The 69,253-nt window shown below is 55.5% G+C and overlaps 2 protein-coding genes across 2 annotated transcripts; one reads left to right on the forward strand and one right to left on the reverse strand.

The window, feature by feature from the left end:
- The first annotated feature begins 3,084 nt into the window (after window positions 1-3,084).
- LOC134509645 (adenylate cyclase type 10-like) lies at window positions 3,085-19,887 on the forward strand. Its single transcript, XM_063322226.1, is given in 26 exon segments — window positions 3,085-3,135; window positions 3,314-3,325; window positions 3,327-3,489; window positions 3,779-3,883; window positions 4,770-4,808; window positions 5,211-5,354; window positions 5,687-5,839; window positions 6,732-6,820; window positions 7,378-7,569; window positions 7,683-7,804; window positions 8,397-8,473; window positions 8,564-8,753; window positions 9,094-9,146; window positions 10,587-10,740; window positions 11,447-11,639; window positions 12,176-12,262; window positions 12,699-12,982; window positions 13,595-13,731; window positions 14,421-14,537; window positions 15,574-15,828; window positions 16,474-17,088; window positions 17,608-17,807; window positions 18,182-18,280; window positions 18,439-18,611; window positions 19,132-19,471; window positions 19,609-19,887. Coding segments are annotated over 26 exon segments (4,323 nt in total).
- Window positions 19,888-26,351: 6,464 nt separating this feature from the next.
- On the reverse strand, window positions 26,352-41,247 carry LOC134509646 (adenylate cyclase type 10-like). The gene is made up of 21 exons (XM_063322227.1): window positions 41,181-41,247; window positions 40,257-40,295; window positions 39,709-39,852; window positions 39,224-39,376; window positions 38,243-38,331; window positions 37,482-37,673; window positions 37,247-37,368; window positions 36,919-37,139; window positions 36,319-36,485; window positions 34,541-34,676; window positions 34,246-34,399; window positions 33,347-33,539; window positions 32,724-32,810; window positions 32,004-32,287; window positions 31,255-31,391; window positions 30,449-30,574; window positions 29,158-29,412; window positions 27,898-28,512; window positions 27,179-27,378; window positions 26,687-26,785; window positions 26,352-26,528 (listed from the first exon to the last, which is right to left on the reverse strand). The coding sequence occupies exons 1-21, from the start codon at window positions 41,245-41,247 to the stop codon at window positions 26,352-26,354; spliced, it is 3,657 nt and encodes a 1,218-aa protein (XP_063178297.1).
- Window positions 41,248-69,253: the final 28,006 nt, after the last annotated feature.

Here is a 69,253-nt window from a genome sequence, read left to right on the forward strand (position 1 = left end):
TTCTCCTCAACGTTTCCCTTATTAAATGGCTCCTGGTTTTCCTCCCGGCAGATCCAGACTAAAACCGTGTCTCAATGCGTCGAATATTATTACACCTGGAAGAAAAAAATGCGTTTTAGTTGTACTCGGCCTCGCCCGATGCAGCAAAAGCGCCCGAGACGCCCGGAAGGAGGAGGAAAAGGCTGAAGAGGAGGTAGAAAAATGGTCTGCTGGTGGTGGGATTTTTGTGCCAGATGCCACTCCTCCATGAACCCATCTGTGAAAACGTTCCTTAAAAAAGAACTGATTTGGTTCACAGAAATATTTGTAATTTTTTTGGTGGTAGAAACGGGGCTGCCGTGTCGCTTTGGTGCTTCGGAATTCCACGTTTTAGATAGATTTTTGTGGAGGAAAGCGCTATTCCGCTTAAAATAGAGAAATAATACGTTTTTTCTTACAAGGTCTTGTCCTGCCAGTCGAATTAAAGTGGTTTTTTTCGACTGTTTCGTGTTCAGGGTCCACCCAGGTGGGGTTGGGCTGATAAATCACGTTACCTCCGGGGCAAAAAATTGAATTCCTTTGCCGTCCGCAGCTGTTTCAAGCTATTTTTGACCTGATTTACAGGCCCTTTGCAGCACAAAGAAGAGGCGCTGCGTCATGCACAAAGAAAATCCGAAGCCGGGGAATCGGGAAGAGAAGCCCGACGACAACGGCAGCTCCTCCGTCAATCCTGGCGCTTCCTGGTGCTGGGACGGTGGCGCCGGAGATCCGGGTTTTTTCCCCTGTGGTGAGTGTGGAAGGTCAGCTCTTCATTTTTCTTCTCAAAACCGGCTGTTTTGGGGCTCAAAAACTACCCATGGGGGCAGAGGGGGAGGGCAGTTCGAGGATTCCCCTTGTCCCGAGGCCGCTTGGCTGTTTTGTTTGACTTTCAACCCCCAAAAACCAGTGTTTTCAGAGTCCGCGAGACCCTCCACCAAGCCCTGAGGTTCAGACCGGCCCCCCTGGCACAGACCGGCCCCCCTGGCACAAGAATCCCAGTGTTTCTCCTTTTTGACCAAAAAACCCTCAAGTTTCGTGAGGATTTGCGGCCTGAGGCTTCCCCACTCCACTCACTCCAGAAAAGAATAAATAATCCCTTTCTTTTCTAACTTTTCTTTTCTAACTTTCAGGCTGTTTGAGAAGATCCGGGGGAGAAATGCTCACATGAGACTCCACCACCCAAAAGATGTTTCAAAGTCCCGTGAGCGTTTTTAAAGGGTGGTGAAGCCACCAAACCCTCCGCATTCTGCTGACCTCCTCCCGTAACACCTGGGAACTGACACCAAACCAACCACGAGGCCAGTTTTTACCATTTTTCTTAAAAAAACCCCATCTTCTTCTCTGCATCCAGGCAGCGGTTGGGCTTTGAGGATTCAAGAACACACGGTCGCCCCCATTCTAAAAAGAGAGGGAATAGGGGAAATTGCCCCAAAAGAGTCATCCTATTTAACAACGTTTTTCCCTGATGGTGGTGCGCAGCGTTTAAGATCTGGACTGCAGCACCCTTTTGATAGAGAGAAGGTTAGTTTTCATGTGTGGTTATTTGTTTACTTATTCAATTTGGTTGGTGAATTTAAAAGCTCTTGCCCCACTCTTGCTCTTTGTGCCATAATAAAACAATTTCCAACTCGTTCCGCTGGTTCCGGAGCAGCAGAATCAGGGTGGTTAAAGGTGTTGGGTGGCCGTGAGGCGTCTCGGTCGTATTTAAAGCACCCGTTGTGTGTTTATTTTATTAATTGGTCCTTATTTGCGTAAATTAACGCGGCGTTTGGGAGGGAACATGGAGGGTTTGATTAGTTGAAGGAAGGAAATGGAAAGAAAGGCGTCTTGTCTCTCCCAACAGTATAAAATAGGCTGATTTTTTTTGTTTCCGGGCCACCAGATTTTGATGACTTTGTTTAATTTTTGTTGAATATTCATGTCCAGTGGAAAGAAAAATAATCTATATTTTGGTTCTGTTTTTCTCTTGAAAGGACCAATCCTCAGGTCTGGGCCTCGATAAACTCCTGTCCCCAAAGTAGGGGGCGTGTGGGAACGTTCTCCTTGGGCTTCTCAAGGCTTGTATTTTTCAAAATAAACCTCAAAGGAACGTTTTTATCTAGCCCTTAACGATTCCAAAGGGAAACCGGCTGCCTTCCGGAAACGAAGACGGGCCTCCCAGTAAGGCTGGAGTCAGCGGCAGCCCTGCCAGCTGGGAGGACTGGGAGTTTTTCACCAAAAAACCTGGAGGCTGTTTCCTTTTCAACAAAGAAAAAGAAGTGGGATGCTGCAGCGCTCAGTGATTTTTAAAATTCCATAGAAAGGGATGAGTTTTGAGCAGTTTGGCTCTGGAGGCGGGGTGGGAAAGCGAGTGCCGAGAGAATGTGGCCCATGTTCTCCGGCGCCAGGACGGCTTGCCGATGCTCCAGGCCGCTCTGGCCAGCGGCAAAGGCCTGCTGGGGCGAGACGGCGGTGGCCGGGATGGCCAGGTACTGCCGGCTCTGCCACCCCCACCATTCCCCCTCCGCCCACCTCGTCTCTCCCTGTCTCTCCGTCCCCCGGCCCACATGGCAGAGGAGCAGGCGAGGGGGGATGTGGGGGTTATGCTGAGTTCCCCCCAAAAGAGGTGGGTCACGGCCCCAAAATGTCTGGAAGTTGGGCGGGGGTCGCAGTGTTTAAAAAACGTTCAAACCTGTAACTCTGGGTGTGAGGCACTGAAATAGAGAACAAGCTCTTCTTTTGATAGCTATTGAAAAATAATATTAATTTCTGTATCTAGAAGGAGACAAAAATAAAAAGCTCTCTCTCTAAGGATGAAATTATGTCATGGTATGAAATTATTTCGTGGTATGAAATAATGCTGTGGGCCAGCCTGGGTCAAGTGCCCAGGCCGCGCTCCTCCTCATCTCTACACCTGGGAAGGCTTAAAAGCACCGAGACCGCTAATCCCACATAGGCTAGCTGGCTATGAAGTACATATTTTCCCAAATTCAGACAAGAGCGTTCTAGAAGTGCAGTTTTCCCCAGCATTACAAGAGAAGTTAGTGCCGTGTCGCTCACAGCAGGACACCGGGTAGACACCGGGTAATGGCGGTGACAGACGGAAGATGTCACTGCGAGCCAATTGTGATGCGTGAGGCGAGTTGCCGGGCAAGCGATGACCTGCAGAGGAGGCCACCGCCTGGTGACTGTGACCACCCCAGGAAGGCGGAGGGCTAGTCGCCGCGCACAGAGGCCCCGGGCTCAGTGTGCAGCTTGCACTGTGCAGTGAGGTCCTCGTCCTCCTCCCGGCTGGGCACGGCCGTCTTCTCCTGAGGTACCCCGTGTGCCACAGGGCGCTGACGATGGCTTCTGCCTGGGAGAGGAATCGTCACTACGGGGACCTGCAGAAAGCAGTCGCTTTCCTCCCCTCGCTCCTTGCTGATAGCTCCCTCAGGAGCAAGGACACCGCTCAGAGTGTCCACGGAGTGCTGCTCTTTGCGGATATCTCAGGTAGGGGGAGCAGGGAGGAGCAGCCACGGACATGAGCCATGTGGGGACACAGCAGGCCTTTGGAGCCCCTCAGACAGAGTGGTCGTCTTGTCACTGCTGAGGTCTTCAGCTGGGATGCCCACAGAGAGCGGGATGGGTGACCTTGGGCGGTCCATCACGGCTGCCACCAGCGCGGAGCCGGCACGGGAAGGTGTCCCCTACAGGCTCTCGGGCCAGACAGCGTGGAAACAGCTGCCAGGTCTTTTGGCCCACGTGGGCATTTCCTGATTTCTGGATGTCCCTGTTCCAGGTTTCACTGCGTTGACCGAGAAATTCGTGCAGAGGAGCGGCGTGGACAGAGGCACTGATGAGCTGGCGCAAACGCTCAATGAGTACCTGTGTGACATTTTGGAGGGTAAGAGCCGTGCTGCAGGACTGTGTGGCATCAGGCCGTGATGGTGGAGGGTGGAGGCAGCCTGGTCCTGCCTCCTTGGAAGGGCTGGGGCTTTCTGTGAGGAACAGCGAGCGCAGCCAGGGTCTACTGGCGGGTCAGCACCAGCACGGGTCCTTTCTGCTCCCCGCTGCGGCCGAGGAGGCACCCACTTTCTCAGCAGCCACCTCGGTGCCTCTGGCGTGAACAGCCGTCTCAGTGCTGCGTCAGGGCCCAGAGCAGGCTGAGGGCATCCAGCAAGTGCTCCAGGGTCTGGAGTGTCTGTGCTATGAGGAAAGTTTGAGAGAGCTGGGCCTGGTTTGCCTGGAGAAGAGAAGGCTTGCGGGGGGGGACCTTAGAAACGTGCCTACAACCTGAAGAGAGGGTGCAAAGAGGACAGAGCCAGGTTCTCCCCAGTGGTGCCCAGAGTGGAACAGGAGGTTCCCTCTGTGCATCAGGAAACACTTTTTGACTGTGAGGGTGACTGAGCACTGGCAGAGGTTGCCCAGGGAGCTTGTGAAGTCTCCCTCCTCAGAGCTATTCCGAAACCATCAGCCACCGTCCTGGTCAGCTGGCTCTGTGCAGCCGGGCTTGAGCAGCGGGGTTGGACCAGATGGACCCCAGAGGTCCCTTCCAGCCTCCACCTTTCTGAGGTTTGGTGGCATCTGGAGGCCCTGCCTCCCTGCCTGCTGTGCGGGTACAAGGGCTGTGACCACCGTGAGCCTGGGAGAGAGGCCGGAGCGGTGCTTTCCTGAGCTGTGCCCCACAGTGCACCCTTGCCCCGCTGCTCCCCCCAGGCAGAGGGCCTTGCTCGGTGGCTTCTGGAAGAAGGTGTCCACATGACTCTGCCTTTTCTTCCCTCTCTCCACAGAGTTCCTGATTTTTGGAGGAGACATCTTGAAGTTTGCTGGTAGGTTCTTGGGACGACGATGACCTCGGGCACTGAGCTGTAACATTTAACTCCTGTGGCGGCCGTTTGCTCTGCACTCCTTCTCAAGAGGCTGTGCAGCGCCTTGAGCCAGCTCTTTGGCCACGCACGCACCCCTCCAGCAGTGCCCTCTCTCCAGTGCTGCAGCTGCAGAGGAGCGCTCGGGACAGGGGGTGTCACCGCTGCCAGCCGTCTGCTGCTGTGGCTGGCCCGGGATAGGAGAGGTGTCCTGGTGCCCAGGACATGGTCCTCCAGGACGATGGCCTCCCACAAGCCCATCTTCCTCCGCACGGCGGCTGGTTTCTGCTGTCTCTGCAGAACCAGACCGTAGGTCGGGGAGAGTCAGGTCTCGGCAGAGCCTTTACCTTCCCTCCCTTTCCCCAGGAGATGCTGTGCTGGTGCTGTGGAGAACACCACCCCAGGAGGTGGCCAGGACCATCAGCCTGGTGCTGCACTGTAGCCGGCAGATCCAGAAGAAGTACGGAAGGCGTGACACAGATGTGGGGCAGAAGATCCAACTGAAGATAGGTACGGGCGCTGTGCCAGACGCAGATGTGTGGCACTCTGCCATGCCACAGGGTGCTTCTGGTTTGCTGGGCTTCTGGGGCAGGCAGCTGGGGATGACGCCTGGCGCACTCAACACATTCTCAATGTCAACTCGGTTCGTCTATTTCTAGACGCCTGTTTTAGGGACTCATGTCAGCGTCTCCCCCAGGAGGAGGGAGGATGCTCTACCCTCTACCCCTCCGTAATGCCCGTCTCCCCGCTGGGCTTCAGAGGAGCTTCTGAGCAGCCGAGATGCTGGGGGCTGTAGAGTTCCAAATGTTCCCTGTGTCAGTTCTGCTTCTCCTTCTCCCCAGGGATCTCTGCAGGGACCATGAGCCTCCCGGTTTTCGGAGATGAGAGCTGGCAACACTTCTGCATTTTTGGCCCGTGCCTGGCTGAAGTTCGTGACGCCGAAGAGGTTGCGGGTGCAGGTGAAGTTGTCCTCTCGGCCACCTGCTGGGAGCTCTGTGAGCAGCACCGGCTGAGGACCAAGCATCTCGCAGGCACAAGAGCTGTGCAGGCAGGTGGATGGGACGGCCTCGAGAGCCATTCTGAGGGCCTGGGCCTGGCCATGAAGGAGGGAAGTGTCGGAAGGCTGAGGAGATGAATGTGGAGAGAGTTGTAGGTGGGAAAACGGGCAGGCAGGGGAAGGTCTTGTCCTTCCACCTCAAGGGTAACCGTGGGCTGGGCTTTCTTGCTTTGAGGGGTCAGGAGGCGCTGGGAGGGTTTGAGCCCCAGCAGCAATGTCCTCTGTGGGCCATGGAGCTGTGGTTGCTTGGAGATGGGCATGCTTGGAGAATGGCTGTCCAGCTCCGGTGCTTCTGAGGAAGCACTGCTGTCCCATCCAGCCAGGTGGGCTACTTCTCCCCTTCTCTGGGCAGTGACGGTGGAGGGCAGGCTCTGTCCCCTGGGACTCCTGGGGAGGCCAGTGGCAGTGCTTTCATTCTGTGTGTCTTCAGGTGACGGGCATGGATCCGATGCCTTGGTCCGAATGCCAAGACGCCTTACGCAAGCTCGTACAAGACCCAATGAGACACCGCTCAAAACGGGAAGGTGAGTGCCCACTTCCCCTTGCTCTGTGATTGTCCCGAAAGGTGGGGCTTTGCTGCTTCAGGGGCCAGAGAGGAACCACCTCCTCCCTCTTCCCTCTGTCCGTTAGCACTCATGCTGTTGGGCCTCCCAGGGCGGCGGCTGCTGCCGCCTCCTCCTTCCAGGGGAGAGCTCTGCCCTCAGCATCTGGAGGTGGCAACATGAGCAAGCGCAGAAGACTCTTTCTCCCCCAGTTCCAGGGCCAGGCCCTGCTTTGCAACAGCTCGTAGTCCCGTCCGCCCAGCGACCACCTGCCTTTTCTCTCCTCAGGTGCCATGAGGCCTGCTCTTCTCTTGCCCAGTGACCTGAACGCCAAGGATGTGCTTAGGAAGTACATACCAGTCGCTGCTCTCGGGAAGGTACGGCAAGGCCACCACTGCTGGGGGCTGCATTTTCGGAGGGCAGAAGAAGTGGTGCCTTGCAGAGATGGAGTTCTTACGGGAACAGACCAATCAAAGAAAATGCACCCTGAGAACACAACGCAGGGACAGCACCAGTGCTGCACCATTGTCTGCGTTGTCCTCAGAGAGACATGGGTGGCAGGAGGAGGACTCCTGTCCCTCTGTCTTTTCCGTGGCTATGGTTCTGGGTGTGCTGCGGACACGACGGTGGGATAAAGGGGAGATTCCCCTGAAGTCCCTGGAGCATCCCTGAGGGTCTCCCCTCATGTCCGTACCGGTCCCCAGATGGCGTGTTAGCGGAGCAGCCTTCTCTCCTTTGTCATTTGTGTTATGACTCGGCATCTGCCTGCCGCAGGCTGGGCGGCCTGCCCGCCCTTTTGCACCGAGAGGAGGATTTATCCCTTCCTCTGCTATTACCCGCTATCGCCAGCACGCCTGCTCTCCCTCGGTACTGGTGTGGGCAGTAAGAGCCCGGGAGAGCAGGCTGGTGAAGCCGTCGTGCTCTTGTCTTCCAGCTCGATGCAGGACTGCCCATGGATCTCCTCTCTGAGCTACGGCCAGTCACCTGCATCTTTGTCCAGCTGCAGCTTGCTGCAGGTACCAGCTCGGAGCATCTCAGCACCGTCCTCAAGGAGGCCAGCAGGGTGATGCTAGAAATCCTCTCTCCTCACAAGGGCCACATCAACAAAGTCCTCCTGTGTGATAAAGTGAGTGGGGGGGAACGGTGGCCTCCCCCAGCGCCAGAGGGTGGGCAGTGAGCCCGAGGGAGAGACTCCCTCTTAGGCGCTGTAGCAACATGTTCCACATCTGTCCTGGGCAGGGCTGCACGTTCCTCTGCGTGCTGGGACTCCCTGGAAACAAGCTGCCCTGCGAGAGCCTTCACGCCCTGCAGAGTGCTCTGGAGATCTTCAACTCGTGCTCCACCATGCTCAAGGAAAGAGAGTGAGTGTGTGGCGGGGGTCGGCGGGGTGCATGCTGCCTGGGACGGCGCAAGGGGGCTTCCCAGAAAGAGATGTGCCTTCTAGCTTGCTCTCCCTTGTCCCTGGCAGGAAGGAGGCAGTGCCCTGCGAGGTGGCAGGCAACCCCTGGGCTCAGCCCACGGCAGCCAGACGGAGTCCCTCGAAGCACACTCTGCTGGCCACCGCGCTGGAAAGAGCCCTCGTGAGGGCCAGAGGCCGCTGCGGCCAGAGGCAGGCCCTTCTGGGCCACTGCCCCATGAACGGGGATGGGGCCCAGCCACCTGATCCCAAGTGGCTGTCATCGCCAGGCGGTGACATGGTGGGCGCCTTCTTCCCTCTCTCTTTGCTCACAAGAGGGCTGTGGCCCTGCACGTGCTCTGCCCCTGCCCCTTGACCCTTGCAACCTGCAGATGTTGCACCCCTGAGCTCTCCACGTCCCCGAGACCCACGCTGGCAGGGCAGCACAGCCGGTGGCCCAGGCTGGCAGCGAGGGGAGGTGTGGGAAGGGATGAAGCCAGGCGGGCAGGACTGCGCCTGGGGCGCTGCTCAAGCCCTGCTGTTTCTCTGTGTGCCAGGACAATGTCTGTGGCAGTTACCAGAGGGACGATGTTCTGCGGAGTCACTGGCCACCCGCTGAGACACGAATACACAGGTATTGGCCTGGAAGGGTGCCGCGGGGCTGGCGGCACGGGCCACACCGACGCATGCTCTCTCTCTCTAACGCGTGCTCTCTCTCTGGCAGTCCTTGGCCAGAAGGTGAACTTGGCTGCCCGGATGATGGTGCACTACCCTGGGCTGGTGTCCTGTGATGCAGTGACCTACGCCGCCTCCCGGCTGCCTGCTTCCTACTTCAAGGAGCTGCCGGAGAGAGAGATGAAAGGCCTCAGCCAGCCTGGCCCTGTCTATCAATACGTGGGGGTCACCGAGGAGAGGTGAGTGTCCTCTGAGACGGTCGGAAGCCCTGGCGTGGCAGGCTTTTTGCCCCTCTCCCCTGCTGTCTCCAGCTGCTGAGAGAGCGGGAGTGAAACCAGAGGGATGGGGAAGGTTTGTCTGTCTTGGTAGACACAACCTGGCCTTGTGGGCTCAGTCTAAAGGGCTTTGGGCTGTGCTTTCCGTGCTGTGCTTGCTCCACCACGTGCCCTGGGAATGCTGACCCAAGGAGTTTTCTGTCCCAGCTGCTCCGAGCAGGAAGCTTTGGGCCAGTCTGGTCCCCATGGGGGAGGGGCAGGCAGCCATCTCATTGACTTGTGTTGTCTTTTCCCCTGCTTCTAGCATCTTTGGCGTGGGTCTTACCAAGAAGAGGTCGGAGTACGTCCCCTTGCTGGGTAGGTGGAGAACGCCTTGCTCTTCTGAAGCCCAGGTTCTTCCCCTTGGTAACTTTTAGTGCCTTGCTGGGAAGGGAGAGGCTTTTACCAGGGATGGTGTTGCCTGCAGCAGCCCTAAGAAAGCGCCGCCTGTCTTGGTCTCTGCTTGCTTGATGTCTTTGGGTGGAAAACGAGGTGGGGCGCCTGCTGCTCCCTGCTGTCTTCCAGACCTGGTAGGAAGGTTGCTTTCAACTGTGGAGCTGCTCACAGCCTGGGGGCTAAACTGATCCCTGTCTTTGGGGTCAGGAAAGAGATTTCCTTCTGCCAAATCGATGGAGAGTTTTGAGGGTGGGTTCTCCTCCTTGTACTCCTCAGAGCTGCTTTCTTGGCAGCATCTGGGCGAAGACACGGCAATGTCAGGAGGCAGGGGATGCCTGTATTCACTCGGGGTCTTGCCGAATGTTTTGGGCCCTGTTGTGGGTTAACCCCGCTTGGCAGCTCAGCCCCACAGAGCCACTCGCTCCCCACAGTGGGATGGGGAAGAGAATCGGAAGGGTTAAAGTGAGAGCACTGGTGCGCTGAGATACAGACAGCTTAATAGGGAAAGCAAAAGCTGCACACACGCCCAAAGCAAAATCAGGCATTCATTCACTGCTTCCCATGGGCGGGCAGGCGTCTTGCCATTTTGAGGAAAGCAAGGTTTCATCACGTGTGACGGTGACTTGGGAAGACAAATGCCATCACTCCGAACGTCCCCCCTTCCTCCTTTCTTGCTGAGCACGGCGTTGTATGGTCTGGAATAGGCCTTTGGGCAGTTGGGGTCAGCTGTGGCGGCTGTGGCGGCTGTGCCGCCTCCCAGCTTCTTGTGCACCCCCAGACTGTTCGCCAGCGGGGCAGCGTGAGCAATGGAAAAGGCCTCGACGCTGCGCGGGCGCTCTTCAGCCGTAACTAAAACATGGTTGTGTTATCAACAGCGATGTTGATAGACCTGTACAGGCTATTGCCGAATAAAATTAACTCTAGCCCGGACCAAACCAGAACGGGACTGACGACGCTGCCTTAGCTACTGGAAGGTGCTGTGCAGCTCACGGCACAGCGAGGAGATGCTTTGAGTCTGTTTGGAATGCAGCTGCCTGAACCGGCTGCAGTCATCCCTTACAGTCTCGTGCTGGATCGCTGCGGGGAGTCGCATGGGGCCGGCAGAATCTCTGTGCCTGTGGGATAGGGGAGAGGGCGAGGGGGCTGCGCTGTGGGGCAGGCAAGCAGGTGGCCCCGTGACTGCTCTGAGGAAGGCAGAGGTGCCCAAGTGTGGACGAGCAGGTGGGAAGGAGGCCTGGGTGCCGGCAAGCTGGCCGATGTGGTAGCGGGGAGGGAAGCTGCGGTGGAGGGTGCCCGCAAAAGGGACGGCTCTTTGCTTTTCAGCACGCCCCCAGCAGCTCGTTCTCTGGTTTGTCTTCGCAGGTCGGAAGCAGGAGACTGACCTCTTTGTCAGCTGCTTGAACGCCTATAGGGATTCAGGCCAAAGGAACATCCTGGCGGTTGAGGGCACGATGGGCTGTGGAAAGAGCCACTTACTTTCTGAACTGGCCTCTCTAGGCCAGGATGCTGGCCACAGGTACAGGTTTTCCACCTGTAGCTTTGGGACGCTGCCCCTGCCCATCCCCTGACAGCCGTGGAACGCTCCAGCCCCTCTGCCAGGGTACCTGGCCCTTGGACTGCAGCCTCCTGACAGAGCCTCCTGGAGACACTGCCTGGGAGCACCTGCGTGCTGCGCTCCCGCCTCTGCCTCTTTGGGGAGTTGGAGGTGGCTTCTGGAGCCACGGCCTTTCCTCCTTCACCCCTGGGTCAGGCGCAGATAGAAGGAAAGAGCCCAAGCTCAGTGCTTTTCATCCCACTCCAGACCCCAGAGACAGCAGGGCTGCCTGTCTCGGAAGCCCTGCTCGCCCTCGGCGTGTTTCCCAGGAGGAGCACGGGGGCCTGTGCTCTGGCAGGCAGACCGATAAGGTCTGGAGCCCAAAGGCAAACCCACCACTTGCTCCATTCTTGCCTCTCAGCCCCGTGAGTTCCTCTGCAGGGGGCACGTAGGGAGACCTTGGCCGGCGCTGCAGAGACACAGGCTCTGGACCCGGCTCTCCCGGTGGCTTGGCAGCAACTGCCCCTCTGTGCCCTTTCTCGTACGAGGAGGGAAAAGCTTGGCCTTCTGTGGGAAGCGCTTGGAGATGGGGGGCTGAAGAGCTCCCCGCAAAGGGCACCTCCGCCCCCCTTGTCTTAGAAGGCTGGGGCTGTGGGGAATCTCAGCGCCTTTTGCTTTTGCACCGCAGCGTGGTTGCCCTGGAACTGCTGGAGATCGACATGAGGCAGCCCTTCTCTGCCATCCGCATGCTGATGGCCAGGGCCCTGGGCCTCCAGGACTGTGAATCGCGCGGCGACAGGCAGCGCGTGCTGAAGACAAAGCTGCAAGGGACAATCGAAGAGAGCAGCTACTGCCTCCTCAATGACATTTTCTGCGTCAAGGTGAGAGCCAGAGGCCCCTCTGGACGTTGAGAAGGCCTTCTCCTGAGCTTGTCTGGGTCTGACCTTGAGTGGGCACGCTGCTGGGAGTGCCTTAGCTCCGGGATGGGCATTGCGGGGGTCACAGTGAGTATTTCCCATGCCTGGGCCCGGGGGGCTCCCTGTCTGTGGGGCTGCTGTCCCGCGCCGCACCCGCAGTGCCCGGTGCCTTGTTTGGCACCCTGGAAGTGGCACTGGAGAGAGGCTGTTCCTGACCTCGTGCCGAGGTCACCGCTGTGCGAGGGGTCTGCCCCAGCCAGCCCACGATTCCCACAGCCAGAGAACCGGCTCAGCCCAAGCCCCAGCTCTGCAGAGACCCTCAGCAGAGGGCCTTTGCTTTAGGCTCTGGGTGGAGTCCTCGCTGCAGCTCCCTGCCCCTGTGCTGGGCAGAGGTGAGGGGCTGAGGCCATCAGAGGCGGTGGGCTCTGCGGTCTTGCGTGCTGGGTAGGTGTGCCGAGCCCCGGAGCCGTGTTTCTCCCTGACTCTGCTTTTCTGGCCAGTTTCCCATTTCGGACAACGATCGCGAGATGGATGAAACTCAAAGAAAACTGGAATTGCACTCGACTCGGCTGAAAGTGCTGGAGAAGGTGAGCATTTCTCCTTCCTTCCCCCTGGGTCAGAGAAGGAAAAACCCTGCCGTCTGCAGGCTCTGTACTACTGAGGCGTGAGTGGGCGGGAGGACTGCGCACCTGGGTCATGGCCCGTCAGAGCCCAAGAAAGCCCTCGCCCCCCGACTTCCCCCCGCAGCCCCACAAACACACCCGAGGACTTTCCTCCCGAAAAGTGTGCCCTGGAGGAGGAACAATGTCTTCTGGGTTCCCTTGCCCGAGCTCCCTCCTTCTGCAGGGCAAGCGATGTTAGGTATGACCCTCCAGTCTCAACGAGTCAGTAAGCTTCCGAGCGGGAAAGGGGCTGGGGAGAGACTTCAGAGCATCCTCTCAAGAGACGGAGGCTAAATCTCGTCCCCTGCAAGACAGCTGAGAATCCACTGGATTCCCCTCAGAGCAACCTGCTTTTTTTCAGACCCTTACAGGAGATTTTGGCATATTTGTCATCGACAATGCCCATTTCATCGACCCTGACTCCTGGTTCATCATGTCACCCATGCTCCAAACAATCTCCCTCTTCATGGTCATGAGCTTAGCCCCGGGCTACGAGATAACAGAGAGCTTCCGCAAAGCCGCAGCAGACAACGCCATGTCCCAGAAAATCACTTATCTTCATCTGGACAAGCTGAAAGCTTCAGTTGTGATGCAGAAAGTCTGCAATGACCTCGGAGTGGTCAGCATCCCCAGGGATCTGGTGAGGTAAGTTGGAGGCGGGGGAGCTCTTCCTGAGGACCTGAACCTCTGCCGACTGTGGTAGGGAATCAGCCCCCCAGGCAAGGGAGCGCAGGGCCACTAGAAACATCCCGGATTCTAGCGAGTGCCAGGCGTGGGTGGCTTGTTATGCCTCACCCTGGTGGGTGTGCGCTGAGAGCGGGCAACTCCCGAGACACCCAGCCTGGGAGGTGTCCGCCTTGGCTGCCGCACAGGGAGGAAGGGAGGAAGAGTCCTGAGCCCAGCTGTGTCTGGGTGTGAACAGAAAAGGCCTTGGTCTGGGTGGCTGGGCTGTGGGGGAGATTCCCCGGGGCAGAGGTCCATCCTCTCCAGGCTCCTGAGGAGAAGAAAGGCAGGGCTCGCTGCTCTGCGCTTTGGGCATTGTCCGCAATTCTTTTCCCGTGGGCTTCGGCGAAGGCTGGAGGGTTCAGAGGGCACAAAAGCCCAAGGCAGTGGGAGGACGATCCCTTTCCAAAGTGAGGTGTAGCTGTGATGAAGATGCTGGCTACCCTGGTATGCCTGAGTGACTGGCCGCCCAGCTGAACTGTGTTTCACCTTACTTTCCTTGTGCTGGTCCCCGACGGGTCTGCTCCTGTGCAGGTTCCTGATCCGAACCAGCTCAGGGATCCCATATTACTGCGAGGAGCTGCTGCGCTGCCTTCGTGCCAACGACATGCTCCAGTTCTGCACCCGGAGGCAGTCTGGAAAAGCAAAGGACAACTGGGAGAGCCTGATCAGTAAGCACCTTGGCTGCGACTAGCGAGTTGCTGTGGCGTGTTCTCCACAGCAGAGTCTTGCCCCGTTGTTCCCCCATGGCTCTGGGCAGAGTCAGATCTTGGTCTGGCGGAGGTGTGGGCTCCTGTGCACCTTGCTGTTGGGACAGGCAAAGCAGGGGCAGTGAGTTCTGGTGGCTCGGAGGGACCTACATTCTTGGGGCGGGGGTTGTGGGGCTAAAACACAGGGGAAATCCTTCCGAAGCACATGTGCTTGTGGTGTTTCTTAGGCATTCCAATGGGCATGCAGTTTAACTGGGCCAAAGGCTAGCTCACTTGAGAACAAACCCCAGCTTGAGGTGAGGGACGAGCCCAGGAAACTTGAATGCCAAACCATAAATCCCCACAAGAGTGCCGGTAACGGAAGAAAACGGTGGTAATGCCATCCGAGAGAGCAATGCCAGCCAGAGTGCCGCGGCCTTGGGAAGAGCCAGGACTGAGGCCACGTCTTGCATTAGCACCAGCAGTTTCCCTGGCTGGGAACTGGTGGGAACTGTTTTGCTCTGCTTCATGACCACCACATTCAGGACAGGCACTGGACCATGTCAGGGGGGACTTGTCCCATCCCAAGTGAATCGTGAAGCGCTCGCGAGCTGTGAGTCGCTTTGCAAACTGCCTTATCGGTGCTCTCTTGCTCCGCCCAGCATCTGCAGTCGAGGCTTCATCCCTCGCAGCAACCTGGAGCTCCGACGCGGGGAATGACGGCAGGGTCTGCCTCCTCAGGCCAGGCGTGACCCTGGAGAACACCGCGCTGCCCATCCCCTTGAAAGGTAAGGAGCCGAGCGCCGCTCTGCCGGCTGGCGGCTGTGCTGGGGCTCCTTCCCGGGGCAGGGGCTGGAGGGAGGCTGGGCATCCGTGTGCTGCAGAGTCACCCTCTCAGCGTGGGGGCTCTGCTGGGAAGGCGGCTCCGGTCCCACCAGAAACAGGCCTGGGGCTGCAGGCAGCCGCTTTCCCCTCCTGTGAGCCTGCTCTCCGTCAGCAGGTAGGAGAGAAAAGGTTATCCGTGCAACACTGACATGGCTCCCTTTTCTCACCAAAACAAATACTTTGCTGGGAAAAAGCTTTGACTTGCCTCTGTCCCAACTTTGACGCAGCATCTGTGTTGCTCTTCTCTTTTTGAGTTCCCCAGCTAATGCTGGTCTCAAGGCACTTAATCCAAACCAAATCCTTCTCTTTTTTCTTCTTTTTTCTTCTTTTTTTTTGTTTTGTTTTGTTTTTTTTCTGCGGATCGGCATGGAAATCCTCCTGTAGCCAGGGGAGCTGGATGGGGGAGCTTTCAATGAGCGTCCCTCCTCTCTGGTCATAGACATTTGTTATGAACTGTGAAGAGACGTCATGCTAAAGTATTCCTGCTGTGAAGTGGCTTTGTCCAAAAAAAAAAAAAAAAAAGAAAACCAAGAGAAAGGAATAGTGTTGTCTGGCCAAGTTAAGGCAAGCGTTGTGGGGAGCTCTGAGTCCACCTGTGATGTGGGGAAAGTTCTCTGTGTGCGCTGTTGGGCAAAAGCCTACTCCAGATCTGGTAGGGCACATCATGGGATGCACATACCTGCTGGGTCCTGCCCTCCCCGCCCTCGGTGGGGGAGCGTTTGTTTGAGCATCTGGCTTTTCCCCAGGCCTCATGGCCTGCGGTTCCATCAGGAGCGGAGCCAGTTTGAAGATGCCTACCCTGGGTTGCGATTGCCCAGTAGGTGCAGCCGCAAGGAGAGGAGGCCAAAGTCTACCCCATCTCATGGGTTGAAACTTTCCAGCCTCTCCAGCCTCAGCATGGGGAAGAGGCAAGAGAGACGTGTTGTTTCTTCTTGACAGAGATTGCGCTGACTCAGCTGGATCGGATGCAGCCGCTGACGCGGATGGTTGTGAAGTTTGCAGCCATCATCGGGCCGGTGTTTACCACCCAGCTCCTGTCGCACATCCTTCCCCCTGGCCTCAGGACCCATATGAATTCCTTGTTGGACGAGCTGGTGAGCGACAACATCCTGAAGCGGCTGAAAAACACAGAGGTGCCAGAAGATGTGCAAGATCCTACCGAGGGGCCAGCCACCTCTTCGCAGGTGGAGAGCGGTAAGTGGTAGCGGGCAGGTGGACAAGGGAGCTCCCAGCTGTGTCCCGGCAGGGCTCCCCAGGGCATGGTGCGCTTCCCCTGCTGTGAGGGGTGGCTGGGGCTCAGGCAGGCACGGCTCTTTGCGATGGGTTGTTCAAAGACCTTATGGGTCAGTCTCAAAGCCCGCTAGCTTTGCGCTGGAGGGAGGTTCCCACCAAGTGCCGTCCCGAGTGCTGCTCGTAGCGCAGGCACGGGAGGGCGTGTGGAGCCCCTGACATCCTCTCCCAGCCACCTGATCAAAGATGCTCTCCAGGTTGCCCCGGGGCCCTCGACGGGCTTTTATTCAGCTTTGACTCCCCTGTGGCGCAGGAGGAAGCTCAGGAGGCTGGGGACTGCCTTGCCAAGAGCAGGGAGAAAGTGCTGGACGGGGCTTGCTTGGGCTGGCGGTGACATGCCCAGCTCCTGCCTGGAGCGCAGCTGAGCGCTGTGTCCGCGGGGCTGGGCTAGCGTCAGCAAGGCAAGCTGGGCCCTTTTGCCCCGTGCTGCAAGGCTCGGTGTGCAGCAGTGCTGGTTGGCTGGCAAGGATGCACGCCAAGGCATGACTCTCGTGCCCCGGCTGCGACGGCTCTGAGCTGGGGCTGATGCCGAGGCCCTTTGCCTTGCAGGTGTGCAGAGGCCCTCTCCCAGCACGAGGACCGAGGAGCAGCAGCCTGGCGTCCTGGCCTTCTGCGTCCCACTGCTGCAGAAGGCTGCGTACGAGCTGTGGCCCGAGAGGCAGCGAGTCGCCTTGCACGGCAAGTGTGCCGCCTTCCTGGAGCAGCACGCGCACAAATGCAGGAGCTGCGGCCAAGGGGAGTTTGTCGCCTTCCACCACTTCGCCGTCACCAGCAGCCAGGATGGAGGCAGCTGTCGGGACCCTGCCGACGGAGGCGACTCATGCAGCTGGGAGGCCTTGGTGCTGGCTGGAGAAGAGCTGAAGCGGGATAGGACCCACGCCACTGGGGGTACGCTGTGCACCGTGCTCCACAGCCCGGGCCCTCCAGGAGCCCAGGGGTGTATGCTGGGGATCGGCTGGGAGGAGGTCTGCCAGGGACGAGCCCAGGCGCTGAGGACAACCACCGCAGACTTTGCTCAGCGTGTCGGCACCCTCGCAAGGGTCCTTGAAGCCCAGTGGGAGAGCGAGAGCAGCTCTTCCCCTGGGGCAGGCGAGGAGGTGTCTAACCCCCTGTTTTCTTTGCAGATGCCACAGAGCAGCAGGCTTTCACGGAGGAGGAAACTGGGTGAGCAGACAAGGGTTTGATTCTTTGTAAAGGCAGGGAGCTCAGGGGTCTCCAGAGGAGACCAAGGAAGCGCTGGCATTTGCCTGCCAGTTGTGACTCTAGCTTGAGGAAGAGGCTTTCCGTGGGGTGGGAGCTGGGAAGAGATGGCCACGGAGATGAGACAGTGCTTGAGGAAGCCCGTGGGCTCCTAGTGATGGTCACACTACGCTGGAGCAGGCCTTGCTTTCCAGTTCCTCGAGAGGAGCGCTACAAGATCTGCAGGGGAAAAGCCACCACAGGGAGCCGGGTGGTTTGCCTGGGGGAGGTGACAGAAAGCCCAGCTTGTCGTCTTCTCCCTGGCTACAAAGCAGCTGTAGGAGTCATGCCTGCCCGTGGGCTCGCGCTCTGCTTTGAACAAAGGGCTTTTGATGGCCTCTCTGTGGGGCAAAAGACCAGTGTAGGTGATGCCTGTGCATTCTTTGCTCTCTTCTTCCCCTGGGAACGGTGCTCTGACTAGTGTGGCGGAGCGGCTTCTGCCAGAGGGCGAACAGACAACTGAGCTGCCCGACGAGACCGACAGGCAGCACAACGGCACACACTGGTGTGAATGCCGAGCCATCGTGGAATCGGTGCTTGTGCCTTTGGCTCGCCACTACGTGGCAATGGGCGATGCCGACCGAGCCTTTTACTACCTTCTGGAGTGTGCTGCTGCCTACCTGCACGTCTCCAACAGCTACATGGTGAGTTGCCTCGCTCGCCAGTGCCCACCGTGCACGGAGTCCTCTCAGTCAGCTGGCTCTGGGCAGGACAACTTCACCGCTGCAATAGGGCATGCCTGGACGGGGCCTTGGAAGGGACATGCTGGGGTCAGAGCCTGACTTCTTCCTCCAGCTTGCCTCTTCTGTGGACGGAGACAAAGGCCACCGTGCCCATAGCAGGAGGGGAATTAGCAGGGAGGGGATCTGAAGGAGCACTGGTGCCTGTGCTCTGAGCCGGCGTGACTGTGTTGGGGCGGGCATCAGCAGGGGGAGAAACGGGTCCTCTTAAGACAGAGGACGAGGCTGGCCATGGGCTCTGCATCACGCTCACCTGCTCTCTCTGTGCTTGCGCAAAGGCCCTCATGAAACTGAACGAAGCGGAGGTCCTGAGGAAGATGAAAGCCACTGCGATAGCCTGCTTTGAAGAGGCCACCTTCTTCAGCCTCAAAGGGCAGGTAAAGAGACGGGGAGGTCTGGAGGGGTGTCCTGGGGGATGGAGCTGGATGCTTTCCCCGGCTGCAGGGCATATCCCTGGCATCACAAGCCACCGGCAGACTCCGTCAGTCTCTTGGCCGACTCGAGCAGATCAGGGTGTTTCCCTTTTCCTCTGCAGGTTTGCTGGTGTATGCAACGTCTTCAGCTGGCAGAGACAATGATGAGGGAGGCTTTGAGCTTGCTCAGAAGGAACTTCCCCGAGACCTCCCCTGGCGCCTTTGTCAAGGCTCAGGTGGAAAAGTTGCCTTGTGTCGCTTACGTGAGAGCAGCCTGCCTTCTGCAGAAGGGCCGGTAAGGAGCAGAACTGAGAACCCAGGGGAGGAAGAGCCATTTCCTACCTGGTCCCAGACCTGCCTGGGCTTGAGGCCACACGTGACCTGACGCACGGCCCTTACAGGACCGAGGGGTTAAGGAGCGATATGCGGGTGGAATGGGGAACGACAGAGCCCCACACTCCCTCCCCCCTGCACGCTCCTTCCCCCCTGGGTAAAAAGCAGCTCGCAGCCGGGGGCTGTGCCTGCCGGCACGCGTCGACTGCGGCAGGGCCTTGGTGGTGGCTGGGGACAGAGAGCTGTAAACAGGGAGTAGAGGCTGACGAGGGGCAGGGCTCTGGAGGCAGGACCAGGAGACGGGGAAGGAGCAGTGGGTGGGGGTGAGGTGTGAGAGCGAGGAAGCTCAGAGGGCGATAACCCTTTTCTTGCCGGTTCCCAGCTTTGCTTGGGCCCCCGGGCGCTGTAGCGCCAACGCGCCCTCGCGAGCGGTCAGCTTCCTCTGGCGGCACTGCTTTGTTTGCCCCCTTCCTCTCCATCAGCTCCCTTTCCTCCCAGGAGGTGCGACTGGCTTGTCCGCCGCCCTGCTTTCCCCCAGCCCTGGCTGATTTAGCGCTGTACAGTGAGAGCCTCTGGGCCCAGCAGTTTCTCTCGTGCGGCAGGATGAAGAGGCTGGCCTGGCTGCTGCAGCAGAGCTGCTGCCTTTCCTTACTGGAGCGCCTCTTCAGCCTGGAGGGCACTTCCAGCGGACGGAGGTTCTCCCGCCTGGCAGCGCGCATGAAGGCCAACACGGACAGGGCGTTGGACTCCTGTTGGACAGCAGAACTCCCACCACGCACAGACTTAGGACACAGACAGATGCCAGCACAGACGCAGACACAGGTACAATTGGGCACACAGGCACCGTACAGAGACCTTCACAGACGCCGGCACCAATACAGGCAGGGACACCCGTACTGATACCATCAGAGATACCACCGCCCATTCCGTTGCAGGTGCCGTTGCAGATGCCGTTGTAGAGGCCGTGGCAGACACAGATACCGCTGCAGACGCCCTTGCAGAAACCAGGTAGTCTTTCAGATGCAACTGCAGATGGAGATGCCATGGGAGAGACAGATGCCACACCAGATACCCTTGCGTGCGCCACTGCAGATGTAGACAAAACCGGAGTGCAGAGAGCATTGCAGATGCCCTTGCAGACAGAGGGAGCGTTGCTGATGCAGGTACCATTTCAGAGGAAGGCATCTTTGGGGATGCCGGTGCGGATGCAGATAAAATTGAAGATGGTTACTGGTTGAAAGATAGAGCTCAGAGGGTTGTGATTAGGGGCACAGAGTCTAGTTGGAGACCAGTGACGAGTGGTGTTCCCCAGGGGTCAGTACTGGGTCCAGTCCTGTTCAACATATTCATCAATGACCTGGATGAGGGGATAGAGTGCACCCTCAGCAAGTTTGCTGATGACACCAAGCTGGGTGGGGTGGCTGACACACCGGAAGGCTGTGCCACCATACAGAGAGACCTGGACAGGTTGGAGATCTGGGCAGAGAGAAACCTTATGAAGTTCAACAAGGGCAAGTGTAGGGTGCTGCACCTGGGGAGGAACAACCCCATGCACCAGTACAGGTTGGGTGCTGACCTGCTGGAGAGCAGCTCTGTGGAAAGAGACCTGGGAGTCCTGGTGGACAACAGGATGACCATGAGCCAGCAATGTGCCCTTGTGGCCAAGAAGGCCAATGGCATCCTGGGGTGCATCAAGAGGAGCGTGGCCAGCAGGTCAAGGGAGGTCATCCTCCCCCTCTACTCTGCCTTGGTGAGGCCGCACCTGGAGTACTGTGTCCAGTTCTGGGCTCCCCGGTTCAAGAGGGACAGGGAACTGCTGGAAAGGGTGCAGCGGAGGGCTACGAGGATGATTAGGGGACTGGAACACCTCTCTTATGAGGAAAGACTGAGGGATTTGGGTCTCTTCAGTCTGGAAAAAAGACGTCTGAGGGGTGACCTTATCAACGCTTATAAATACTTAAAGGGTGGGTGTCAGGACGATGGGGCCAGGCTCTTTTCAGTGGTGCCCGGGGACAGGACAAGAGGCAATGGGCACAAACTGGAACATAGGAAGTTCCACCTAAACATGAGGAGGAACTTCTTTACCCTGAGGGTGGCAGAGCACTGGAACAGGCTGCCCAGAGAGGTGGTGGAGTCTCCAACTCTGGAGACATTCAAAACCCACCTGGACATGTTCCTGTGTAACCTGCTCTAGGTGACCCTGCTCTGGCAGGGGGGTTGGACTAGATGATCTCCAGAGGTCCCTTCCAACCCTATGATTCTATGATTCTATGATTCTATGATTCTATGGAAACGCAGATGGAGACCACGTTGCAGGTGCTGTTGCAGGTGCAGTTAGCGTGGCAGATGCAGATATCATAGACTGGTTTGGGTTGGAAGGGACCTTGGAGCGTCATCCCTTGGCTTTTCACGAGCAAGCCTGATAACATCCCCCTCCCGCAACAAGCCTAGTTTAAAGCTTGGTCAGTGAACCCCGCTGGCTCATGAGCGAATACCCTCTTCCCCCTTGCAGAAAGATGAACCCCATCCAACGCCAGCAAGCCTGGTGCCGTGTAGACCATCCCATTGTTCAAAAAACCCAAAGTTGTTGCAGTGACACCAGCCACGGAGCCATGTGTTGACAGACTGAGCACGTCTGCTTCTTTCAGAGTCACTGCCTATAACTGGGAGAAGGGAAGAAAAGATAACCTGCACCCCAGGTTCCCTTATTAACCTTCCCAAGGCCCTGAAGTCTCTTTTGATTACCCTTGGGCTACGTCTTGCCACCTCATCGCCACCCACATGAAAGAGCGTGGGTGTTTTATATTTTCGCAATAGGGTTATCATCCACTAAGCCTAGGTCATCTGTAATGAATTTGTAACAAATTATTTGCTAGCAAATGATGTTTCAAACCAGAATTTCAATTTAGAAATTTTTTTCTTAAACAGGGACCATTCAGGACAACTTTACCGACTTCTTCTGTCACCAGAGCTGTATGTTTGTTTTCCAAATAAAACGGTTCTTATGAAAACTCAGGAGTTCTGTTCTCCGCCATACAACTCTGCAATGACCAAGTCAAGTGGTATCGCCAGAGCGTTTCAATCTACTAGACTTCAGGAGACATTGATTAGCATTTGTAAAGCAACTTGACAGTGTTTTGGAGGGCTACAAAAGTAGAATTTGTAATGGCATGTTGCAGTTCCTTCTCTGTTGGATGGAGGAGTCAATATTAGCACAATTAGCCACTTCCCATCCCAAGCAGTTTTGAAAGAATCCAGCGTGTTTTGAAAGAATCCAGCGTATTCTGAAATAATCGGGGAAGGAAGGCACTGTTTCAAGCCTCTTCTGTCAAGGTACATTGGTACTGAAGTTCAAAAATAAGCACACATATTATGTGAGTTATCTCTGAAATAAGTCCGTTCACTGACAGAGAGCCGCCACCGTTTCTATTGTAATTTCACCAAAGACACCAAAGAGTAAGACATTTGTCAGTGTCAGGCACAATTTGCCTTTGGTGAAGCCATGTTGGCTGTCACCAATCACCTCCCTATTTCCCATGTGCCTTAGTAGCGTTTCCAGGAGGATCTGCTCCATGACCTTGCCAGGCACGGAGGTGAGACTGACCGGCCTGTAGTTCCCTGGGTCTTCCTTTCTTCCCTTTTTGAAAATGGGCGTTCTGTTTCCCCTTTTCCAATCAGCAGGAACTTCACCAGACTGCCACGACTTCTCAAATATAATGGAAAGAGGCTTGGCGACTTCATCTGACAGCTCCCTCAGGACCCGTGGATGGATTTCATCTGGTCCCATGGACTTATGCACCTTCAGGTTCCTCAGATGGTCCTGAACCTGATCTTCTCCTACAGTGGGCGCTGCTTCATTCTCATAGACCCTGCTTTTGCATCCTGCAACTTGGGTGGTGTGGGTGGAGCCCTTGCTGGTGAAGGCCGAGGCGAGAAAGTCATTCAGCATCTCAGCCTTCTCCATGTCCTGGGTGACCAGGTCTCCTGTGTCCTTCCTGAGAGGGCCCACACCTTCCCTAGTCTTGCCTGTACCCGTGACGTACTCATAGGAGTTTTTCTTGTTACCCTTGATGCCCCTAGCCAGATTTAACCAGGGCTGGGAAGTTTTCAAGTGACGTCCCTGACCCTGGCCCCGGGGAGGCAGCATACCTCCCTGTCAAGAGGGTCTGCGCGGCATATTGGGCCTTCTGTCCCCCTCAGAAGGCAGTGTCCTACTACTATAACCCGCCTCTTCTCCCTTGCAGAGGCAGTTTTTAAACTGGGGGTAGGCCTTGCTGGTCCCGGCATCTCTTCTGGTGTAGCCAAACCATCTTCCATGCCATCCATGGGCTGGCCTACCTCCTCAAGAGCCTCATACTTGTTGTGCAGAGGCACCTGGTTGGGGGATGTGGGCAAGGAGGGAGTTCGCTTCCCTCCCTTCGTAGGGACTAGCCTCCATTCACTGGCCTCCTTTTGGCCACTGCCTTCAGTGGCAGGGCGAAGGGACCAGATCTCCTTCAGCTCGGGGTTTTTTTGGGGGCTCTTCTGGTTTTTGACTCAGGGAGGTCAGAGTCTGCTTCCACCAATCCATTCCTTTCTCACTCTCCCTGATGCGCCGCAGCCTTTCTGTTTCCTCTTTCAGCTCTGCTGCCAGGCTGAGTAGATCATCCCCCTGGTGGCACCTCACGCAGCTGTCACCTCTTCTACCACCCACCAGCCCTGGGAGATTAAGGCACTCTCTGCAGCCGGCGACCTGGGGGGCTGCGTGCTTCCAGGGGAGCTCAGTTGGTACGGCCGCGCCTGCTCTGGCAGCTCTGGCAGAATTTGTCTATTTTTTAAGACAGAATGCTTTAGGACAATATAACCTTGTAGTAGAAGGTTATCTCTCAAAACAAGGGGCCCAGGGTTACTGAGGAATGCAGAGACTAGTCAAAGCTAACACTTTTGTTGCGCCAGCAAGAATAAAGAAGTAGAGCAGAGGTCTGCAGTTCACCCAGAAGTCACAATGATGAAGAGGAATGGAGGAACTAAATGACCACCGGATGCCTCTGAAGACCACCGAGAGACTCCAGTGCGCATGTGGGACTGGGCAGTAACCTGTAATAATGAGTTAATGAATAGGTAATCATTTCTTGGAAAACTGGTGAACATGCATACATAGCATGTTTTTAAACTGTGCATCTAAATCAGTCAGCGCGCACATTAGGTGGAGCAATCCCCTGTGCGCCTGGTGCTGCAATAAAGAATACCTGCTTAATAGTCAGCAAGGCTGTTGAGTCTTAACTTCGGCATTTCACTGCATCATGGGCTTTCCCAATATGGGAAAGAATCAGAAGAAAAAGGCAAAACTCGTGGGTTGAGCCAAAGACAATTTAACAGAACAGCAAAGGTAACAAGAAAACAACACCAATACCACGGATAGAGGGATATACAAACATGATTACAGTACCACTGCTCACTGACCGGACCCGGGACGCCCCAGCCTGCTCCCAAGTGAGACTTCCTTCCCCCCTTCCCTGGCAGCTTCTGGCTACAGGCTGGGCATGGCTCCCATGGGATGGAATACATGTGTCCCTGCCGGAGCCCGGGGAGAATTAACCCTGTCCCCACTGGAACCAGGACAGGGTGGTAACTGGGTTCCACAGATGGAGTCAGGAACACACGGATCAGGATCAAAGGCAGATGAACAGACAGGGTCGTCCTCGGACATCGACCATTGAAGGAAGAGAGCTGACCCTTTGATCCCTCAGCTTTTATACTGAGCATGGGGCAGATGGGATAGAATACCCCTGTTGGCCAATTTTGGGTCACCTGTCCTGTCTGCTTCTCCCCGGAGGTGGGACCCCTCTGCGCTTTGCCGCTTCTGACCCCTCCAATGGGGTAAATAACGAAATGAGCTGACCTTGGTTGTTATAGCAATAAGTATAATCAAGAGCCTCTGCGCACACCATTCCGTGGCACAAACTCTCTTATCACTCTGAACGAACCGTTTCAGACACAACATGCTGTTAATTTCAGAGAGTTAGAAGAGGCCGAGCTAACAAATAAAATTACTGAACAGGAAGTTGATTCTGTTTTACCTCAAACCAGGACATTCCACCCCTTATTCCATACCATTTCTGTCATGCTCAGATCACTTATACTTTCTCTATCGAATCTATCCATACACCATATGTACAGATAGATAGACAGATACATGCAGGTTACTCAATTATGATTTTACCTACAAAAGTCCACTAAGTTCATTTATTTCATAACTGTAGGATTTCATCTCTCATAGCAGAATCTCAGGGTAGGAAAGATGAATGAAATTCTCAGGGAGGAATGAAGTTCATCGTGGTTCGTGCCCATGGGTATCATGTCCATCTCAAAGAGTTTTGCTGGATGCCACTTGATGAAGCTGGTTCAGTGTCCTGGTTCCGGCGGGGATAGGGTTAATTTTTCCTGGTATTCCATGCCATGTGAGCCATGCCCACCCTGAGCTGCCAGGGGAGGGGGCAGGAAGTCGCCTTTTGGAGCAGGCTGCAGCGGCGGGTTCCGTAATCGTGTTTGTATATTCCTCTGTCCGTGTGATTGGTGTTGTTTGCTTGTTCCCTTTGCCGTTCTGTTAAACTGCCTTTGTCTCAACCCAAGAGTCTTGCCTTTTTTTTCTTCCGATTCTTCCTGAATGAGGAAGGCCTGAGCGAGCGTCTGAGGCTAAACCACGACAGTCCTTTTTCACGCCCAACACGGGGCTCGAAGGGTTGAGATAATGACAGAATCCAACTAGAGCTTGGAAAAACGAATTTTTTGTATGCATTTATTTTATTAGGTAAATAGTCACTGGTCATCATGTTGCTTGGTTTCTTCTCATGGCTGTGTTATGTAAATTCCTATATGGCTTATGTACTCCCTGCAATGCTGTTTATCATGTCTGGAAGAGGGATGAGGATTATCATTCTACTGTACTGTGCGATATCTGTTTATGATATGATAAGATCACTGTTCAGACAGCTATTTTGGGGTGTTTATGTGGTTTTGCTGTCCTGTCCGTACATTGGGCACTATCTCTCAGAATTTATTAATAATTACACCTAGTCTGTAGGGGAAACAGGGGGGGACACTTTCCCCAGCTCTTTTGCCTCCCTTTTCTCCTTCAGGTCAGGTATGACAGCTTTTGAGAATTTTGAATATCCTTGGGATACTCAAACCAGCATGTTCCTAGTGTTAGGTCTCCTGAATACGTTCCAGGTCTTGTTTAGGGTTAAGCGACTATTTAAGACTACCACCCGGAGATCTGCTCCGAGGCTGGATAGTCAGGGGTGGCATGGCATGTGGGAGAACATGGGCAGGTACCTGAGAAATTCTCACCTCCAATGGTCTGGGACTTCACCCCTGAACAATTACAGGACCCTGATAAAGTGGTAGAATACTTGAAGGGAAAATCCTGTGGCTATTCTAGACAGGCACAGCTGTCCCCAGCCACCACCAAGGCCCTGCCGCAGTCGACGCGTGCCGGCAGGCACAGCCCCCGGCTGCGAGCTGCTTTTTACCCAGGGGGGAAGGAGCGTGCAGGGGGGAGGGAGTGTGGGGCTCTGTCGTTCCCCATTCCACCCGCACATCGCTCCTTAACCCCTCGGTCCTGTAAGGGCCGTGCGTCAGGTCACGTGTGGCCTCAAGCCCAGGCAGGTCTGGGACCAGGTAGGAAATGGCTCTTCCTCCCCTGGGTTCTCAGTTCTGCTCCTTACCGGCCCTTCTGCAGAAGGCAGGCTGCTCTCACGTAAGCGACACAAGGCAACTTTTCCACCTGAGCCTTGACAAAGGCGCCAGGGGAGGTCTCGGGGAAGTTCCTTCTGAGCAAGCTCAAAGCCTCCCTCATCATTGTCTCTGCCAGCCGAAGGCGTTGCATACACCAGCAAACCTGCAGAGGAAAAGGGAAACACCCTGATCTGCTCGAGTCGGCCAAGAGACTGACGGAGTCTGCCGGTGGCTTGTGATGCCAGGGATATGCCCCGCAGCCGGGGAAAGCATCCAGCTCCATCCCCCAGGACACCCCTCCAGACTTCCCCGTCTCTTTACCTGCCCTTTGAGGCTGAAGAAGGTGGCCTCTTCAAAGCAGGCTATCGCAGTGGCTTTCATCTTCCTCAGGACCTCCGCTTCGTTCAGTTTCATGAGGGCCTTTGCGCAAGCACAGAGAGAGAAGGTGAGCGTGATGCAGAGCCCATGGCCAGCCTCGTCCTCCCCTGTTGCCTCTGGCATGTGTCTTAAGAGGACCCGTTTCTCCCCCTGCTGATGCCCGCCCCAACACAGTCACGCCGGCTCAGAGCACAGGCACCAGTGCTCCTTCAGATCCCCTCCCTGCTAATTCCCCTCCTGCTATGGGCACGGTGGCCTGTGTCTCCGTCCACAGAAGAGGCAAGCCGGAGGAAGAAGTCAGGCTCTGACCCCAGCATGTCCCTTCCAAGGCCCCGTCCAGGCATGCCCTATTGCAGCGGTGAAGTTGTCCTGCCCAGAGCCAGCTGACTGAGAGGACTCCGTGCACGGTGGGCACTGGCGAGCGAGGCAACTCACCATGTAGCTGTTGGAGACGTGCAGGTAGGCAGCAGCACACTCCAGAAGGTAGTAAAAGGCTCGGTCGGCATCGCCCATTGCCACGTAGTGGCGAGCCAAAGGCACAAGCACCGATTCCACGATGGCTCGGCATTCACACCAGTGTGTGCCGTTGTGCTGCCTGTCGGTCTCGTCGGGCAGCTCAGTTGTCTGTTCGCCCTCTGGCAGAAGCCGCTCCGCCACACTAGTCAGAGCACCGTTCCCAGGGGAAGAAGAGAGCAAAGAATGCACAGGCATCACCTACACTGGTCTTTTGCCCCACAGAGAGGCCATCAAAAACCCTTTGTTCAAAGCAGAGCGCGAGCCCACGGGCAGGCATGACTCCTACAGCTGCTTTGTAGCCAGGGAGAAGACGACAAGCTGGGCTTTCTGTCACCTCCCCCAGGCAAACCACCCGGCTCCCTGTGGTGGCTTTTCCCCTGCAGATCTTGTAGCGCTCCTCTCGAGGAACTGGAAAGCAAGGCCTGCTCCAGCGTAGTGTGACCATCACTAGGAGCCCACGGGCTTCCTCAAGCACTGTCTCATCTCCGTGGCCATCTCTTCCCAGCTCCCACCCCACAGAAAGCCTCTTCCTCAAGCTAGAGTCACAACTGGCAGGCAAATGCCAGCGCTTCCTTGGTCTCCTCTGGAGACCCCTGAGCTCCCTGCCTTTACAAAGAATCAAACCCTTGTCTGCTCACCCAGTTTCCTCCTCCGTGAAAGCCTGCTGCTCTGCGGCATCTGCAAAGAAAACAGGGGGTTAGACACCTCCTCGCCTGCCCCAGGGGAAGAGCTGCTCTCGCTCTCCCACTGGGCTTCAAGGACCCTTGCGAGGGTGCCGACACGCTGAGCAAAGTCTGCGGTGGTTGTCCTCAGCGCCTGGGCTCGTCCCTGGCAGACCTCCTCCCAGCCGATCCCCAGCATACACCCCTGGGCTCCTGGAGGGCCCGGGCTGTGGAGCACGGTGCACAGCGTACCCCCAGTGGCGTGGGTCCTATCCCGCTTCAGCTCTTCTCCAGCCAGCACCAAGGCCTCCCAGCTGCATGAGTCGCCTCCGTCGGCAGGGTCCCGACAGCTGCCTCCATCCTGGCTGCTGGTGACGGCGAAGTGGTGGAAGGCGACAAACTCCCCTTGGCCGCAGCTCCTGCATTTGTGCGCGTGCTGCTCCAGGAAGGCGGCACACTTGCCGTGCAAGGCGACTCGCTGCCTCTCGGGCCACAGCTCGTACGCAGCCTTCTGCAGCAGTGGGACGCAGAAGGCCAGGACGCCAGGCTGCTGCTCCTCGGTCCTCGTGCTGGGAGAGGGCCTCTGCACACCTGCAAGGCAAAGGGCCTCGGCATCAGCCCCAGCTCAGAGCCGTCGCAGCCGGGGCACGAGAGTCATGCCTTGGCGTGCATCCTTGCCAGCCAACCAGCACTGCTGCACACCGAGCCTTGCAGCACGGGGCAAAAGGGCCCAGCTTGCCTTGCTGACGCTAGCCCAGCCCCGCGGACACAGCGCTCAGCTGCGCTCCAGGCAGGAGCTGGGCATGTCACCGCCAGCCCAAGCAAGCCCCGTCCAGCACTTTCTCCCTGCTCTTGGCAAGGCAGTCCCCAGCCTCCTGAGCTTCCTCCTGCGCCACAGGGGAGTCAAAGCTGAATAAAAGCCCGTCGAGGGCCCCGGGGCAACCTGGAGAGCATCTTTGATCAGGTGGCTGGGAGAGGATGTCAGGGGCTCCACACGCCCTCCCGTGCCTGCGCTACGAGCAGCACTCGGGACGGCACTTGGTGGGAACCTCCCTCCAGCGCAAAGCTAGCGGGCTTTGAGACTGACCCATAAGGTCTTTGAACAACCCATCGCAAAGAGCCGTGCCTGCCTGAGCCCCAGCCACCCCTCACAGCAGGGGAAGCGCACCATGCCCTGGGGAGCCCTGCCGGGACACAGCTGGGAGCTCCCTTGTCCACCTGCCCGCTACCACTTACCGCTCTCCACCTGCGAAGAGGTGGCTGGCCCCTCGGTAGGATCTTGCACATCTTCTGGCACCTCTGTGTTTTTCAGCCGCTTCAGGATGTTGTCGCTCACCAGCTCGTCCAACGAGGAATTCATATGGGTCCTGAGGCCAGTGGGAAGGATGTGCGACAGGAGCTGGGTGGTAAACACCGGCCCGATGATGGCTGCAAACTTCACAACCATCCGCGTCAGCGGCTGCATCCGATCCAGCTGAGTCAGCGCAATCTCTGTCCAGAAGAAACAACACGTCTCTCTTGCCTCTTCCCCATGCTGAGGCTGGAGAGGCTGGAAAGTTTCAACCCATGAGATGGGGTAGACTTTGGCCTCCTCTCCTTGCGGCTGCACCTACTGGGCAATCGCAACCCAGGGTAGGCATCTTCAAACTGGCTCCGCTCCTGATGGAACCGCAGGCCATGAGGCCTGGGGAAAAGCCAGATGCTCAAACAAACGCTCCCCCACCGAGGGCGGGGAGGGCAGGACCCAGCAGGTATGCGCATCCCATGATGTGCCCTACCAGATCTGGAGTAGGCTTTTGCCCAACAGCGCACACAGAGAACTTTCCCCACATCACAGGTGGACTCAGAGCTCCCCACAACGCTTGCCTTAACTTGGCCAGACAACACTATTCCTTTCTCTTGGTTTTCTTTTTTTTTTTTTTTTTTGGACAAAGCCACTTCACAGCAGGAATACTTTAGCATGACGTCTCTTCACAGTTCATAACAAATGTCTATGACCAGAGAGGAGGGACGCTCATTGAAAGCTCCCCCATCCAGCTCCCCTGGCTACAGGAGGATTTCCATGCCGATCCGCAGAAAAAAAACAAAACAAAACAAAAAAAAAGAAGAAAAAAGAAGAAAAAAGAGAAGGATTTGGTTTGGATTAAGTGCCTTGAGACCAGCATTAGCTGGGGAACTCAAAAAGAGAAGAGCAACACAGATGCTGCGTCAAAGTTGGGACAGAGGCAAGTCAAAGCTTTTTCCCAGCAAAGTATTTGTTTTGGTGAGAAAAGGGAGCCATGTCAGTGTTGCACGGATAACCTTTTCTCTCCTACCTGCTGACGGAGAGCAGGCTCACAGGAGGGGAAAGCGGCTGCCTGCAGCCCCAGGCCTGTTTCTGGTGGGACCGGAGCCGCCTTCCCAGCAGAGCCCCCACGCTGAGAGGGTGACTCTGCAGCACACGGATGCCCGGCCTCCCTCCAGCCCCTGCCCCAGGAAGGAGCCCCAGCACAGCCGCCAGCCGGCAGAGCGGCGCTCGGCTCCTTACCTTTCAAGGGGATGGGCAGCGCGGTGTTCTCCAGGGTCACGCCTGGCCTGAGGAGGCAGACCCTGCCGTCATTCCCCGCGTCGGAGCTCCAGGTTGCTGCGAGGGATGAAGCCTCGACTGCAGATGCTGGGCGGAGCAAGAGAGCACCGATAAGGCAGTTTGCAAAGCGACTCACAGCTCGCGAGCGCTTCACGATTCACTTGGGATGGGACAAGTCCCCCCTGACATGGTCCAGTGCCTGTCCTGAATGTGGTGGTCATGAAGCAGAGCAAAACAGTTCCCACCAGTTCCCAGCCAGGGAAACTGCTGGTGCTAATGCAAGACGTGGCCTCAGTCCTGGCTCTTCCCAAGGCCGCGGCACTCTGGCTGGCATTGCTCTCTCGGATGGCATTACCACCGTTTTCTTCCGTTACCGGCACTCTTGTGGGGATTTATGGTTTGGCATTCAAGTTTCCTGGGCTCGTCCCTCACCTCAAGCTGGGGTTTGTTCTCAAGTGAGCTAGCCTTTGGCCCAGTTAAACTGCATGCCCATTGGAATGCCTAAGAAACACCACAAGCACATGTGCTTCGGAAGGATTTCCCCTGTGTTTTAGCCCCACAACCCCCGCCCCAAGAATGTAGGTCCCTCCGAGCCACCAGAACTCACTGCCCCTGCTTTGCCTGTCCCAACAGCAAGGTGCACAGGAGCCCACACCTCCGCCAGACCAAGATCTGACTCTGCCCAGAGCCATGGGGGAACAACGGGGCAAGACTCTGCTGTGGAGAACACGCCACAGCAACTCGCTAGTCGCAGCCAAGGTGCTTACTGATCAGGCTCTCCCAGTTGTCCTTTGCTTTTCCAGACTGCCTCCGGGTGCAGAACTGGAGCATGTCGTTGGCACGAAGGCAGCGCAGCAGCTCCTCGCAGTAATATGGGATCCCTGAGCTGGTTCGGATCAGGAACCTGCACAGGAGCAGACCCGTCGGGGACCAGCACAAGGAAAGTAAGGTGAAACACAGTTCAGCTGGGCGGCCAGTCACTCAGGCATACCAGGGTAGCCAGCATCTTCATCACAGCTACACCTCACTTTGGAAAGGGATCGTCCTCCCACTGCCTTGGGCTTTTGTGCCCCCTGAACCCTCCAGCCTTTGCCGAAGCCCACGGGAAAAGAATTGCGGACAATGCCCAAAGCGCAGAGCAGCGAGCCCTGCCTTTCTTCTCCTCAGGAGCCTGGAGAGGATGGACCTCTGCCCCGGGGAATCTCCCCCACAGCCCAGCCACCCAGACCAAGGCCTTTTCTGTTCACACCCAGACACAGCTGGGCTCAGGACTCTTCCTCCCTTCCTCCCTGTGCGGCAGCCAAGGCGGACACCTCCCAGGCTGGGTGTCTCGGGAGTTGCCCGCTCTCAGCGCACACCCACCAGGGTGAGGCATAACAAGCCACCCACGCCTGGCACTCGCTAGAATCCAGGATGTTTCTAGTGGCCCTGCGCTCCCTTGCCTGGGGGGCTGATTCCCTACCACAGTCGGCAGAGGTTCAGGTCCTCAGGAAGAGCTCCCCCGCCTCCAACTTACCTCACCAGATCCCTGGGGATGCTGACCACTCCGAGGTCATTGCAGACTTTCTGCATCACAACTGAAGCTTTCAGCTTGTCCAGATGAAGATAAGTGATTTTCTGGGACATGGCGTTGTCTGCTGCGGCTTTGCGGAAGCTCTCTGTTATCTCGTAGCCCGGGGCTAAGCTCATGACCATGAAGAGGGAGATTGTTTGGAGCATGGGTGACATGATGAACCAGGAGTCAGGGTCGATGAAATGGGCATTGTCGATGACAAATATGCCAAAATCTCCTGTAAGGGTCTGAAAAAAAGCAGGTTGCTCTGAGGGGAATCCAGTGGATTCTCAGCTGTCTTGCAGGGGACGAGATTTAGCCTCCGTCTCTTGAGAGGATGCTCTGAAGTCTCTCCCCAGCCCCTTTCCCGCTCGGAAGCTTACTGACTCGTTGAGACTGGAGGGTCATACCTAACATCGCTTGCCCTGCAGAAGGAGGGAGCTCGGGCAAGGGAACCCAGAAGACATTGTTCCTCCTCCAGGGCACACTTTACGGGAGGAAAGTCCTCGGGTGTGTTTGTGGGGCTGCGGGGGGAAGTGGGGGGGCGAGGGCTTTCTTGGGCTCTGACGGGCCATGACCCAGGTGCGCAGTCCTCCCGCCCACTCACACCTCAGTAGTACAGAGCCTGCAGACGGCAGGGTTTTTCCTTCTCTGACCCAGGGGGAAGGAAGGAGAAATGCTCACCTTCTCCAGCACTTTCAGCCGAGTCGAGTGCAATTCCAGTTTTCTTTGAGTTTCATCCATCTCGCGATCGTTGTCCGAAATGGGAAACTGGCCAGAAAAGCAGAGTCAGGGAGAAACACGGCTCCGGGGCTCGGCACACCTACCCAGCACGCAAGACCGCAGAGCCCACCGCCTCTGACGGCCTCAGCCCCTCACCTCTGCCCAGCACAGGGGCAGGGAGCTGCAGCGAGGACTCCACCCAGAGCCTAAAGCAAAGGCCCTCTGCTGAGGGTCTCTGCAGAGCTGGGGCTTGGGCTGAGCCGGTTCTCTGGCTGTGGGAATCGTGGGCTGGCTGGGGCAGACCCCTCGCACAGCGGTGACCTCGGCACGAGGTCAGGAACAGCCTCTCTCCAGTGCCACTTCCAGGGTGCCGAACAAGGCACCGGGCACTGCGGGTGCGGCGCGGGACACCAGCCCCACAGACAGGGAGCCCTCCGGGCCCAGGCATGGGAAATACTCACTGTGACCCCCGCAATGCCCATCCCGGAGCTAAGGCACTCCCAGCAGCGTGCCCACTCAAGGTCAGACCCAGACAAGCTCAGGAGAAGGCCTTCTCAACGTCCACAGGGGCCTCTGGCTCTCACCTTGACGCAGAAAATGTCATTGAGGAGGCAGTAGCTGCTCTCTTCGATTGTCCCTTGCAGCTTTGTCTTCAGCACGCGCTGCCTGTCGCCGCGCGATTCACAGTCCTGGAGGCCCAGGGCCCTGGCCATCAGCATGCAGATGGCAGAGAAGGGCTGCCTCATGTCGATCTCCAGCAGTTCCAGGGCAACCACGCTGCGGTGCAAAAGCAAAAGGCGCTGAGATTCCCCACAGCCCCAGCCTTCTAAGACAAGGGGGGCGGAGGTGCCCTTTGCGGGGAGCTCTTCAGCCCCCCATCTCCAAGCGCTTCCCACAGAAGGCCAAGCTTTTCCCTCCTCGTACGAGAAAGGGCACAGAGGGGCAGTTGCTGCCAAGCCACCGGGAGAGCCGGGTCCAGAGCCTGTGTCTCTGCAGCGCCGGCCAAGGTCTCCCTACGTGCCCCCTGCAGAGGAACTCACGGGGCTGAGAGGCAAGAATGGAGCAAGTGGTGGGTTTGCCTTTGGGCTCCAGACCTTATCGGTCTGCCTGCCAGAGCACAGGCCCCCATGCTCCTCCTGGGAAACACGCCGAGGGCGAGCAGGGCTTCCGAGACAGGCAGCCCTGCTGTCTCTGGGGTCTGGAGTGGGATGAAAAGCACTGAGCTTGGGCTCTTTCCTTCTATCTGCGCCTGACCCAGGGGTGAAGGAGGAAAGACCGTGGCTGCAGAAGCCACCTCCAACTCCCCAAAGAGGCAGAGGCGGGAGCGCAGCACGCAGGTGCTCCCAGGCAGTGTCTCCAGGAGGCTCTGTCGGGAGGCTGCAGTCCAAGGGCCAGGTACCCTGGCAGAGGGGCTGGAGCGTTCCACGGCTGTCAGGGGATGGGCAGGGGCAGCGTCCCAAAGCTACAGGTGGAAAACCTGTACCTGTGGCCAGCATCCTGGCCTAGAGAGGCCAGTTCAGCAAGTAAGTGGCTCTTTCCACAGCCCATCGTGCCCTCAACCGCCAGGATGTTCCTTTGGCCTGAATCCCTATAGGCGTTCAAGCAGCTGACAAAGAGGTCAGTCTCCTGCTTCCGACCTGCGAAGACAAACCAGAGAACGAGCTGCTGGGGGCGTGCTGAAAAGCAAAGAGCCGTCCCTTTTGCGGGCACCCTCCACCGCAGCTTCCCTCCCCGCTACCACATCGGCCAGCCTGCCGGCACCCAGGCCTCCTTCCCACCTGCTCGTCCACGCTTGGGCACCTCTGCCTTCCTCAGAGCAGTCACGGGGCCACCTGCTTGCCTGCCCCGCAGCGCAGCCCCCTCGCCCTCGTCGAGGCCTTTTCCATTGCTCACGCTGCCCCGCTGGCCAACAGTCTGGGGGTGCACAAGAAGCTGGGAGGCGGCACAGCCGCCACAGCCGCCACAGCTGACCCCAACTGCCCAAAGGCCTATTCCAGACCATACAACGCTGTGCTCAGCAAGAAAATCCGGCAGAAAGGAGGAAGGGGGGACGTTTGGAGTGATGGCATTTGTCTTCCCACGTCACCGTTACACGTGATGAAACCTTGCTTTCCTCAAAATGGCAAGACGCCTGCCCGCCCATGGGAAGCAGTGAATGAATGCCTGATTTTGCTTTGGGCGTGTGTGCAGCTTTTGCTTTCCCTATTAAGCTGTCTGTATCTCAGCGCACCAGTGCTCTCACTTTAACCCTTCCGATTCTCTTCCCCATCCCACTGTGGGGAGCGAGTGGCTCTGTGGGGCTGAGCTGCCAAGCGGGGTTAACCCACAACAGGGCCCAAAACATTCGGCAAGACCCCGAGTGAATACAGGCATCCCCTGCCTCCTGACATTTCCATGTCTTCGCCCAGATGCTGCCAAGAAAGCAGCTCTGAGGAGTACAAGGAGGAGAACCCACCCTCAAAACTCTCCATCGATTTGGCAGAAGGAAATCTCTTTCCTGACCCCAAAGACAGGGATCAGTTTAGCCCCCAGGCTGTGAGCAGCTCCACAGTTGGAAGCAACCTTCCTACCAGGTCTGGAAGACAGCAGGGAGCAGCAGGCGCCCCACCTCGTTTTCCACCCAAAGACATCAAGCAAGCAGAGACCAAGACAGGCGGCGCTTTCTTAGGGCTGCTGCAGGCAACACCATCCCTGGTAAAAGCCTCTCCCTTCCCAGCAAGGCACTAAAAGTTACCAAGGGGAAGAACCTGGGCTTCAGAAGAGCAAGGCGTTCTCCACCTACCCAGCAAGGGGACGTACTCCGACCTCTTCTTGGTAAGACCCACGCCAAAGATGCTAGAAGCAGGGGAAAAGACAACACAAGTCAATGAGATGGTGAGAAGCCAGGGGACCTAGAGAAGCAGCCTGGCGTGGTAGGGAAGGAGGTGCTCCTCGGGTACCAGCTTTTCTCTGGAGCAGGCTGTTATCCCCTGCACGCTTTCCCAGCCAAAGTTCAAGCTGACACGCTACGACAGCTTCAAGCGTAAAGAAGCCCAGCGGCCACGGTGGGACAGGAGAACGTATCAAGAGTCCATCCCCAGAGGCCAAACCCAGAGAAACAGGAGAAGACATGTGAAAGAAGCCAGGGCGTGCTGTTGGCTGGGAGACAGCTTTACCACTTTGGCCAAGAACACCAAGCGTCTTTGAAAGGGGGACTTGTGTCCCTGAAGGGCTTGGGATGCCAAGCACCTGGCACCTTTGGCTCAAGTCTTCCCGCAGTTTCAAAGAGACGGCAGTGGTAACCTTCAAACCGTCCTCTAAAGGGAAGGTGAAATCCTGGCCCAGAAGAGCTGAGATTTCTGCAGGAAGACATGAGGAAGAGTGTCCCGATGGTCCACGTTTCCCCATGGGGACCAGACTGGCCCAAAGCTTCCTGCTCGGAGCAGCTGGGACAGAAAACTCCTTGGGTCAGCATTCCCAGGGCACGTGGTGGAGCAAGCACAGCACGGAAAGCACAGCCCAAAGCCCTTTAGACCGAGCCCACAAGGCCAGGTTGTGTCTACCAAGACAGACAAACCTTCCCCATCCCTGCGATTTCACTCCTGCTTTTCATCTCTCTCTCCGGCAGCTCCTTGAAGTAGGAAGCAGGCAGCCAGGAGGCGGCGTAAGTCACTGCATCACAGGACACCAGCCCAGGGTAGTGCACCATCATCCGGGCAGCCAAGTTCACCTTCTGGCCAAGGACTGCCAGAGAGAGAGAGCACGCGTTAGAGAGAGAGAGCATGCGTCGGTGTGGCCCGTGCCGCCAACCCCGCGGCACCCTTCCAGGCCAATACCTGTGTATTTGTGTCTCAGTGGGTGGCCAGTGACTCCGCAGAACATCGTCCCTCTGGTAACTGCCACAGACATTGTCCTGGCACACAGAGAAACAGCAGGGCTTGAGCAGCGCCCCAGGCGCAGTCCTGCCCGCCTGGCTTCATCCCTTCCCACACCTCCCCTCGCTGCCAGCCTGGGCCACCGGCTGTGCTGCCCTGCCAGCGTGGGTCTCGGGGACGTGGAGAGCTCAAGGGTGCAACATCTGCAGGTTGCAAGGGACAAGGGGCAGGGGCAGAGCACGTGCAGGGCCACAGCCATCTTGTGAGCAAAGAGAGAGGGAAGAAGGCGCCCGCCATGTCACCGCCTGGCGATGACAGCCACTTGGGATCAGGTGGCTGGGCCCCATCCCCGTTCATGGGGCAGTGGCCCAGAAGGGCCTGCCTCTGGCCGCAGCGGCCTCTGGCCCTCACGAGGGCTCTTTCCAGTGCGGTGGCCAGCAGAGTGTGCTTGGAGGGACTCCGTCTGGCTGCCGTGGGCTGAGCCCAGGGGTTGCCTGCCACCTCGCAGGGCACTGCCTCCTTCCTGCCAGGGACAAGGGAGAGCAAGCTAGAAGGCACATCTCTTTCTGGGAAGCCCCCTTGCGCCGTCCCAGGCAGCATGCACCCCGCCGACCCCCGCCACACACTCACTCTCTTTCCTTGAGCATGGTGGAGCACGAGTTGAAGATCTCCAGAGCACTCTGCAGGGCGTGAAGGCTCTCGCAGGGCAGCTTGTTTCCAGGGAGTCCCAGCACGCAGAGGAACGTGCAGCCCTGCCCAGGACAGATGTGGAACATGTTGCTACAGCGCCTAAGAGGGAGTCTCTCCCTCGTGCTCACTGCCCACCCTCTGGCGCTGGGGGAGGCCACCGTTCCCCCCCACTCACTTTATCACACAGGAGGACTTTGTTGATGTGGCCCTTGTGAGGAGAGAGGATTTCTAGCATCACCCTGCTGGCCTCCTTGAGGACGGTGCTGAGATGCTCCGAGCTGGTACCTGCAGCAAGCTGCAGCTGGACAAAGATGCAGGTGACTGGCCGTAGCTCAGAGAGGAGATCCATGGGCAGTCCTGCATCGAGCTGGAAGACAAGAGCACGACGGCTTCACCAGCCTGCTCTCCCGGGCTCTTACTGCCCACACCAGTACCGAGGGAGAGCAGGCGTGCTGGCGATAGCGGGTAATAGCAGAGGAAGGGATAAATCCTCCTCTCGGTGCAAAAGGGCGGGCAGGCCGCCCAGCCTGCGGCAGGCAGACGCCGAGTCATAACACAAATGACAAAGGAGAGAAGGCTGCTCCGCTAACACGCCATCTGGGGACCGGTACGGACATGAGGGGAGACCCTCAGGGATGCTCCAGGGACTTCAGGGGAATCTCCCCTTTATCCCACCGTTGTGTCCGCAGCACACTCAGAACCATAGCCACGGAAAAGACAGAGGGACAGGAGTCCTCCTCCTGCCACCCATGTCTCTCTGAGGACAACGCAGACAATGGTGCAGCACCGGTGCCCCTGGGCTCAGTTTCCCTGCGTTGTCATCGCAGGGTGCATTTTCTTTGATTGGTCTGTTCCCATAAGAACTCCATCTCTGCAAGGCACCACTTCTTCTGCCCTCCAAAAATGCAGCCCCCAGCAGTGGTGGCCTTGCCGTACCTTCCCGAGAGCAGCGACTGGTATGTACTTCCTAAGCACATCCTTGGCGTTCAGGTCACTGGGCAAGAGAAGAGCAGGCCTCATGGCACCTGAGGAGAGAAAAGGCAGGTGGTCGCTGGGCGGACGGGACTACGAGCTGTTGCAAAGCAGGGCCTGGCCCTGGAACTGGGGGAGAAAGAGTCTTCTGCGCTTGCTCATGTTGCCACCTCCAGATGCTGAGGGCAGAGCTCTGCCCTGGAAGGAGGAGGCGGCAGCAGCCGCCGCCCTGGGAGGCCCAACAGCATGAGTGCTAACGGACAGAGGGAAGAGGGAGGAGGTGGTTCCTCTCTGGCCCCTGAAGCAGCAAAGCCCCACCTTTCAGGACAATCACAGAGCAAGGGGAAGTGGGCACTCACCTTCCCGTTTTGAGCGGTGTCTCATTGGGTCTTGTACGAGCTTGCGTAAGGCGTCTTGGCATTCGGACCAAGGCATCGGATCCATGCCCGTCACCTGAAGACACACAGAATGAAAGCACTGCCACTGGCCTCCCCAGGAGTCCCAGGGGACAGAGCCTGCCCTCCACCGTCACTGCCCAGAGAAGGGGAGAAGTAGCCCACCTGGCTGGATGGGACAGCAGTGCTTCCTCAGAAGCACCGGAGCTGGACAGCCATTCTCCAAGCATGCCCATCTCCAAGCAACCACAGCTCCATGGCCCACAGAGGACATTGCTGCTGGGGCTCAAACCCTCCCAGCGCCTCCTGACCCCTCAAAGCAAGAAAGCCCAGCCCACGGTTACCCTTGAGGTGGAAGGACAAGACCTTCCCCTGCCTGCCCGCTTTCCCACCTACAACTCTCTCCACATTCATCTCCTCAGCCTTCCGACACTTCCCTCCTTCATGGCCAGGCCCAGGCCCTCAGAATGGCTCTCGAGGCCGTCCCATCCACCTGCCTGCACAGCTCTTGTGCCTGCGAGATGCTTGGTCCTCAGCCGGTGCTGCTCACAGAGCTCCCAGCAGGTGGCCGAGAGGACAACTTCACCTGCACCCGCAACCTCTTCGGCATCACGAACTTCAGCCAGGCACGGGCCAAAAATGCAGAAGTGTTGCCAGCTCTCATCTCCGAAAACCGGGAGGCTCATGGTCCCTGCAGAGATCCCTGGGGAGAAGGAGAAGCAGAACTGACACAGGGAACATTTGGAACTCTACAGCCCCCAGCATCTCGGCTGCTCAGAAGCTCCTCTGAAGCCCAGCGGGGAGACGGGCATTACGGAGGGGTAGAGGGTAGAGCATCCTCCCTCCTCCTGGGGGAGACGCTGACACGAGTCCCTAAAACAGGCGTCTAGAAATAGACGAACCGAGTTGACATTGAGAATGTGTTGAGTGCGCCAGGCGTCATCCCCAGCTGCCTGCCCCAGAAGCCCAGCAAACCAGAAGCACCCTGTGGCATGGCAGAGTGCCACACATCTGCGTCTGGCACAGCGCCCGTACCTATCTTCAGTTGGATCTTCTGCCCCACATCTGTGTCACGCCTTCCGTACTTCTTCTGGATCTGCCGGCTACAGTGCAGCACCAGGCTGATGGTCCTGGCCACCTCCTGGGGTGGTGTTCTCCACAGCACCAGCACAGCATCTCCTGGGGAAAGGGAGGGAAGGTAAAGGCTCTGCCGAGACCTGACTCTCCCCGACCTATGGTCTGGTTCTGCAGAGACAGCAGAAACCAGCCGCCGTGCGGAGGAAGATGGGCTTGTGGGAGGCCATCGTCCTGGAGGACCATGTCCTGGGCACCAGGACACCTCTCCTATCCCGGGCCAGCCACAGCAGCAGACGGCTGGCAGCGGTGACACCCCCTGTCCCGAGCGCTCCTCTGCAGCTGCAGCACTGGAGAGAGGGCACTGCTGGAGGGGTGCGTGCGTGGCCAAAGAGCTGGCTCAAGGCGGTGCACAGAGCCTCTTGAGAAGGAGCGCACAGCAAACGGCCGCCACAGGAGTTAAATGTTACAGCTCAGTGCCCGAGGTCATCGTCGTCCCAAGAACCTACCAGCAAACTTCAAGATGTCTCCTCCAAAAATCAGGAACTCTGTGGAGAGAGGGAAGAAAAGGCAGAGTCATGTGGACACCTTCTTCCAGAAGCCACCGAGCAAGGCCCTCTGCCTGGGGGGAGCAGCGGGGCAAGGGTGCACTGTGGGGCACAGCTCAGGAAAGCACCGCTCCGGCCTCTCTCCCAGGCTCACGGTGGTCACAGCCCTTGTACCCGCACAGCAGGCAGGGAGGCAGGGCCTCCAGATGCCACCAAACCTCAGAAAGGTGGAGGCTGGAAGGGACCTCTGGGGTCCATCTGGTCCAACCCCGCTGCTCAAGCCCGGCTGCACAGAGCCAGCTGACCAGGACGGTGGCTGATGGTTTCGGAATAGCTCTGAGGAGGGAGACTTCACAAGCTCCCTGGGCAACCTCTGCCAGTGCTCAGTCACCCTCACAGTCAAAAAGTGTTTCCTGATGCACAGAGGGAACCCCCTGTTCCACTCTGGGCACCACTGGGGAGAACCTGGCTCTGTCCTCTTTGCACCCTCTCTTCAGGTTGTAGGCACGTTTCTAAGGTCCCCCCCGCAAGCCTTCTCTTCTCCAGGCAAACCAGGCCCAGCTCTCTCAGCCTTTCCTCATAGCACAGACGCTCCAGACCCTGGAGCACTTGCTGGATGCCCTCAGCCTGCTCTGGGCCCTGACGCAGCACTGAGACGGCTGTTCACGCCAGAGGCACCGAGGTGGCTGCTGAGAAAGTGGGTGCCTCCTCGGCCGCAGCGGCGAGCACAAAGGACCCGTGCTGGTGCTGACCCGCCAGTAGACCCTGGCTGCGCTCGCTGTTCCTCACAGAAAGCCCCAGCCCTTCCAAGGAGGCAGGACCAGGCTGCCTCCACCCTCCACCATCACGGCCCGATGCCACACAGTCCTGCAGCACGGCTCCTACCCTCCAAAATGTCACACAGGTACTCATTGAGCGTTTGCGCCAGCTCATCAGTGCCTCTGCCTTCCATCTGTCACCGCCATTACCCGGTGTTCTGCTGTGAGCGACACGGCGCTAACTTCTCTTGTAATGCTGGGGAAAACTGCACTTCTAGAACTCTCTTGTCTGAATTTGGGAAAATATGTACTTCATAGCCAGCTAGCCTATGTGGGATTAGCGGTCTCGGTGCTTTTAAGCCTTCCCAGGTGTAGAGATGAGGAGGAGCGCGGCCTGGGCACTTGACCCAGGCTGGCCCACAGCATTATTTCATACCACGAAATAATTTCATACCATGAAATAATTTCATCCTTAGAGAGAGAGCTTTTTATTTTCGTCTCCTTCTAGATACAGAAATTAATATTATTTTTCAATAGCTATCAAAAGAAGAGCTTGTTCTCTATTTCAGTGCCTCACACCCAGAGTTACAGGTTTGAACGTTTTTTAAACACTGCGACCCCCGCCCAACTTCCAGACATTTTGGGGCCGTCACCCACCTCTTTTGGGGGGAACTCAGCATAACCCCCACATCCCCCCTCGCCTGCTCCTCTGCCATGTGGGCCGGGGGACGGAGAGACAGGGAGAGACGAGGTGGGCGGAGGGGGAATGGTGGGGGTGGCAGAGCCGGCAGTACCTGGCCATCCCGGCCACCGCCGTCTTGCCCCAGCAGGCCTTTGCCGCTGGCCAGAGCGGCCTGGAGCATCGGCAAGCCGTCCTGGCGCCGGAGAACATGGGCCACATTCTCTCGGCACTCGCTTTCCCACCCCGCCTCCAGAGCCAAACTGCTCAAAACTCATCCCTTTCTATGGAATTTTAAAAATCACTGAGCGCTGCAGCATCCCACTTCTTTTTCTTTGTTGAAAAGGAAACAGCCTCCAGGTTTTTTGGTGAAAAACTCCCAGTCCTCCCAGCTGGCAGGGCTGCCGCTGACTCCAGCCTTACTGGGAGGCCCGTCTTCGTTTCCGGAAGGCAGCCGGTTTCCCTTTGGAATCGTTAAGGGCTAGATAAAAACGTTCCTTTGAGGTTTATTTTGAAAAATACAAGCCTTGAGAAGCCCAAGGAGAACGTTCCCACACGCCCCCTACTTTGGGGACAGGAGTTTATCGAGGCCCAGACCTGAGGATTGGTCCTTTCAAGAGAAAAACAGAACCAAAATATAGATTATTTTTCTTTCCACTGGACATGAATATTCAGCAAAAATTAAACAAAGTCATCAAAATCTGGTGGCCCGGAAACAAAAAAAATCAGCCTATTTTATACTGTTGGGAGAGACAAGACGCCTTTCTTTCCATTTCCTTCCTTCAACTAATCAAACCCTCCATGTTCCCTCCCAAACGCCACGTTAATTTACGCAAATAAGGACCAATTAATAAAATAAACACACAACGGGTGCTTTAAATACGACCGAGACGCCTCACGGCCACCCAACACCTTTAACCACCCTGATTCTGCTGCTCCGGAACCAGCGGAACGAGTTGGAAATTCTTTCGTTATGGCGCAAAGAGCAAGAGCAGGGCAAGCCGCAGAGACCAGCTTCAGGGCAGGTAAGACTGCGCTGGGGAAGGGATCTGCAGCGAAAAGGGCCGACGCAAAGCTCTTTTTGGGGCTTTTGGAAGCCGGCAGAAGCCCTCGGCCTCTGCTGAGGGCTGTCAGCTGGTGGGCAGGCTGCTGAGTGAGCCTGGGGGTGGAGACAGCACCTCCCCCGATCGATCAAGCCACCAGGTTATAGGAAGCCTCCGGGAGGGCAGGGACTAGTCCTTGCCCAGAGCGAGCAACCAGTGCTCCCCCCAAGTGACCGTCAAGTCACAAGGTCTCGCTTGGGTCTAGAGATCCAGCCGTGGTTGCTACCCGGTCGAAGGCTGCTGTTAAAAAAACTGTGGGCACCCAGACAGAGGCCCCACGCAAACATATGGGCAGCCAGGCCTCTGGCTGCAAAGAGTGCCGGAGCCTGGCACTCGCCATGGAGGGCAGCAGAGACAACACTTGTGTAAGACGTGAACAGGTAAATGATCTGCTCATTCTGGTGGCTGAGCTGAAGGAAGAAGTGGAGAGGTTGAGGAGTATGAGAGAATGCGAGAGGGAGAGTGACTGGTGGACCCGCTCCCGGAGAGAAAGGGAAGAGGGTGAGGCCCCACACAAGTCAGAGGACCCCCTCCCCTCTCGTCACCAGGCAATAGGAGGGGATCGCAGAGACGAGGGGGAATGGAAACCGGTCCCTGCTCGGGGAAGCAGGAGAATGCCCTCCCGGCCCCTCCCACCTTCCCAGTTACCTTTGCAGAACAGATATGAAGCCCTGCAGGAGGAACTGGCTGTTGGAGAGGAGGATGATACACCCAGGCCAGGAACGTCAGAAAGACCAAGTCGCCATGGACCCAGCATCACAGGTGGCTCCAAAAGGAAAAGCAGACGGGTCATTGTGGTGGGTGACTCTCTATTGAGGGGGGCGGAGGGGCCAATATGCCGTCCAGACCCACTTCACAGGGAAGTCTGCTGCCTCCCTGGGGCACGGGTCAGGGATGCGTTAGGCAAACTTCCGGCCCTAGTAAACTCCTCTGACTACTACCCCTCTTAGTATTTCAGGTGGGTAGTGATGAAGTGGGTAGGAGGAGCCCAAAATCGATTAAAAGAGATTTTAGAGCCTTGGGGCAACGGCTTAAGGGGTCAGGAGCACAAGTTGTATTCTCCTCTGTCCCTTCAGTGGCAATCATGAATGAGGAAATTAACAGGAAGAGGCAACAGGTCAACTCGTGGCTCCAGGACTGGTGTTATCAGCAGGGCTTTGGGTTTTTTGATCACAGGCTGCTATATGAGTCACCTGGCCTGCTGGTGGCAGGTGGGACGCACCTGTCCCAGAAGGGGAAAAGAATTTTGGGGCAGGAGTTAGCAAGGCACATTGACAGGGCTTTAAACTAGATATGAGGGGGGAAGGGGAGACAACTGGGCCTGTCAGGAATAAATCCAAGGGAGGCATGCCAGGGCTTGAAGGATGGTGGGCTAGCAAGGACTCTCACTCTGACATTTCACTGGGGAGAAGGGATAGACACTTAGAAATCATGGAAGCACCTGAAAGGGGTCTGGTGGGAAATGGGGCCCACACTCACAAAAAGGTGCTGGAGTCATTAGCACATCTGAAGTGCATCTATACCAATGCACGCAGTATGCGCAACAAACAGGGGGAGCTTGAAGCCATGATGCACCGGGGAAACTATGACACAGTGGCTATCACAGAAACGTGGTGGGATGCCTCACATGACTGGAGTGCCACAATCGATGGCTACAAGCTCTTCAGGAGGGACAGACAGGAAAGGAGAGGTGGAGGAGTGGCCCTGTATTTTAGAGAATGCTACGAGAGCTCAGAAATGGAGTATAGTGATGACGGGGTGGAGAGTGTTTGGATTAGGTTAAGGGCCGATAAAGCTGCTATCGCTGTGGGAGTCTGCTATAGACCTCCCAACCAAAGCAGTGAGGCGGACGAAGCTTTCTATAAGCAGCTGGGGGAAATCTCGCGATCACTTGCTGTTGTTCTTGTGGGGGACTTTGACCTCCCGGATATCTGCTGGGAATACAGCACAGCTGAGAGGGAACAATCCAGGAGGCTCCCGGAATGTGTGGAAGATAACTTCCTCACACAGCTGGTAAGTGAGCCCACCAGGGAAGGTGCCCTCCTGGACCTGCTTCTTGTTAACAGGGAAGAACTTGTAGGGGAAGTAAAGGTTGGTGGCCGTCTAGGGCACAGTGATCGTGAGATGATCGAGTTTCTGATTCTTGGGGAAACAAGGAGAGGGGTTAGTAAAACTGCCACCTTAGACTTGCGGAGGGCAAATTTTGACCTGTTCAGAAGACTGCTGGACAGAGTCCCTTGGGAGGCTGCCCTGAAGGATATAGGAGCCCAGGAAGGCTGGACATACTTCAAGAGAGAAGTCTTAAAGGCACAGGAGGAGGCTGTCCCCGTGTGCCGAAAAACAAGTAGGCGGGGAAGGAGACGGGCCTGGCTAAATAGGGACCTTTGGCTGGACCTCAAGAACAAAAGGAGAGTCTATGACCTCTGGAAGAGGGGGCAGGTCTCTCATGAAGACTATAAGGATATAGCGAAGCTATGCAGGGAGAAAATTAGGAGAGCCAAAGCGCAGCTCGAGCTCAACCTAGCTACAGCTGTTAAGGATAACAAAAAATGTTTCTATAAATTCATTAACAACGAAGGGAGGATTAGGGAAAATCTCCCTCCCTTACTGGATGCAGAGGGAAACAAAGGCTGAGGAAAAGGCTGAGGTTCAGGAGACTGAGGAAAAGGCTCAATGCCTACTTTGCCTCAGTCTTTAGCAGTGAAACTTACTGTTCCCTGGGCACCCAGCCTCGTGAGCTAGGAGACAGGGAGGGGAAGCTGAATGAGGTCATTGCAATGAAAGAGGAAGTGATCTACGACCTGCTACGCCGCTTGGATACGCACAGGTCTATGGGACCGGATGGGTTACATCCAAGAGTGCTGAAAGAGCTGGCAGACGTGCTCGCCAAGCCACTTTCCATGATCTACCTGAAGTCATGGCTAACTGGGGAGGTCCCAATGGACTGGAGGGTAGCAAATGTAGCGCCCATCTACAAAAAAGGCAGAAAGAAGGATCCGGGAAACTATAGGCCTGTCAGTCTGACCTCGGTAGCAGGGAAGGTCATGGAGCAGATCATCTTGAGTGCCATTACAACTCATCTAATGGACAAGCAGGGGATCAGGCCTAGTCAGCATGGGTTTAGGAAAGGCAGGTCCTGCCTAACGAACCTCATCTCCTTCTATGACAAGATGACCCAATTATTGGATAAGGGAAAGGCTGTGGACATTGTCTACCTAGACTTTCAAAAAGCATTTGACACGGGCCCCCATAGAATTCTCATGGAAAAACTGGCAGCTCATGGCCTGGATGAGCATACGATCTGCTGGATCAAGCACTGGCTGGATGGGCGGTCCCAAAGAGTGGTGGTCAATGGAGTTAAATCCAGCTGGCGGCCGGTCACAAGTGGTGTCCCACAGGGCTCAGTGTTGGGACCATTTCTGTTTAACATCTGTATTGATGACCTTGATAAGGACATAGAGTGTATCATCAGCAAGTTTGCAGATGACGCGAAGCTAAGCGGGAGTGTTGATCTACATGAGGATAGGGAGGCTCTACAGAGAGACTTGGATAGATTGGACCCATGGGCCAATGCTAACGGTATGAGCTTCAACAAGGCCAAGTGCCGGGTCCTGCACTTGGGCCACAACAAGTACAGGGGGACAATCACCTCCCTCCTTCTGCTGGTCACACTATTTCTAATACAAGCCAGGATGCTATTGGCCTTCTTGGCCACCTGGGCACACTGCTGGCTCATGTTAAGCCAGCTGTCCACTAACACTCCCAAGTCCTTTTCTGCCGGGCAGCTTTCCAGCCACTCAGCCCCAAGCCTGTAGCGTTGCCCGGGGTTGTTGTGACCAAAATGCGGGACCCGGCACTTGGCCTTATTAAACCTCATACAGTTGACCTTGGCCCATTGATCCAGCCTGTCCAGGTCCCTCTGTAAAGCCTTCCGACCCTCAAGCAGATCAACACTCCCACCTAGTTTGGTGTCCTCCGCAAACTTACCGAGGGTGCATTCAATCCCCTTGTCTAGATCATCAATAAAGATATTGAGCAAGACTGGCCCCAAAACTGAGCCCTGAGGGACACCACTGGTGACCGGCCGCCAACCAGATTTTGCTCCATTAATCACAACTCGCTGGGCACGGCCATCCAGCCAGTTTTTTATCCAGCGGAGGGTACACTTGTCTATGCCACGATTCTCCAGTTTCTCCAGGAGAATGCCGTGGGGGACGGTGTCGAAGGCCTTACCAAAGTCCAGGTAGACAACATCCAAAGCCTTCCCCTCATCGAGAAAGTGGGTCACATGGTCATAGAAAGAGATCAAGTTGGTCAGGCAGGACCTCCCTTTCATAAACCCATGCTGGCTGGCCCTGATCCCTTGGCTGCCCTGCACTTGCCTTGAGAGCTCACTCAGGATGATCCTCTCCATGATCTTTCCCGGTACAGAGGTCAGGCTGACAGGCCTGTAGTTTCCGGGATCCTCCTTCCGGCCCTTCTTGTAGATGGGCGTCACATTGGCCACCCTCCAGTCATCCGGCACCTCTCCTGTTGACCAGGATTGTTGATAGATAATGGAGAGAGGCTTGGTGAGCTCTCCTGCCAGCTCCCTGAGAACTTTTGGGTGAATCCCGTCCAGCCCCATAGACTTATGCGTGTCCAGGTGCATAAGCAAATCTTGAAATCAAGCAACTACTTGAAAGGACACTGTAGAGAGGTTGGTGCTGGTCTCTTCTCACAGGTAATTAGCGATAGAACAAGAGGGAATGGGTTCAAGCTGCAACAGGGTAGGTTTAGGCTGGACATAAGGAAAAAATTCTTCACAGAAAGAGTGGTCAGACACTGGAATAGGCTGCCCAGGGAGGTGGTGGAGTCACCATCCCTGGATGTGTTTAAGACTCGTTTAGATGTGGTGTTAACGGATATTGCGTAAGGGAGAACTTTGTAGAGTGGAGATGATGGTTGGACTCAATGATCCCAAGGGTCTTTTCCAACCTAAGTGATTCTATGATTCTATGACAACTTTTGAGAATTTTGAATATCCTTGGGATACTCAAACCAGCATGTTCCTAGTGTTAGGTCTCCTGAATACGTTACAGGTCTTGTTTAGTGTTAAGCGACTGTTTAAGACTACCACCCGGAGATCTGCTCCGAGGCTGGATAGACAGGGGTGGCATGGCATGTGGGAGAACATGGGCAGGTACCTAGAGAACTTCTCACCGGTGCTGGGATAACGGGGCCAGTAGCCTGGAATTAGAGGGTAGGGAAGCCAGGCAGCTGGGATCCCTGTCTAGGGAAGGTGGTATTGACAAGGCAATTGGGAAGAAGACCCAAGCCCTCAGCCTCTGGAAACGACTCCTGTCAGGCGTGAGGGAGAGGTACCCCTTCAGTGAGGATGTTGTATGTCAGCCAAGCAAGTGGACTACCATGGAAAAGAGGTATCCAGTACCTGAGAGAATTAGCCGTGCGGGAGATGATTTATTATGACTTGGACAATGCAGACTTACCCACCTGATGAGGTGCAGTGCACAAGGCCCATGTGGCGGAAGTTTGTACAGAGCGCACCATCGTCATATGCCAACACACTGGCAGTAATGGAATGGAAAGGTGAAGAGGGACCAACGGTGGATGAGGTGGCTGGCCGGCTCCGGAGATATGAAGAAAGTCTCTCTTCCCCCCTTGTCTCAGCTGTGGAGAAACTGTCGCGGAAGGTCCAGCAACTTGAAGAGAATGTGTCCTACTCCCCACCTGTACAGGCCAGCATCTCAGCTATTAGAAGCGGGCATTTCCCCACTCAAGAGAGAGAGTACAGAGGGTACACACCACGAGGCACCCTGTGGTTCTACCTGCGTGACCACGGAGAGGACATGAGGAAGTGGGATGGACAACCTACTTCGACCCTGCGGACATGGGTACAGGAGTTGCAAGGAAGGACAACCACAAAAGGGGATCCCTCCAGGAAAAGTGCTGCCCCAGTTTCCAGTGGGCTGTTCCCCAGACAGAGCAGAAGGCCTGATGTTGCTTCTGAACCTCTTGAAGGAAGTTCCAAGTCATTTATGCAAGAAGTGAGTAACGATTACTATGACCAGGATTAGAGGGGCCCTGCCTCCGGCCAGGTGGAGGAAAGGGACAACCGGGTTTATGGGACGGTATGGATTCGATGGCCTGGCACATCAGACCCACAGGAGTATAAGGCTCTAGTGGACACGGGTGCACAGTGTACTTTAATACCATCAAGCTATAGAGGGGCAGAACCCATTTGTATTTCTGGGGTGACAGGGGGATCCCAAGAGTTGACTGTACTGGAGGCGGAAGTGAGCCTAACTGGGAATGAGTGGCAAAAACATCCCATTGTGACTGGCCCAGAGGCTCCATGCATCCTTGGTATAGATTACCTCAGGAGAGGGTATTTTAAGGACCCAAAAGGGTACCGTTGGGCCTTTGGCATAGCTGCCTTGGAGACGGAGGAAGTTAAACAGTTGTTGTGGAATAAATACTAAATTGGCTAAAAATAGAAAAGTACAGCATTGTTCGCACATTAAGGAAAAGTATAAAATCAAGAGGCTTCTGAGGTAGAAAATAGCCGCAGCTGGCATGAAGGATGCAACACCTGTGGTTCCCTGATAAGCTACATGAGGTGCAGGACAGGATGCAATTATTCCGCGGCTTTACCTTATGATGTATAGCGGATACGGGAATGGGATAATACCATGAAACAGATAAGCTGCCAATTAGCTGCCCGCTCGATGCTCAGAGCCAACATTTTGTCAAATTTTGATGAAATGCTGTCCTTTGTGCGAACTTTGCTCATTATAATGTCATTATAATACCAAAACACACCTCCATCCCAAAGGCTACCCGCCTCCAAGGTGCGACCACTCCTTCTTGAGTCTGCGCCCTGAATTTCTCGTAAACTATACCTTTAATTGTGAAGCGAGAGAAATTTACACCAATCATGATAAAAGTATGTATGACTAAAGTCACTCAAACTCCACCTTGAAGATAACAAATAGTATAAAAATAGCCTGAGAGAGGGGGGATACCCAGGGAAGACACCATCGCGAAGAATTACATCACTGACTTCTGGGATCAGTCGACGGGCTGAGCCTCTCTTCCCCGCCATAGGGACGCCTTTGGGTAAGACTTAGATCATACCAAGTGCTTCCTCGGGAAACTTAGAAATTTCTCTACAGACTCTCTTTTCTACATTTAGAGCCAGGCTGTATCGTTTATAACTTTGTCGCGCGTTTTGTATATGTAACAATACTTTCATTTGCACGTGCTTTGCAGACAGTGTATTTATCACCGGCAATCCTAAGAACCTGTATATCTGTTGTTTAAATAAACTGCACTTTTTTTTAAGTAGCTAGTCATTTTGGTTTCTCACTGAACGCGACCAAAGACTCGAGAGTGGCCGTGCTAGTTCATGAGCACGACTAGACTGAAGGTGCTGTCCACTGTTAGTGTATCCAAATCGTAATAGTTTAATACATATTAAACGCGATTGGACTGATGATGTTGAATTGGGCATCACTCAGAATTTAAACCTAGCTGCACCTAGCCTCCCGCCTCGGTGAGGAGTGTTAGAACACAAGGGGGTTTATTTTCTGCCAAAACCGCTTTGCCCCTTTTCACGCAACAGTTGTCTACCTTGCCTGGTCTCTCGGAGGATTCTTCTGTTGTGGGGTTGTTGAGGGTCGAAGAACAACAGGTGCTGATTGCTACCACAACGGTGCATTGGCGGCAATATCGCATTAACCGAGACTCTCTGATTCCCATCCATAAGCTGATTCGTCAACTAGAGGTTCAAGGAGTGATCAGCAAGACTCGCTCACCCTTTAACAGTCCCATATGGCCGGTGCGAAAATCTAATGGAGAGTGGAGGCTAACTGTAGACTATCGTGGCCTGAATGAAGTCACGCCACCAGTGAGTGCTGCCGTGCCAGACATGCTACAACTCCAGTACGAACTGGAGTCCAAGGCAGCCAAGTGGTATGCCACGATTGATACAGCGAATGCATTCTTCTCAATCCCTTTGGCAGCAGAGTGCAGGCCACAGTTTGCTTTCACTTGGAGGGGCGTCCAATACACCTGGAATCGACTGCCCCAGGGGTGGAAACACAGCCCCACCATTTGCCATGGACTGGTCCAGACTGCACTGGAACAGGGTGAAGCTCCAAAACATCTGCAGTACATTGATGACATCATTGTATGGGGCAACACAGCAGAAGAAGTTTTTGAGAAAGGGGGTAAAATAGTCTGAATCCTCCTGAAAGCTGGTTTTGCCATAAAACGAAGTAAGGTCAAGGGACCTGCGCAGGAGATCCAGTTTTTAGGAATAAAATGGCAAGATGGACGCCGTCAGATCCCAATGGATGTGATCAACAAAATAGCAGCTATGTCTCCATCAACTAGTAAAAAGGAAACACAAGCTTTCTTAGGTATTGTGGGTTTTTGGAGAATGCATATTCCAGAATACAGTCTAATTGTAAGCCCTCTGTATCAAGTAACCCAGGAGAAGAATGACTTTAAATGGGGTCCTGAGCAACGACAAGCTTTTGAACAAATCAAACAGGAAATAGTCCATGCAGTGGCCCTGGGGCCAGTCCGGGCAGGACAAGATGTTAAAAATGTGCTCTACACCGCAGCCGGGGAGAACGGCCCTACCTGGAGCCTCTGGCAGAAAGCACCAGGGGAGACCCGAGGTCGACCCCTGGGGTTTTGGAGTCAGGGATACAGAGGATCCAAAGCCCACTACACTCCAACAGAAAAAGAGATATTGGCAGCATATGAAGGGGTTCGAGCTGCTTCGGAAGTGGTTGGCACAGAAGCGCAGCTCCTCCCAGCACCTCGACTGCCGGTGCTGGGCTGGATGTTCAAAGAAAGGGTCCCCACCACACATCATGCAACTGATGCTACATGGAGTAAGTGGATTGCACTGGTCACACAGCGAACTCGAATGGGAAACCCCAGTCGCCCAGGAATTCTGGAAGTGACCATGGACTGGCCAGAAGGCGAGGATTTTGGAATGTCACCAGAGGAGGAGGTGACGCATGCAGAAGAGGCCCCACCATATAATAAACTGCCAGAAAATGAGAAGAAATATGCCCTGTTCACTGATGGGTCCTGCCGGATTGTGGGAAAGCATCGAAAGTGGAAGGCTGCTGTGTGGAGTCCTACACGACAAGTTGCAGAAGCCAGTGAAGGAGAGGGTGAATCGAGCCAGTTTGCAGAGGTGAAAGCCATTCAGCTGGCTTTGGACATTGCCGAGCGAGAAAAATGGCCAGTACTTTATCTCTACACTGACTCATGGATGGTGGCAAATGCTCTGTGGGGGTGGTTACAGCAGTGGAAGCAGGGCAACTGGCGGCGCAGAGGCAAACCCATCTGGGCTGATGACCTATGGCAAGATATTGCTGCCCGGATAGAGAATCTGGTTGTGAAAGTACGCCATGTAGATGCCCATGTACCGAAGAATCGGGCCACGGAGGAACATCAGAACAACCAGCAGGTGGATCGGGCTGCTAGGATTGAAGTGGCTCAGGTGGATCTGGGCTGGCAACACAAGGGTGAACTATTCGTAGCTCGGTGGGTCCATGACTCCTCAGGCCATCAAGGAAGAGACGCAACATATAGGTGGGCTCGTGACCGAGGGGTGGACTTGACCATGGACACTATTGCGCAGGTCATCCATGAATGTGAGACATGCACTGCAATCAAGCAAGCGAAGCGTTTGAAGCCTCTTTGGTATGGAGGACGATGGCTGAAATACAAATATGGGGAGGCCTGGCAGATTGATTATATCACACTGCCACAAACCCGTCAAGGCAAGCGCTATGTGCTCACAATGGTGGAAGCAACCACTGGATCACGGAATCACGGAATCTTCAGAGTTGGAAGGGACCTCTAGAGATCATCTAGTCCAACTCCCCTGCTAGAGCAGGATTGCCTAAAGCACATCCCTCAGGGCTGCATCCAGGCGGGTCTTGAAAATCTCCCGAGAAGGGGACTCCACAACCTCCCTGGGCAGCCTGTTCCAGTGCTCTGTCACCCTCACTGTAAAGAAGTTTTTCCGTGTATTTGAACGGAACTTCCTGTGTTCTAGCTTGTGCCCATTGCCCCTTGTCCTGTCACTGGGAACCATTGAAAAGAGCCTGGCTCCGTCCTCCTTAAACCCACCCTTTAGGTACTTGTAAACATTAATCAGGTCCCCCCTCAACCTTCTCTTCTCCAGGCTAAAGAGTCCCAGCTCTTTCAGCCTTTCCTCATAAAGGAGGTGCTCCAGTCCCATAATCATCTTGGTTGCCCTTCGCTGGACTCGCTCCAGTAGTTCCCTGACCCTCTTGAACTGGGGAGCCCAAAACTGGACACAGTACTCCAGTTGTGGCCTCACCAGTGCAGAGTAGAGGGGGAGAATGACCTCCCTCGACCTACTGGCCACAGTCTTCCCTATGCAGCCCAGGATGCCATTGGCCTTCTTGGCGACAAGGGCACACTGCTGGCTCATGGATAATTTGCTGTCTACCAGGACCCCCAGGTCCTTCTCCTCAGAGCTGCTTCCCAGCATGTCCACCCCTAACATATACTGGTGTTTGGCATTCTTCCTTCCCAGGTGCAGGACCTTACACTTGCTTTTGTTGAACCTCATTAGGTTCTTCTCTGCCCAGCTCTCCAGCCTGTCCAGGTCACGCTGGATGGCAGCACGGCCCTCTGGAGTGTCAGCCACCCCTCCCAGCTTGATATCATCAGCAAACTTGCTGAGGATACACTCTGTCCCCTCATCTAGGTCATTAATGAATATATTGAACAAAATTGGACCAAGTATTGACCCCTGAGGGACACCACTGGTTACAGGCCTCCAACTGGACTCTGTGCCGCTGATCACAACCCTCTGAGTTCTGTCACTCAGCCAGCTCTCGATCCACCTCACTGTCACCTCGTCTAGCCCATACTTCCTCAGCTTCCTAATGAGGATGTTATGGGAGACAGTGTCAAAAGCCTTGCTAAGGTCAAGGTAGATGACATCTACGGCTCTCCCCTCATCCAGCCAACCCGTTATAACGTCATAGAAAGCTATCAGATTGGTCAGGCATGATTTTCCCTTGGTAAATCCATGCTGACCACTTCCAATAACTTCCTGTTCCTCTACGTGTTTGGAGACGACATCCAGAATGAGTCGCTCCATTACCTTCCCAGGGACGGAGGTGAGACTAACCGGCCTGTAGTTCCCTGGGTCCTCCTTCTTGCCTTTTTTGAAGATTGGAGTGATGTCAGCCTTCCTCCAGTCCTCAGGCACCTCTCCTGTTCCCCATGACCTTGCAAAGACAATGGAGAGCGGTCTAGCGATAACATCTGCCAGCTCTCTCAGCACTTGCGGGTGCATCCCCTCAGGGCCCATGGATTTATGAATGTCCAGCTTGGCCAAGTGGTCTCTGACCCAGTCCTCCTCAACTTAGGGAAAGTCTTCCTCTCTCCCGACCTTCCCCCTTGCCTCCAGGGTATGGGATTCGTGAGGGACGGCTTTATCAGTGAAGACCGAAGAAAAGAAGGCATTCAGTAACTCTGCCTTCTCTGTGTCTTCCACCACTAGGGCACCCGTCTCATTCATCAGTGAACCTATATTTTCCCTAGTCTTCCTTTTCCTGTTGATATACTGGAAAAATCTCTTCTTGTTGTCTTTAACTGCAGTGGCCAAACTGAGTTCTGATTGAGCTTTGGCCCTTCTAATCTTCCCCCTGCATAGCTTTGTTATATCTTGATAATCCTCATAAGTTGCTAAGCCCCTTTTCCAGAGAACGTGAGCCTTCCTTTTTTTTCTGAGGTCCAGCCAAAGCTCTCTATTTAGCCAGGCTGGCCTTCTTCCCCGTCGGCTCGTCTTTCGGGACATGGGGATGGCCTTCTCCTGTGCTTCTAAGAGCACCTGCTTGAAGTATGACCAGCCTTCCTGGGCACCTTTGCTCTTCAAAACTGCCTCCCAAGGGACACTCTCAACCATGCTCCTAAACAGGTTAAGGTCTGCCCTTCGGAAATCCAAGGTGGCAGTTTTGCTGGCTCCCCGCCTCGCTTCACCAAGAATTGAAAACTCTATCATTTCATGGTCACTCTGCCCAAGACGACCTCCAACCTTTACATCCCCCACAAGACCTTCTCTGTTAACAAACAGTAGGTCCAGTAGGGCACTTCCCCTAGTAGGTTCCACACACTCCAGGAACCTCCGGGACTGTTCCCTCTCTGCTGTGTAGTATTCCCAGCGGACATCTGGGAAGTTGAAATCCCCCACAAGAACAAGGGCAGATGATCGCGAGACCTCTGCCAGCTGCTTATAGAATACTTCATCGGTTTTTACATCCTGATTAGGGGGTCTATAACAAACTCCCATCACGATATCTGCCTTGTTGGCCTTCCCCTTAATTTTTATCCATACACACTCAACACTGTCATTCACACTGTTGAGTTCTAGACATTCAAAACTGCCCCTAACATAGAGGGCCACCCCACCACCTCTCTTCCCTTGCCTATCTCTTCTGAAAACCTGGTAGCCATCAATTACAGCACTCCACTTGTGTGTGTCTTCCCACCACGTTTCCGTGATGGCAACCACATCATAGTTTCCCTGCTGCACGATGGCCTCCAGCTTGTCCTGCTTATTCCCCATGCTGCGTGCATTAGTGTAGATGCACTTCAGTTGGGTTAATTGTCCTGCCACTTTCTTGGGGGGACAGGCCCTGATTTGCACCTGATCATTCTCGGACGCTACTGTAGTTACCAAATTATCACTACTCCTTGTGTCTATGCTGCCACACAATTCACTATCCTCCACCATCGCTGAGACAGGCTGCAAGACCTTGCTATCACTTTTACCCATGAGCACTGCTATGTTGCTCCCAGGCACCCCTTTTGTGATCCTGGTTTCGTCCCCATCCCCTATCATACCTAGTTTGAAGCCTTATGAATAAGCCCTGCTAATTCTTGTCCCAGTCTCTTTCTTCCCCTTCGGGTTAGGCTTCCCCCGCCTGATGCCAGCATGCCTGGTTTCCTGTAGATCAGCCCATGTTCAAAAAAGCCAAAGTCCTGCCGGACGCACCAGTCACGGAGCCAGGAGTTAATTTGCTGGTCCTCCTATTTATCCCCTCGTCTACCCCTGCAAATGGTGGGATAGAGGAGAACTCTATTTCTGCTCCCGATCCCTTAACCAGCCGTCCCAGGGCCCTAAAGTCATTCTTCATTGCCCTCAGACTTCTGGTACCTACTTCGTCACTGCCTACCTGAAATATCAGTAGCGGATAGTAATCTGATGACTGGACCAGGGAAGGGTCCAGTCATGGATGGCTGGAAACATACCCTGTGCCCCATGCCACTGCCCGGAACACTATCCTGGGCCTTGAAAAGCAAGTCCTGTGGCGAAATGGTACCCCAGAGAGAATCGAGTCGGACAACGGGACTCATTTCCGAAACAGCCTCATAGACACCTGGGCCAAAGAGCATGGCATTGAGTGGGTATATCACATCCCCTGTCACACACCAGCCGCCGGGAAGCTAGAACGATACAATGGATCGTTAAAAACTACCCTGAGAGCAATGGGTGGTGGGACTTTAAAACATTGGGATACACATCTAGCAAAAGCTACCTGGCTAGTTAACACCAGGGGATCTACCAATGGGGCTGGCCCTGCCCAATCAAAACTTCCACGTACCGTAGAAGGGGATGAAGTCCCCGTAGTGCACATGAAGGATATGCTAGGGAAGACAGTCTGGGTTAGTCCTGCCTCGGGCAAAGGCAAACCCATCCGTGGGATTGCTTTTGCCCAAGGACCTGGGTGCACTTGGTGGGTGATGCGGAAGGATGGGGAAGTCCGACGTATACCTCATGGGGATCTGATTTTGGGTGAGAATAGCCAATGAATCAAATTGTGTGCTGTTAATTGCTAAGTAACACTCTCGCTGTATGTCCTCATTACTATAATTGCTATCAGTTGTACTATGAGTAAGGCACAGGGGTGATGGGATAAGAACTGACCTCAGCAGCTGGCACCCAGCAACTTCCTCAAGATCTACATCTTCAGCCCACGGATTGTGTGCATGAGCCACACCGGGTGCACCAGTCACAACCTCCGAAAATACAGCATGCAACAGACCAGCACCACCCAGCATCTCACCTGCCCTGAGATACTGCTCTAACAGGTGGAGCCCAAAGCCATGGATTAAAAGAACTCAACGGACGCTTTGGAGGGATGGCCCATAAACTAAGGGCATTATATCCGCATGAATATATATGTGTGTATACATATATATGACAGGGGAAAGTGGTGGCAATTCATTGGAACCTGTAAGATCCGGGCATGGCATAGATGGTATGGAATAAGGGGTGGATAATGTCCTGGTTCCGGTGGGGATAGGGTTAATTTTTCCTGGTATTCCATGCCATGTGAGCCATGCCCACCCTGAGCTGCTGGCGGAGGGGGCAGGAAGTCACCGTTTGGAGCAGGCTGGGGTGTCCCGGGTCCAGTTGGTGAGCGGCGGGGAGCGGCAGTTCCGTAATCGTGTTTGTATATTCCTCTGTCCGTCTGATTGGTGTTGTTTGCTTGTTCCCTTTGCCGTTCTGTTAAACTGCCTTTGTCTCAACCCAAGAGTCTTGCCTTTTTTTTCCTTCCAATTCTTCCTGTATTGGGAAGGCCCGAGCGAGCGGCACATGGTTCTTTGTTGCCGTCTGAGGCCAAACCACAACATTCAGGTTTCATCACTACTGTGTTATCCTGAAGAACACTTCTAGAACACCGTTAGTATCACATAACGGTTAATATCATACAGCTCGGAATTAAGTCTTCTCACCCAGGGTCGAATTTCCTTGGGGTACACATTGAGCTTCCCCATTCTCCAGCATCACCCACCAAGCACATCCAGGTCCTTGAGCAAAAATAGTCCCACGAATGGGTTTTCCTTTGCCTGAGGCAGGAAAAACCCAAGCAGTTTTCCCTAACTTGTTCCTTTCATGCTGTTCTCCTGTCCTGTAGGGATAGAAGAGACTCTTTAGAGACCCAATTCAACAGTCCCATAAAAACAAAGAATGTTTCCACATTAATTGAGATATATATATGCTTTTATATGTATATATATCTATACCTTGGTAGATCATAATTTCTCTTGGAAGTTATACTGTTCTCTTCTTTATACAGAATGCCTTACCTATGATCCTAAGTAACAAACCAAAACCCGCTACTTATTGACTGCCCTCTGTGTTGTGCTCTGGTTCTGTAATGAAACGGTTGGTACTAACTACGAATTCCTGTGGAGGAGGAGAACGTAGTGTGCGGCAAACAAACCATCCAGAACTGTGCCGAGAATCAGAAAGCCCAAACCCGAGGGCTGAAGGATGAGTATGTGATGATACATGCATAAACACGCGTGTTGTGTTCCTTGGGTTTTTTTTCTTCATTACTTCATCGGTAAGTAATGAAGTACTCTCCTCTACCTGTCCCCGAATGTCAACAGAGGAGACTGTATTTCTTTCTTGCTAATTGCCTTTGACGTGAAGTCGGCAACCTTGTATTTGAGATTCTGTGTGGGATGTTCCGGGTCAGTCTCACCTCGAGGACAAAAAGCCCAATGTTTGTATCTAGGACCAAAAACAACGGAGAAGATACTCTCCTCGTCATGTCGCGTTTTTAAAAAATGAGTGTTTTTCCTTCAGAAGCCAAACAGGTGGGGATGGGCCAGCTGAGACCCATTTTTTGAAATGTCAAGTCACCAAGCATGTGGTAGCTACAAACTGGAACCACAGAGAGCTTCTCATCATTGCTTTGAGCAATGCAGTAACTTTCACAGCTTCACAGGGAGACGCTCAAGAGTACTTGAAATACTGGAAATTTAATTTCACTTGGTGCAGTGGAGGCTCAGTAAAATGAAAAACAGAGTTTAAGCCAGCAAATCTACAAGCACAGGTCACTCGCCGAGGCAAACAGCTCCGGTGCTGGCACATCGGCGGCAGCAGAGCCGGGCAATGGTGGCAAAAAGGGGCTTTTTCCGAGTTTTTCTGAGGCCGGGAGAAGACCGGGCAGTGGCAGGGACCCGCAGGGAGCCCGCAGCTGACGCGAGAGCATCTGACGAGGCCGGGGCGGAGCCTGCAGCAGCAGCGGCAGGTTTAAAGGATGCGTAACCGCCACCAACGGTCACTGTCTGAGGCAAGTGAGCCTGCAGCAGCAGCGGCCAGCCCCCAGCCCCTTCAAAGGCGGCCCAAGGGAGTGCGGTGAACAGGGCGGGCAGACAGGGCATGGCGCGTCAGTTCGCGTGGAAGGGCGCAGGACGCTCGGGGGGGAAGGTCAGCCATGGTCTCCAACTGAAGGACGCAGCTTCGCGCATCTGCCGCACCTGCCAGAGCAGACGTGGCCGTACCAACTGAGCTCCCCTGGAAGCACGCAGCCCCCCAGGTCGCCGGCTGCAGAGAGTGCCTTAATCTCCCAGGGCTGGTGGGTGGTAGAAGAGGTGACAGCTGCGTGAGGTGCCACCAGGGGGATGATCTACTCAGCCTGGCAGCAGAGCTGAAAGAGGAAACAGAAGGGCTGCGGAGCATCAGGGAGAGTGAGAAAGGAATGGATTGGTGGAAGCAGACTCTGACCTCCCTGAGTCAAAAACCAGAAGAGCCCCCAAAAAAACCCCGAGCTGAAGGAGATCTGGTCCCTTCGCCCTGCCACTGAAGGCAGTGGCCAAAAGGAGGCCAGTGAATGGAGGCTAGTCCCTACGAGGGGAGGGAAGCGAAGCGAACTCCCTCCTTGCCCACATCCCCCAACCAGGTGCCTCTGCACAACAGGTATGAGGCTCTTGAGGAGGTAGGCCAGCCCATGGATGGCATGGAAGATGGTTTGGCTACACCAGAAGAGATGCCGGGACCAGCAAGGCCTACCCCCAGTTTAAAAACTGCCTCTGCAAGGGAGAAGAGGCGGGTTATAGTAGTAGGACACTGCCTTCTGAGGGGGACAGAAGGCCCAATATGCCGCGCAGACCCTCTTGACAGGGAGGTATGCTGCCTCCCCGGGGCCAGGGTCAGGGACGTCACTTGAAAACTTCCCAGCCTGGTTAAATCTGGCTAGGGGCATCAAGGGTAACAAGAAAAACTCCTATGAGTACGTCACGGGTACAAGCAAGACTAGGGAAGGTGTGGGCCCTCTCAGGAAGGACACAGGAGACCTGGTCACCCAGGACATGGAGAAGGCTGAGATGCTGAATGACTTTCTCGCCTCGGCCTTCACCAGCAAGGGCTCCACCCACACCACCCAAGTTGCAGGATGCAAAAGCAGGGTCTATGAGAATGAAGCAGCGCCCACTGTAGGAGAAGATCAGGTTCAGGACCATCTGAGGAACCTGAAGGTGCATAAGTCCATGGGACCAGATGAAATCCATCCACGGGTCCTGAGGGAGCTGTCAGATGAAGTCGCCAAGCCTCTTTCCATTATATTTGAGAAGTCGTGGCAGTCTGGTGAAGTTCCTGCTGATTGGAAAAGGGGAAACAGAACGCCCATTTTCAAAAAGGGAAGAAAGGAAGACCCAGGGAACTACAGGCCGGTCAGTCTCACCTCTGTGCCTGGCAAGGTCATGGAGCAGATCCTCCTGGAAACGCTACTAAGGCACATGGGAAATAGGGAGGTGATTGGTGACAGCCAACACGGCTTCACCAAAGGCAAATTGTGCCTGACACTGACAAATGTCTTACTCTTTGGTGTCTTTGGTGAAATTACAATAGAAACGGTGGCGGCTCTCTGTCAGTGAACGGACTTATTTCAGAGATAACTCACATAATATGTGTGCTTATTCTTGAACTTCAGTACCAATGTACCTTGACAGAAGAGGCTTGAAACAGTGCCTTCCTTCCCCCGATTATTTCAGAATACGCTGGATTCTTTCAAAACACGCTGGATTCTTTCAAAACTGCTTGGGATGGGAAGTGGCTAACTGTACTAATATTGACTCCTCCATCCAACAAAGAAGGAACTGCAACATGCCATTACAAATTCAACTTTTGTAGCCCTCCAAAACACTGTCAAGTTGCTTTACAAATGCTAATCAATGTCTCCTGAAGTCTAGTAGATTGAAACGCTCTGGCGATACCACTTGACTTGGTCATTGCAGAGTTGTATGGCGGAGAACAGAACTCCTGAGTTTTCATAAGAACCGTTTTATTTGGAAAACAAACATACAGCTCTGGTGACAGAAGAAGTCGGTAAAGTTGTCCTGAATGGTCCCTGTTTAAGAAAAAAATTTCTAAATTGAAATTCTGGTTTGAAACATCATTTGCTAGCAAATAATTTGTTACAAATTCATTACAGATGACCTAGGCTTAGTGGATGATAACCCTATTGCGAAAATATAAAACACCCACGCTCTTTCATGTGGGTGGCGATGAGGTGGCAAGACGTAGCCCAAGGGTAATCAAAAGAGACTTCAGGGCCTTGGGAAGGTTAATAAGGGAACCTGGGGTGCAGGTTATCTTTTCTTCCCTTCTCCCAGTTATAGGCAGTGACTCTGAAAGAAGCAGACGTGCTCAGTCTGTCAACACATGGCTCCGTGGCTGGTGTCACTGCAACAACTTTGGGTTTTTTGAACAATGGGATGGTCTACACGGCACCAGGCTTGCTGGCGTTGGATGGGGTTCATCTTTCTGCAAGGGGGAAGAGGGTATTCGCTCATGAGCCAGCGGGGTTCACTGACCAAGCTTTAAACTAGGCTTGTTGCGGGAGGGGGATGTTATCAGGCTTGCTCGTGAAAAGCCAAGGGATGACGCTCCAAGGTCCCTTCCAACCCAAACCAGTCTATGATATCTGCATCTGCCACGCTAACTGCACCTGCAACAGCACCTGCAACGTGGTCTCCATCTGCGTTTCCATCTTCAATTTTATCTGCATCCGCACCGGCATCCCCAAAGATGCCTTCCTCTGAAATGGTACCTGCATCAGCAACGCTCCCTCTGTCTGCAAGGGCATCTGCAATGCTCTCTGCACTCCGGTTTTGTCTACATCTGCAGTGGCGCACGCAAGGGTATCTGGTGTGGCATCTGTCTCTCCCATGGCATCTCCATCTGCAGTTGCATCTGAAAGACTACCTGGTTTCTGCAAGGGCGTCTGCAGCGGTATCTGTGTCTGCCACGGCCTCTACAACGGCATCTGCAACGGCACCTGCAACGGAATGGGCGGTGGTATCTCTGATGGTATCAGTACGGGTGTCCCTGCCTGTATTGGTGCCGGCGTCTGTGAAGGTCTCTGTACGGTGCCTGTGTGCCCAATTGTACCTGTGTCTGCGTCTGTGCTGGCATCTGTCTGTGTCCTAAGTCTGTGCGTGGTGGGAGTTCTGCTGTCCAACAGGAGTCCAACGCCCTGTCCGTGTTGGCCTTCATGCGCGCTGCCAGGCGGGAGAACCTCCGTCCGCTGGAAGTGCCCTCCAGGCTGAAGAGGCGCTCCAGTAAGGAAAGGCAGCAGCTCTGCTGCAGCAGCCAGGCCAGCCTCTTCATCCTGCCGCACGAGAGAAACTGCTGGGCCCAGAGGCTCTCACTGTACAGCGCTAAATCAGCCAGGGCTGGGGGAAAGCAGGGCGGCGGACAAGCCAGTCGCACCTCCTGGGAGGAAAGGGAGCTGATGGAGAGGAAGGGGGCAAACAAAGCAGTGCCGCCAGAGGAAGCTGACCGCTCGCGAGGGCGCGTTGGCGCTACAGCGCCCGGGGGCCCAAGCAAAGCTGGGAACCGGCAAGAAAAGGGTTATCGCCCTCTGAGCTTCCTCGCTCTCACACCTCACCCCCACCCACTGCTCCTTCCCCGTCTCCTGGTCCTGCCTCCAGAGCCCTGCCCCTCGTCAGCCTCTACTCCCTGTTTACAGCTCTCTGTCCCCAGCCACCACCAAGGCCCTGCCGCAGTCGACGCGTGCCGGCAGGCACAGCCCCCGGCTGCGAGCTGCTTTTTACCCAGGGGGGAAGGAGCGTGCAGGGGGGAGGGAGTGTGGGGCTCTGTCGTTCCCCATTCCACCCGCATATCACTCCTTAACCCCTCGGTCCTGTAAGGGCCGTGCGTCAGGTCATGTGTGGCCTCAAGCCCAGGCAGGTCTGGGACCAGGTAGGAAATGGCTCTTCCTCCCCTGGGTTCTCAGTTCTGCTGCTTACCGGCCCTTCTGCAGAAGGCAGGCTGCTCTCACGTAAGCGACACAAGGCAACTTTTCCACCTGAGCCTTGACAAAGGCGCCAGGGGAGGTCTCGGGGAAGTTCCTTCTGAGCAAGCTCAAAGCCTCCCTCATCATTGTCTCTGCCAGCTGAAGACGTTGCATACACCAGCAAACCTGCAGAGGAAAAGGGAAACACCCTGATCTGCTCGAGTCGGCCAAGAGACTGATGGAGTCTGCCGGTGGCTTGTGATGCCAGGGATATGCCCTGCAGCCGGGGAAAGCATCCAGCTCCATCCCCCAGGACACCCCTCCAGACCTCCCCGTCTCTTTACCTCCCCTTTGAGGCTGAAGAAGGTGGCCTCTTCAAAGCAGGCTATCGCAGTGGCTTTCATCTTCCTCAGGACCTCCGCTTCGTTCAGTTTCATGAGGGCCTTTGCGCAAGCACAGAGAGAGCAGGTGAGCGTGATGCAGAGCCCATGGCCAGCCTCGTCCTCTGTCTTAAGAGGACCCGTTTCTCCCCCTGCTGATGCCCGCCCCAACACAGTCACGCCGGCTCAGAGCACAGGCACCAGTGCTCCTTCAGATCCCCTCCCTGCTAATTCCCCTCCTGCTATGGGCACGGTGGCCTGTGTCTCCGTCCACAGAAGAGGCAAGCCGGAGGAAGAAGTCAGGCTCTGACCCCAGCATGTCCCTTCCAAGGCCCCGTCCAGGCATGCCCTATTGCAGCGGTGAAGTTGTCCTGCCCAGAGCCAGCTGACTGAGAGGACTCCGTGCACGGTGGGCACTGGCGAGCGAGGCAACTCACCATGTAGCTGTTGGAGACGTGCAGGTAGGCAGCAGCACACTCCAGAAGGTAGTAAAAGGCTCGGTCGGCATCGCCCATTGCCACGTAGTGGCGAGCCAAAGGCACAAGCACCGATTCCACGATGGCTCGGCATTCACACCAGTGTGTGCCGTTGTGCTGCCTGTCGGTCTCGTCGGGCAGCTCAGTTGTCTGTTCGCCCTCTGGCAGAAGCCGCTCCGCCACACTAGTCAGAGCACCGTTCCCAGGGGAAGAAGAGAGCAAAGAATGCACAGGCATCACCTACACTGGTCTTTTGCCCCACAGAGAGGCCATCAAAAGCCCTTTGTTCAAAGCAGAGCGCGAGCCCACGGGCAGGCATGACTCCTACAGCTGCTTTGTAGCCAGGGAGAAGACGACAAGCTGGGCTTTCTGTCACCTCCCCCAGGCAAACCACCCGGCTCCCTGTGGTGGCTTTTCCCCTGCAGATCTTGTAGCGCTCCTCTCGAGGAACTGGAAAGCAAGGCCTGCTCCAGCGTAGTGTGACCATCACTAGGAGCCCACGGGCTTCCTCAAGCACTGTCTCATCTCCGTGGCCATCTCTTCCCAGCTCCCACCCCACGGAAAGCCTCTTCCTCAAGCTAGAGTCACAACTGGCAGGCAAATGCCAGCGCTTCCTTGGTCTCCTCTGGAGACCCCTGAGCTCCCTGCCTTTACAAAGAATCAAACCCTTGTCTGCTCACCCAGTTTCCTCCTCCGTGAAAGCCTGCTGCTCTGCGGCATCTGCAAAGAAAACAGGGGGTTAGACACCTCCTCGCCTGCCCCAGGGGAAGAGCTGCTCTCGCTCTCCCACTGGGCTTCAAGGACCCTTGCGAGGGTGCCGACACGCTGAGCAAAGTCTGCGGTGGTTGTCCTCAGCGCCTGGGCTCGTCCCTGGCAGACCTCCTCCCAGCCGATCCCCAGCATACACCCCTGGGCTCCTGGAGGGCCCGGGCTGTGGAGCACGGTGCACAGCGTACCCCCAGTGGCGTGGGTCCTATCCCGCTTCAGCTCTTCTCCAGCCAGCACCAAGGCCTCCCAGCTGCATGAGTCGCCTCCGTCGGCAGGGTCCCGACAGCTGCCTCCATCCTGGCTGCTGGTGACGGCGAAGTGGTGGAAGGCGACAAACTCCCCTTGGCCGCAGCTCCTGCATTTGTGCGCGTGCTGCTCCAGGAAGGCGGCACACTTGCCGTGCAAGGCGACTCGCTGCCTCTCGGGCCACAGCTCGTACGCAGCCTTCTGCAGCAGTGGGACGCAGAAGGCCAGGACGCCAGGCTGCTGCTCCTCGGTCCTCGTGCTGGGAGAGGGCCTCTGCACACCTGCAAGGCAAAGGGCCTCGGCATCAGCCCCAGCTCAGAGCCGTCGCAGCCGGGGCACGAGAGTCATGCCTTGGCGTGCATCCTTGCCAGCCAACCAGCACTGCTGCACACCGAGCCTTGCAGCACGGGGCAAAAGGGCCCAGCTTGCCTTGCTGACGCTAGCCCAGCCCCGCGGACACAGCGCTCAGCTGCGCTCCAGGCAGGAGCTGGGCATGTCACCGCCAGCCCAAGCAAGCCCCGTCCAGCACTTTCTCCCTGCTCTTGGCAAGGCAGTCCCCAGCCTCCTGAGCTTCCTCCTGCGCCACAGGGGAGTCAAAGCTGAATAAAAGCCCGTCGAGGGCCCCGGGGCAACCTGGAGAGCATCTTTGATCAGGTGGCTGGGAGAGGATGTCAGGGGCTCCACACGCCCTCCCGTGCCTGCGCTACGAGCAGCACTCGGGACGGCACTTGGTGGGAACCTCCCTCCAGCGCAAAGCTAGCGGGCTTTGAGACTGACCCATAAGGTCTTTGAACAACCCATCGCAAAGAGCCGTGCCTGCCTGAGCCCCAGCCACCCCTCACAGCAGGGGAAGCGCACCATGCCCTGGGGAGCCCTGCCGGGACACAGCTGGGAGCTCCCTTGTCCACCTGCCCGCTACCACTTACCGCTCTCCACCTGCGAAGAGGTGGCTGGCCCCTCGGTAGGATCTTGCACATCTTCTGGCACCTCTGTGTTTTTCAGCCGCTTCAGGATGTTGTCGCTCACCAGCTCGTCCAACGAGGAATTCATATGGGTCCTGAGGCCAGTGGGAAGGATGTGCGACAGGAGCTGGGTGGTAAACACCGGCCCGATGATGGCTGCAAACTTCACAACCATCCGCGTCAGCGGCTGCATCCGATCCAGCTGAGTCAGCGCAATCTCTGTCAAGAAGAAACAACACGTCTCTCTTGCCTCTTCCCCATGCTGAGGCTGGAGAGGCTGGAAAGTTTCAACCCATGAGATGGGGTAGACTTTGGCCTCCTCTCCTTGCGGCTGCACCTACTGGGCAATCGCAACCCAGGGTAGGCATCTTCAAACTGGCTCCGCTCCTGATGGAACCGCAGGCCATGAGGCCTGGGGAAAAGCCAGATGCTCAAACAAACGCTCCCCCACCGAGGGCGGGGAGGGCAGGACCCAGCAGGTATGTGCATCCCATGATGTGCCCTACCAGATCTGGAGTAGACTTTTGCCCAACAGCGCACACAGAGAACTTTCCCCACATCACAGGTGGACTCAGAGCTCCCCACAACGCTTGCCTTAACTTGGCCAGACAACACTATTCCTTTCTCTTGGTTTTCTTTTTTTTTTTTTTTTGGACAAAGCCACTTCACAGCAGGAATACTTTAGCATGACGTCTCTTCACAGTTCATAACAAATGTCTATGACCAGAGAGGAGGGACGCTCATTGAAAGCTCCCCCATCCAGCTCCCCTGGCTACAGGAGGATTTCCATGCCGATCCGCAGAAAAAAAACAAAACAAAACAAAAAAAAAGAAGAAAAAAGAAGAAAAAAGAGAAGGATTTGGTTTGGATTAAGTGCCTTGAGACCAGCATTAGCTGGGGAACTCAAAAAGAGAAGAGCAACACAGATGCTGCGTCAAAGTTGGGACAGAGGCAAGTCAAAGCTTTTTCCCAGCAAAGTATTTGTTTTGGTGAGAAAAGGGAGCCATGTCAGTGTTGCACGGATAACCTTTTCTCTCCTACCTGCTGACGGAGAGCAGGCTCACAGGAGGGGAAAGCGGCTGCCTGCAGCCCCAGGCCTGTTTCTGGTGGGACCGGAGCCGCCTTCCCAGCAGAGCCCCCACGCTGAGAGGGTGACTCTGCAGCACACGGATGCCCGGCCTCCCTCCAGCCCCTGCCCCGGGAAGGAGCCCCAGCACAGCCGCCAGCCGGCAGAGCGGCGCTCGGCTCCTTACCTTTCAAGGGGATGGGCAGCGCGGTGTTCTCCAGGGTCACGCCTGGCCTGAGGAGGCAGACCCTGCCGTCATTCCCCGCGTCGGAGCTCCAGGTTGCTGCGAGGGATGAAGCCTCGACTGCAGATGCTGGGCGGAGCAAGAGAGCACCGATAAGGCAGTTTGCAAAGCGACTCACAGCTCGCGAGCGCTTCACGATTCACTTGGGATGGGACAAGTCCCCCCTGACATGGTCCAGTGCCTGTCCTGAATGTGGTGGTCATGAAGCAGAGCAAAACAGTTCCCACCAGTTCCCAGCCAGGGAAACTGCTGGTGCTAATGCAAGACGTGGCCTCAGTCCTGGCTCTTCCCAAGGCCGCGGCACTCTGGCTGGCATTGCTCTCTCGGATGGCATTACCACCGTTTTCTTCCGTTACCGGCACTCTTGTGGGGATTTATGGTTTGGCATTCAAGTTTCCTGGGCTCGTCCCTCACCTCAAGCTGGGGTTTGTTCTCAAGTGAGCTAGCCTTTGGCCCAGTTAAACTGCATGCCCATTGGAATGCCTAAGAAACACCACAAGCACATGTGCTTCGGAAGGATTTCCCCTGTGTTTTAGCCCCACAACCCCCGCCCCAAGAATGTAGGTCCCTCCGAGCCACCAGAACTCACTGCCCCTGCTTTGCCTGTCCCAACAGCAAGGTGCACAGGAGCCCACACCTCCGCCAGACCAAGATCTGACTCTGCCCAGAGCCATGGGGGAACAACGGGGCAAGACTCTGCTGTGGAGAACACGCCACAGCAACTCGCTAGTCGCAGCCAAGGTGCTTACTGATCAGGCTCTCCCAGTTGTCCTTTGCTTTTCCAGACTGCCTCCGGGTGCAGAACTGGAGCATGTCGTTGGCACGAAGGCAGCGCAGCAGCTCCTCGCAGTAATATGGGATCCCTGAGCTGGTTCGGATCAGGAACCTGCACAGGAGCAGACCCGTCGGGGACCAGCACAAGGAAAGTAAGGTGAAACACAGTTCAGCTGGGCGGCCAGTCACTCAGGCATACCAGGGTAGCCAGCATCTTCATCACAGCTACACCTCACTTTGGAAAGGGATCGTCCTCCCACTGCCTTGGGCTTTTGTGCCCCCTGAACCCTCCAGCCTTCGCCGAAGCCCACGGGAAAAGAATTGCGGACAATGCCCAAAGCGCAGAGCAGCGAGCCCTGCCTTTCTTCTCCTCAGGAGCCTGGAGAGGATGGACCTCTGCCCCGGGGAATCTCCCCCACAGCCCAGCCACCCAGACCAAGGCCTTTTCTGTTCACACCCAGACACAGCTGGGCTCAGGACTCTTCCTCCCTTCCTCCCTGTGCGGCAGCCAAGGCGGACACCTCCCAGGCTGGGTGTCTCGGGAGTTGCCCGCTCTCAGCGCACACCCACCAGGGTGAGGCATAACAAGCCACCCACGCCTGGCACTCGCTAGAATCCGGGATGTTTCTAGTGGCCCTGCGCTCCCTTGCCTGGGGGGCTGATTCCCTACCACGGTCAGCAGAGGTTCAGGCCTCTTCCCCCTTGCAGAAAGATGAACCCCATCCAACGCCAGCAAGCCTGGTGCCATGTAGACCATCCCATTGTTCAAAAAACCCAAAGTTGTTGCAGTGACACCAGCCACGGAGCCATGTGTTGACAGACTGAGCACGTCTGCTTCTTTCAGAGTCACTGCCTATAACTGGGAGAAGGGAAGAAAAGATAACCTGCACCCCAGGTTCCCTTATTAACCTTCCCAAGGCCCTGAAGTCTCTTTTGATTACCCTTGGGCTACGTCTTGCCACCTCATCGCCACCCACATGAAAGAGCGTGGGTGTTTTATATTTTCGCAATAGGGTTATCATCCACTAAGCCTAGGTCATCTGTAATGAATTTGTAACAAATTATTTGCTAGCAAATGATGTTTCAAACCAGAATTTCAATTTAGAAATTTTTTTCTTAAACAGGGACCATTCAGGACAACTCTACCGACTTCTTCTGTCACCAGAGCTGTATATTTGTTTTCCAAATAAAACGGTTCTTATGAAAACTCAGGAGTTCTGTTCTCCGCCATACAACTCTGCAATGACCAAGTCAAGTGGTATCGCCAGAGCGTTTCAATCTACTAGACTTCAGGAGACATTGATTAGCATTTGTAAAGCAACTTGACAGTGTTTTGGAGGGCTACAAAAGTAGAATTTGTAATGGCATGTTGCAATTCCTTCTCTGTTGGATGGAGG

This window comes from Chroicocephalus ridibundus, unplaced genomic scaffold (assembly GCF_963924245.1).
Source record: "Chroicocephalus ridibundus unplaced genomic scaffold, bChrRid1.1 SCAFFOLD_448, whole genome shotgun sequence".
Classification (NCBI taxonomy): domain Eukaryota; kingdom Metazoa; phylum Chordata; class Aves; order Charadriiformes; family Laridae; genus Chroicocephalus; species Chroicocephalus ridibundus.

What these genes read in the sequence shown, in the direction of transcription:
- LOC134509646 (XM_063322227.1), bottom strand. Translation starts at nt 41,247, where the DNA reads ATGGAAGGCAGAGGCACTGATGAGCTGGCGCAAACGCTCAATGAGTAC. An exon ending in AGACATCTTGAAGTTTGCTG is followed by an intron (nt 39,853 to 40,256) that starts GTAGGTTCTTGG and finishes CCCTTTCCCCAG; the next exon opens with GAGATGCTGTGCTGGTGCTG. An exon ending in TCTTCAGCCTCAAAGGGCAG is followed by an intron (nt 26,529 to 26,686) that starts GTAAAGAGACGG and finishes TTTCCTCTGCAG; the next exon opens with GTTTGCTGGTGTATGCAACG.